Source organism: Phasianus colchicus, chromosome 1, assembly GCF_987193195.1.
Source record: "Phasianus colchicus chromosome 1, bPhaCol1.hap1.1, whole genome shotgun sequence".
In the NCBI taxonomy this organism is placed as follows: Eukaryota; Metazoa; Chordata; class Aves; order Galliformes; family Phasianidae; genus Phasianus; species Phasianus colchicus.
The window spans coordinates 101,385,929-101,438,390 of record NC_143436.1 but is presented as its reverse complement, the minus strand read 5'-3'; the positions used below and the strand labels follow the sequence as shown (position 1 = coordinate 101,438,390).

The 52,462-nt window shown below is 37.5% G+C and overlaps 1 long non-coding RNA gene across 1 annotated transcript; it reads right to left on the bottom strand.

Moving 5' to 3' along the window:
* Positions 1–21,832: 21,832 nt before the first annotated feature.
* On the bottom strand, positions 21,833–50,075 carry LOC149919910 (uncharacterized). Its single transcript, XR_016463754.1, has 4 exons — positions 49,951–50,075; positions 37,217–37,352; positions 36,512–36,573; positions 21,833–21,866 (listed from the first exon to the last, which is right to left on the bottom strand). It is a non-coding gene; the product is annotated as an uncharacterized LOC149919910 (long non-coding RNA).
* Between the last annotated feature and the right edge of the window lie 2,387 nt (positions 50,076–52,462).

Below are 52,462 nucleotides of genomic sequence, written 5' to 3'. Positions count from 1 at the left end.
TCTGTAATAAGTAAATCATGTTCTAGAAGATCCCGTTTCTCTCCAGTGACTACAGAGGAGTTCACGGTTCAAGGAGACAGTAACATCCTAGGTATCTGAAGCCAAATGAAAATTAATACCAGCCATTAAATCTACCTTGATTTCTGTGAAGGACTCAGCAAGATTTACTGTTTGATTTTACATCTGTAATGAGTCCTTCTGTGCTTTCTCTCAAATCTTGTGTATTTCAATTTATTTATTTTTTTATGGAATGCAGAGCCTACACTTTTTGTATTAGAGACAGCTTCCCTTCCTGTTAAAGATTAAAACAATTAAACATAAGAGTCTCAGAATCAAACTTCAATGAATTATTCAAAGAATTATTTTCTATCTATTTTCCATTTTGAAAATCATTTCTATTTCCATAACTGAGCAGATCCACCAGGATGCTGCTAAGGCTCTGAGGAGAAGCTTTTTGGTATCTAAAGGATGCCTATAATAAAGAAGGGAATAAAGTCTTTATCAGGATCTGTTGTGATAGGACAAGGGGAAATAGTTTCAAACTAAAAGAGGAGAGATTTAAACTGGTTATAAAGAAGAAGTTTTTTACAATAAGGATGATCTGGCACAGATTACCCAGAGCTGCGCTGGATGCTCTGAGCAACCCGATCTAGCTGTAGCTGTCCCTGTTCAGTGCAGGGGAGTTGCTCTAGATGTTCCTTAAGAGTCCCTTCCAACTCAAAAGATGCTATGAGTCTATGATTTCAGTGCCACCTGCGATTTGAGGGTGCAGCATGAAATGCTGTTTCAGTTCTCTTCAGCTGTGCTTCAGACTTCACAGAATATTATTCTTCTCCATCTTGTTTTATTCCTGCCACTCATGGTGTTCAGGGATCCACTGATGCCTAAGAGACCTGCAGAAAATATGTTGTTCTTTGCATCATTTTGCCTACCTGTACTATTACCAAATTAGTCCTCGAGCTTCACAGTTGAGGTCAATCCAGTGTTTGAAATGGAATCAATTGAAGTGAATAATTTCCTGTGAGAGTTGTGCATGTGTTGAGATCCCTCCATACAGAGTGGACTGAGGGACTTCCAGCCCAGAGAGAAAAAGCATAAAAAATGTTGCAGTTACTTTTTTTCTTAAATACAAGAGTCAGAAAAGCAATATGATCAATATGTTTACTACCTAGAATACAAGCAGTCCAGCTAACTACTTTCTCTTTTGGAAATACAATAGAAATGGGGAAGAAAGCTCTAGAATACAAAATGAGACAGATTGTTAAAAATAAATCATCAGCAGCAAAACACTCCTAGAGGCAGTTGGGATCTGCAAAAAAACCTGAAAGATCCAGCAAAGTCTATTGTTGTTTCAGCTGCAATTTTATATATTCACATTTGGATAAGCCTTCAAAATAGAGGTTCAGAGTCTTCCCTGAGTTTATTTAGGTAGAGATGCCAGCAGTGAATTCAGCAATCAATCAGCAGACAACACAAGCCAGTCCAAATGGAATGCTTCTATTGAATTTTCTGTAGGAGATATAAGTAAGTTGAAGTTGATGGTTCTCACTCTCTCTCTTTTCTCTAATTTAACTGTTGGAAAATTCTCAATATGATGCATCTGTAAATAAAGAAATGTGCTGCTTAGCAGCAGAAAGGTATTAAAGCCTCTGTATCATGAAAGAAACTGATAAAGATTCCAGTCCAAGTTCTGTATTTTTCTTTGGCCTGAATCTAAATGCTGATATGGGGAGAATTTCCGCACTTCTTTAGAATGACCAAGGCCCAGTTTTGGCTCTGAATGTTTTAGTTCCAGTAAGCATGTTAACAGAAGAAACAGTCTCCAAGGGGGGGAAAAAAAAAAAAAAAGTTGAATTCTGTGACAGTGATTTTGGCTTTGTTGTAATGATGTAAATAGTAACAGCTGCACACAATATAAAGAATTACACAACTGGCTGGGCCATCATCACAGCTTGCAAGGAGGATGCTTTACAAATAAACAGCAAATGGTCAGAATGTGAGCCTTGTGGCTCAGTCAATAAAGAATGGCACTGGCTGCTAGGACAGCATAGGCAGTATTGGCGGATGGAAGGTGAACATAAGAGGCTTGAGAATATAAATGTTTGTGGATGAAGAAGAAACAAGGGAAACATTATGGAAGCTCACTAAGCTATCAGATGTGTAATAGGAGCTTTCAGAGAACAGAATCAAGCTCTTTTTTTTATGTCCCGGATACCTCTGAGGAAGTACAGCCTGTGACAAAACCACTGTAGATACCATGGTAGCCAACCTATGGTGAGGACTGAGGAACTCAGCAGAAGTGAGTATCTCCAGGCATTTGAACTGTCTAGGTAAGCTCAAGAGGACAACTTTTTCTTAATTATCATAATAAGAATTCACCATCCAGTGGCATATGCTACTACTTCTGTGGATGGTATCTTATTTTCATTGTGACATTATCTTTTTCCTTTCACTAGAAATTTATACCTCACTTCATAAAGACAGCAGTTCCTGCAATTCACTTTGAAGTTCACCATTTAGAAACATAGCACTGTTTCAAATTACAATACTTTGTCATAGTCATCAATCATCAGAAAATAGCATTACGTGTGGAAGAACTGTGTACTTCAGTGACAAAACACTGGAGATGCTAAAGATAACTCTCATAGCAGACAGGACCAAGACACTAACATGCAGGAAGATAAAAGGATAGAAAGAAGTGATGCAAACTGAGGAGATGCGATGAAATACATGCTATTCTCCATTTGCTGATCATTATATCAATTCACAGTGAATTTGTACTTTCAGTTCAAGGATGAGGCAAAGCATCAGAATCTCACCATATGAAATGTGGTATGGAAAACTGCTCCACAGAAAGTATCTTGTTGCTTTTAGGGATTTTAACGTTCACACACATTCCTGGTGTCAAAACACTTTTTAAAAAATCTGAATTTTCTTGGACAAGTATCACATTATACTCTTTAATATGTATTCTGGGGCCAAGCCATTCTCTGTCTGTTCTTTGATCTTTACTCTGCTATACCATGCAACTGGAAAGCCAGAAGCAATAAATTTTTGAAATTATTAAGCAGCATTTTCTCTGGAAATTCTGACTTTGATTTACATAGGCAGGGCAAGAAACCAACAGAAAAAAAAAAAAAAGACAGAGCTGAGTGAGCAGAGGAGGTCAGTGAAGAAAAGAAATAGATGTATCTGGAAGACTAATACAAAGTACTGGTTTTCACTTTCCCTATCATTTAAGAATAGCAAGGGAATTAAGAACAAAAGAAAAAGTGAACCAGTGCTGTTCTGTACTGTTCCTCAAATAATAGACAGGGCTGAAGTTTCTGTCCATTATGTTGTGACCAGCTCATGCTTCTGTACTGAATTTCTGAGATGCTTCCCAGGTGAGTGCAAGTAAATCAGAACTGGCTCTAGGAGACAAGGTCCTGTGTTTGTGGGCTGATATCTGACCAGCACTAGGACAAAGAGACATCTGTATCCATGGCTTCTTCTTATTTGCCTACCCCTACAAAACTTTCTCCAGACAAGTTTTAGCTTACCATATAAACATCTCTTTTTAAATATCTACTTACGTTAAATTTTCCTTTGGAATAGTTTTACTGGAATCAAAGTATCTGAAGCTTTAACCTAATTTCTCTTACAAGTTTTTGACCTTTCCAACTTCATTAATATAAGACTAAGTAAACGTGTATGCAGTTTCTTAAATGCTGGAGGAGAATGAAACAGATATTCAGACGGACAGTAGCCATCTGAAAATTCTGATCCATATTCCTGGCCGAGAAAGAACAGTAAACCAGCTCTGTGTTTCCCTGATTCTGCAAGTTTCCCAGCATTGGTGCACTCCAGCACCAGCTCACAGTGCAAGGCTGCTCTGTTTTCCACCAATTGCCAGCAGTCTCACAGGGTTGGCAGCTCCCACTGCTGGAGTCCAGCCAGGAATGAGGTGTCCCTGGCCACCATCCTCTCAGCTAATGGCAGGGACAGGAGGTGTACAGGCTCCTGAAGCAACCACTTGAGGTCTCTTGAAGTGGGACAGAATGCTCTAGTTTTGGGTCAGATGTGACTGCCCCAAAATGATGAAAAAACATGCTTTGTGCTCTAAAATTTCTGTGTTGAGGAACTGTAGATGGTCAACATACAAGATAAGAAATGAAAAAAACCTGCAGAATATCTTAAGGGTGTTTCTCTTAGATCTTCACTCGAAGCAAGATCTTTACTGATCTTAATTGTACAGACAATCTGTAGAGATGACAGAGGTGGCCTTGTAAGCACTCAGTGATGACAACCATTACAAGTACACAGCTCTACATTGCTCATCAAAGCACAGAACAGCCTGGTATGGAAATCCCTCCAGCTTGCCCAAAACTAGTACATCAGAATGGTACAGTCCAGAATACGGTAGGCTTTCTGGTTCTCCGCGGGCCAGCATGGTTTGAAAATGTAGCACAAATGTAATACAAACCAGTGCTATCATAGCTTCATTTTTCCTAGATGTAGCAAATAATGTAGGATCCACAAGTAAATCTACTTTTATAAATTTACCCGTAGTTCTTTCTTTCTTATGGAGGAGAATAAATCAGATATAAGGGCACTTCTAGCAGCACTTCCTTACATATATGAGATTACTTCAGAGGTCAAAATGTTTCTGCTTTGAATGCTGTACTCTGGAGGAACAATAAAAAGCTCAATTCCTAATAGTATAGATATGCATATTCCATTATTTCTACTATAAACTGTGAGTTACTAGTAAAAGTGGCATTTTCCAAGTAAGATGTGTTACAAAGTGGTTATATATCAGTGTGATACTTAACAATAAACTTAGACCATAACAAAATAGAAGTAAGCAGTTTATTTGGGTAAGTAGGTTCTCAATAGTGATAAAATACACTATTGTACTTAAAGGGAATGAAAAATTTTGAAACTGCTTTAAAAAATTAACTCTTTGTAATAAACCTTCCTGTTCTAGCATAAATGGGATGACAGACAATGAAATGCTACAAGCCAACATTAAGACATTACTCCAAGATGTGAGATATTTAAGCAGTGTACACGTAATATCTCCGAACCTCATTAATAATGCTAAACTTATTGTTTACACAGCCAGGCTACCCACCAGTGGTAATCCAAACCATGGGATAATTCATTCTTGAGTTGTGTTTTTTGTGCATGCTGATAGAATTAACTGTCACCCATCCTCAGGAAAATTCTCTTAGGTTTTAGTCTTTCTCTTGTTGCTGTTATTGGTTTTTGTTTATTTATTTGTTTGTTTTTTGTTATAGCAAAAATTAAAATGAGAAAGTAGTTTTCAAAATGCTTCTCTTGCTGTTCTAGCTATGCTTATTTTTAATAGAAAAAGAGTAGTCTATTGTATTGAACTGTTATATGGTATCAGCAGTGCTCTAATGTATTCATTCATCTACCTCTTAGCTATCCTTACATCTACCACCATGGAATAAAATCTTGCTTGTAATGGTTATAGGCAAAGGGATGTGTTTATGTCTAAATACATTTTTGTGATAGAGTTTTGAATTCATTTATATATATATATATGTATATACATATAGGCAATAAATAGTTTAGATGGGATATTTCCCTCCTTTTCAGATAGATTATTTTACATAAATATCTTTCAAAATAATCTAATACACTAAAAATTGTAAGTACGACTTTGCTCAATATGCAGACTTTGATAAATAATGTAGACATTTTAAAGTTACTCAAAAGAGGGTTACAGAATGACAGATTTTGCACATTTTTTACATTTGAAAGTTAAAATATGTGTTTTATTAGGCACTAGTAATATTCTTTTATGCTGATTCAAGAGTTGGCTCTTTATAGATATTTTCTGAGTAAATCCCCACAGATTCAAAATTATTTTTAACTCATTCCTAACTGGAAAAATGTCATAATATAAATATGTGACTTCTGTCCCTCTCCTGTGGACATACATAAGTAAAGCAACTATTGAAAATAGTCTCCGATGCTTTCTAACTACATAAAAACATTTGGTTGTAAAATATAAGGTTTCATCTACTGTAGGCAGGTGAAAGACTGAAACCTCTGGGATCCTCACATTTCTAAATACCTTTGTTGTCAGAGGAAATCTGTATTTTCAAGTCACCCTCCATATCAGCCTATGTGTTCTTCAAAGGTTTCTGTCTACCTTTTGAAGTACACAATCCATATCCAACACTAAAGCTTTTCTAAGTGGAGACTGGCAGCTGCAAAAATAGACTGTAAATCTAGTTTCGGCCAGACTGTAAGTAGATTTAAAGACATATTTTAAAAACTCCTGAGAGCCTGTCTTGATTACTGTGCCAAGAATTTCTACCTTGACATTTTCACTCAGTAACTCCATTCCCTAGCGACCCAGAAACCTCTCTGCTTCTCATTACCTTCCCCTTAATGCTTCTTAAGAAAAAACAGCTCTGGATAAGAAGCCCCTGATGTATACTGCTTCCAATGAAAAGCTGGAGCAAATGATCGATGCTTTATCTGTTGATAGAAATACAAGCATTCTTTCCACATGCTGCCATATTGGTAGTAATAGAAACAAGACAAAGACACTGTGCTTTACTCTTTAATTCTGTTATAGCAAATGACTGCTGTGGGCTGTGTTCTTCCATTCTTACCCGAAATGACCAGAAACATGTTTTGTTATTCTTGAGAAACACACTTGGATATTCAGACAGTGGCATCTTGAAGGTTCCAAACATTAAAACTGGTGAGACTAGAGAATGCATCTACTTCTGTTTCTTTAGATTTCAAAATGCTTTACAAAGACAGTAGCCATAGCTACTCCATTAAAAAAATTGTAAAAAATAAGACTACATCACAGCAGTCTGAAACCTCTTCAAGGATAAAGCTATCTCTGAACTCATCAAGCACATGAGAATTGGTAAGGAATAGAACCTTAGAACTCAGATGCCCAATGAGCTATCACATCAATGAATCTGAAGTAATTTTGAGCCCATGGCATCACAATTATTTCTTACAGCTGAAAGTTTTTTTTTATTTGAAAGTTTCAATTCCTAGTCTTCTGAACCCAAACCTAGTTCAGTCACTGTCAGACCTTTCATTTTAGAGTATCTGTTGTTCTAGAAATTATTTTGAGACACATTTTTCATGTGTAGAAGATGGCATTTTTAATGCATGTAAGATGTTGGCTATGAACAGGAAAAACATATTATGACCTCTCTCTTTAGCATTTTCCTAAAATGTATAATTATTCTGAGTTGTACCACCATAATAGGTCTTCAAAGGAATGAAGTCATATAACTTTGTGAAATTTGGGTCTTTGGATTTTTCAAAATTGAAAATAGGTAAGTGCCAGTGCTGGCAGATGACTTGCATTCTTCCTGGAAGAGTATTTATTTTATTTTTTATTTATTCAAAGTAGCAAGAGAAAAGAAAGCACAAAAAGACAATCCTGAATAATCCTGTAATACTTTCAGAACATACTTGGTGGTTGATGCAACACTGAAGTATTCTTTGGTTTTTCTAAAGTAATAAGGAATTATTACTTTTAATACCTCTGTCAGTGGCTTTCAGACCATATTTCTCATTCTACCCCAATCAGAGTTTCAAAGGAACTGTTCCAGATCCTTTCTTTATCCTCAGTGATTCTCTTTTCAGGAATAAGGATCTAGTAGAGCTCTATGGCAGTGTAGGAGTTATCTCAAAAGAAATCACATGCAAATAAATCATTTACAGGAACTTTATTTTCCTGTTTATAATTTATGGTGGGATTTTAATGTAAATTAAAATGTAAATGTAAATTAATGGAGAAAATAAATCACTTTCTTTTTTTATAATTCATTATTGTCATTATAGCATGGTTATCATAGTGTTTAGATTTTGTTTTTATTATTTAGATGGTTCAGAATGCCTTAGCAGCGTTAATATTCACATGTTGTTTTATTACAAGTATATTACTAGTTTCATAATGTCTAAGAAGTGATACAAAATTAATTGTTGATGAAGAAATTAATTACAATAAGATTCACAGGAGGAACAGTAACATCTGGCTTCATTCTTTATGATTTCCATTCTTATATGGCTGTAACATCTCGTAAAATCAATCAGTGATATAAAATAAGCATTGTAATTTGTCCTGAGAGAAGAAACTGCTAGACTAGAACTGTTTTGGCTAAGTCTGCTTTGGAGTGTATTTATATTAAAATGTTGACAGTCATGTGGAGGTGAAATTGCTTTTCCCTTCAAAAAGATTATAGGACAAAAATACTTGTCCTGATTCATGTTTCTAACATGCTTGTTTGTGGGTTAGCAAGGAAAAAGCACTAAGTACATGGAATTGTGAAAACAGAGTCTGAACTTTGAGCTCACTAGCTCAGACTGTATGGCTTCTAAGCAACGCAGCTTCTCTCAGAAAGGGATCCAGCCTCTGCAAAATCTCTTATCCCTTTTCCTCCACTGCTGCTACCCAGGGCTTCAGGTCCTTGGTGCACTATCAGAGAGAAATGCTTCATTTCCATCCTTCTTTTTGTTCACTGTCCTCTCCTTTAACTATCTAATTTATACATGGTGACCAGTCTTGCACCCTGCGGCACTTATTTGGCCAGATAAAATTAGTTATTTTAGGGTAGCAGATGTGGAAATGCAGCTGTCTATCAGGCCTTCCTTCCTTCAAAACCAGAGACTTCCGAGCTCATATCTTAAAAACAGCGTACGTACATATATGTACATCTGTGTGTATAGCTTCCTGAGCTCAGATGAGGCAACAAGGCAGGAGCGGGGGAAGAAAACAACGTTACCCATGTTGGGAGAGCTTGCTGTAAATAGGACAACTGATTTTACCAAACCCAAGTGAGCTGCGTTGAGTACAGTTTGAGTGCCTTGTCCTGTAGCATGCAGAAATTCATGAGTAGTTGGGATCTGAGCCTGTACACCGACACAATTTTGAATTGATGGCTTACTGGGAAATAACAGAGTTGTGACCCCATTGCTCTATGTCTACACTAACAAACCAGGACATATCCTCTTCAATAAGTTTCAGCCAGGGCTTCAAACAGTGCTAACTTCAAGCATGTTTTGAGGCCAGTTCTCTTGATAGTAGACAACTTAAAATGTTGAATAACAAGCCTAAAATGATTTCCTGAGTTAAGGATAGGCTAAGAATGAAGTCCCTGTGGCAGAAAGTGCGCACATTTAATAACTTAAGTAGCAACTGAACACAGAAATACGGAATCTGACAATTTCCAGCATCTAGAATATCTATTACTGGTACAGACTGAAATTAGGAGACTCTGTGAGGAGAAGGATTCAAGATCCATGATCTATATATTCTCAGAAGAATGCCTCATAGAAAAATAGCAGAGATTTTAAATGTCCTTTTTCTAGACTATATGTTGCAACACCATCTGCAGGCTTGCTAGAAAATTTTGCTTATTCAGCATCTGGAGGTGTCAGCTTCAAAAATGATGTTTAAGCCCAGAGGGTTAGCTATTGGACCTCAATCCATTAAGATACTCTCTTTAAGATATCTTACACCCACTCCTTGCCCCCTTCCCCAGTGCAGCAGCAAGAAAAGTAACATGACTCTCTCTAAGTAGCATGCATTTCACCTTAATAGTATATCAAATCAAATGAGCCCAATTCTCACCTCCATGGAGTTAAATGGATTTCATATTTGCAGAATTCCTTTGCATTGCAATTGATTTTAGAATTTCCCTCATTTCTTTCTTGAAGTCTTCAGTTGCTCCTGGCTTTCTTCTGCATTTTATATTTAAGGCTTTATTATTGTTCTTGCTATTACTGTTTGGAATTTTTCCAATCCTCATTGATTGTTTTTGCATTGCACAGAAAAATGTGCATTCTGTTCCATTTCCACAAGAGATGCTGCATCACAGCTCATGATCTACATGTAACATAATTCATGAACATGTCCTCCACAATTATTTTTCCTGAATTTTAAGTCCATTTATCAAACAGTTTGTCGTTGGCGGAGGGGAAAATTTAAAAGTATTATTTTCACTGTTTTCTAATGGAGTATTCAGGGTTATTACATTCAAAATCCTTCTTCATGCTGAAATTTCCTAAGCTTTTTATTTCAGAAATAGAAAAAAAATATTCAACACAAAACTAATACTTATTTCATTGCTTTTAAATCTTTTTTTTTTTTCATAACCAAATAGTTGATTTTTATCCTAATTCGTTCTGGAGCAGTATTTACAGGCAGTGCCACTGTATTCAGTATTTCCCATTGTTAGTATGTGCTAGAAAATTTTCATTTGAATGATGCTTAATCAACTGGCGAAAATGCACAGCAAGTGGTACGATCAAACTATCTCAGGAGGAATACAGAGACAGTGAAAAGGACTTAGAAATCAGCTGCTGCAGTCTTTATGGAAATACAGTATTTTCATAATTTATTTTGCCACAGTGCAGTCCCCCACAAAAACAAACAAACAGTAAGTCTGCAGAGCTGGTGTAGTTAGGAGTAAAAAACTCATGAAGCCATGCTTCTTGAGAACAGTATTACCACTAAAAGATATGATCAAAAGACCAAAGAATGACCAAATGGCTTGGGTTGGAAGGGACCTTAAAGCCCATCCAATTCCAACCCCCTGCCATGGGCAGGGCTGCCCCCCACCAGCTCAGCTGCCCAGGGCCCCATCCAACCTGGCCTTGGCACCTCCAGGGATGGGGCACCACAGCTTCTCTGGGCAGCTGTGCCAGTGCCTCACCGCCCTCTGAGGAAAAGATTTCCTCCTAACATCTAACCTAAATCTCTCTTCTTTTAGTTTGAAACTCTTCCAGCTTATCCTCTATCAGATTGGGTAAAGTCAATCTCCAAATTTTTATAGGCTCCCCCTTTTTTTACACTTTATTTCGTGAAGATGCTTCAGGATTTAACTTGTTAAAAAGCACAATCTATTTTAGCCAACGTTAATGAAAAGCTCCCAGTTTTGCTGATTATTTTCCTCTGGCTTCTAAATCATCAGCAGCTGCATGACAAGGTGGCATCCAAGCTATGAGTGAAACATTGTTCCTGAACGTACCTGTTCATAGGAACGTGCTGTGTTACAATGCTGCAACTCTGACACAGTTTATATACCTGCATAGCAATATTAGATTTAACAGTGTGTGTCTGTATTTTTATAGAAGTAGCTAATAAAACTGCAAAGATTTACAACAACTATTCAATTTTCCTATAATTATTGAAATTAGGATCCTAAGTGATCACAGCTATTATGAATACATGTAAAACACAAATTAATTAGAAAAATGTTTGATTTCGACGAGATTCTTTACTACTGTGTACTAGCCTCAATTAACTACCCATATCCTGTAAGGGTAAAATACAGATATTCTACTTTAATGACAGTATTTCAACTAATACCTAGAGGGAATGTATTGAATGTTGAAAAGGATTGTCTATGGCTATTACCAGTGTAACAGTAGATACTGTACTTGGACATGCTGATACTTTCACTTCCATCCTCTTGCATTTCCTCTTCATTAGGAGAAGCAAGTACCTGTAACTCAGCTACAGGAGTAGGAACAAAACAGTCACTGAACTGTCAATTGCTCAGTGGGTCACAGACAGGCACGCAAAAAAAGCACTTTAATCTCATTTGCATTTCCTGTCATCAAAATGGCCTTGGGTGAATAGATTGTGCTATAACTAATCCTAAAATTTAATAATAATAATAATAAAGTAGGGTAAGCCCTGCAAAAATAATCACATTAGAACTGAACTGATGAGATATTTTATTTAAGGAGGATCCATTTGACATTCTGAGCCTTTACCCTGCATTTGTTTCTTGCTTTCAACTTTCTGTGAGGGTTAATATATATACATATATATGTGTGTATATAGTTCAGTTAATCTTTTAGGTAATATTTTGATTTTGGTACTTGTTATGTGTGGCAAGGCCCATAATAAAATAATGGCTTTTTAAATTAAGCTTTGCAAAAAGGTTTTTTTTTATATTTTTGAAGGCTACAAAAATTGTATACGTTTATATGTGTGTGTGTGCATGTGTACATACATACATGAATGACTAACTCTCGCCTATATCCATTGGGCATTGTAAGTATGCTTGTTTTCTTAACAAACATACTGGTTCAAGTATTCTTGAATATCTGATTCTCTTATTCATAAACCTAAAACCATATTCAGAACCTTTAATCTCCAGAGGCAAAGTTTTATTCAGTCAAATTCACCATTTTTCAGAATTATATTTTTGTCAAATAACACAATACTGTGTGCATTCAAGAAAGACTTCTTGCATGTCCACCTAGATTGCTTTAGAAATCTGATATACAAGTTGAGTAGACACTGTTCTATTATACCAGTTTCTAGGCTCTGTAATCTTTTAATAACCTCTTCAGCTGTTATCTGTTCTGGTCTTAATTCCTCATCTTAGTGCCTCAGTAATCTGATTCCTATAGCAGGCACATCTCTACCTTCCACACTTTTAAAAGTCAGTGCAGTAACAGCTTATTTTTCCTTATCTTTTGTGTATAATTCATCATTTCTTCTTAACTGGATTTTTTATCCAAATTTATACTGTGAGCTTTTTAAAAAAATACAGTAGAAATATCTCAAGTTGTTGCTAGCCTGCAACCTTACCACAGTGTGCTACCAGTTCCCAAGTCCAAGTGTGCAGCAGGGCGCAAGCTCAGCTGTGACTGCTCAGGTTGCTGCTGGAAGTACTGGTTTATCAGAAAGCACCAACTCTTTTATCAATTCCAGTTCCTAAGGTTACTAAGGACCACTCAGGTGAAAATGTACCTGACAGAATATCTGTTTAGGACAATAATTATCCCGTTCACCAAGGATGCATTAGATTTGTTCAGACTCTGCTTTATGGCTATATTTCAGTTCTCTTTCTCCTTACACAATTCTTTTCCATGAAGAACCTCCTAGCTTAATATACAAACCAGATCTCAGTACTGCTCTCTGGACAGTACAGCTGCTATCCACTATTCCTTAGATGGCTTTTAGGATTATATTAAATGACCACCATAGATCTTTACAGGTGGCATTTTCTTGTGCTTCTCTAGATACCAGTAGCAATTACAGTCATGGCCATTGGCAGTCTTGAGAAAAGGAACCCCAAAATAAATTTTGCTGAGGCTAAATGTAGTGATCAATCCAGTGGTGAGCAAATGTGATGGGAGTCATTACACTGACAATATCAGGTAATGTATCAAATGTACATAGCCGCATGAGCTCTGCAGAGCTTAGATCTATGGATTCTCAACAGTGTCCACACTTCCCTGTTTGATGTGGATAGAGTAGGCAGAAATCACCTGCCAGTCATCTGTTTCAGAAAAGAAATGTTGAAAATAATCAGAAAGATGTAGTATCTTTGTTGTATGGTAATTCTGCAAGTGAAATGTTGTCTGTCTGCTGTATGAGTTGATCAATGTTTGCTTCCAGTAATGAAGTCTGCATCAGTTTTCTTGAACACACCTCCTTCAGACTTGCTGTAGCATCAGAATCCAATCATCTGAAAAATATGAAGCAATGTCTACACCAACTACTTACATGCCACCACTGCACTCCAGTTAAAACATATTCCTTTGTGATTTCAAACAGTAGCTAATGATCAACTTGATTTTCAAGTCAAAGAACTTCAAGTGTTATTACCTCCTGGATTCAATTAAATTTGTCTACAAATATTGCTTAATTCTTTTCCAGATTAGATAACTATCTGTAATAAATGTCTCTTAGCTGTGCTTAAATTCTAGTATTCATCTCTCTCCTTCTAATATGTTGCATTTAATTTAACAGAGGTATATTTCTTTTGATGTTATGCAGTCTGAGACTGAAATCTCCCAAATGCACTATGTGCATCCTATTCTGTTATTCTTCACGTTTTATGAAGGTTTTCTCAGTTCTTTTTTTGGTGTATCCCAGGCTTTTTCCTCACTTTCTTTTCACTACTTTCTTTTGAAATTAATATTCAGTGTGAACTAGCTTGTGATATACTTGTTGAATGCTGGTGAAACAATCTCACAAGAAGATCTTCTGCAGCACGAAAGATTACTGCTATCATGATGTTTCCTGTCCTCAAAAGGGCATGACTTCCAACATCATTAAATATCCCACACAGGATGTAAATAAAGTGAGCTCTTGGCATCTAGTTTTTCCCAACTAGTCGACATGCAGAATTAACGGGCAGTAAGAACAGATAGCAACAATTACTGTGACAGTCAAGATGACAGCCACCCATAATCCAGCAGCTAGCAGTGTACACACTGGCAAGAGAGTTTCACTGGTGTGGCATTAAGTGATAAGGGCATAATTAGAGTGTGTTGCTGCTACTGTGTAAGCTTGTAAGAGGTCAAGGCTGGATATCAGGTAATCTTTCTCTGTTAAATATTTCAGGGGGACCAAGGGGCACAGGTGTTTAAGGAAGAAGAAAGTAATTATCTCTGCCAAGGTCTGAAAACAGCTGGAGAATCAAGGACACAAGGGAGAGGATACTAGAATTAAGTTCACTCATGCAATCTCCATTGACTCACTTTATTTTCTGTATGTTTTGTCATAGCCTCAAATTAGTCAGAACTTTTTCCATGGAGTGTTTTCCCTTTAAACTGTGCAGGATGGATCTGCTCTGAATAAAGGAGCAATATGTCACTAGTTTTACAAACTTCTGGACTTTCTCACTCCATCTGCTGAAAGGTATGCAGTAACTTCAGGAAAAGTAGGAGTTATATCAATCATGAGCACTTCTGTGTGATGTTAAGTATGTCACTCAGACCATCATATTTACAAGCATTCACCACTTGTGTCATTCTTGTTTTCTAGTTGGTTGTAATTTGGATGCTAGATCTGCAGAAGTGCTGAGGATTCACTGTTGTAACTGAAGTTGGTGGTATACATACTTTTAAATATTGATTTACAAGGAAATCAGTGAAATATATACCTTAAATATTAATGTATAATGCCATGTTGAAAGCAGCATAGACACTTTTCTGACCCTGGATCAATAATCTTTTAAAGAAACCCTTCCAGGTGAGGTTATATGTATTTATACACAACAGCTTTGTAATGCTAAGTTCTTCAAAAAGTCTCATACTGACACTAAGATTAACAGATAATCAATTTCCTTCTCAGCCTCAGTTATCTTATCTGAAAAAAAGGAGCCCCTTATCCCCTTATGAGTAAAACTAAAATTTATCAATGGCAAAGAAACACACTAATGTTCCAAAGATTTTTAAAAAAGCATATATGACATTCAGAAATTAAGATGAAATTAGTGATGAAATGTATCATTTTGTTTTCAGTGTTCCTGTCTGACTAGCATTTAGGAGAGCATGTTGACCTGAAAGATAAAAAGATTGATGCACGGATCCTATGGAAAAGAAGATGAGCAATGATAATGGTGTTCGCAGATAGAAAGCCATGAGTGGAAATTGTAAACTTATTCCTGATTTCCAAAAGGCAAAAAGTGAACACTGACTTCTGGAGAAGAGAGCCATAGAACAGACTCTGGCCTATGCCATCTGCTAGTTTCATCTCATGTGCCTCAGTGGTACTTTTTGAACATAGGGTGCTTTTCAGTCTTTTACTTAAAGGTACACATTTCCTGCTTTTCATCTGTACTTAATTAATTTTTTGTTGTTGTTGTTGTTGCTGGAGATTTTTTTTTTCATAACTGAGGTATATGAGAAGCAAAATGGAAAGCAAAAAAAAAAAAAAAAAAATAGAGCACTTCTGTGATTTTTTGGTCCTTTCTACAGAAGTGCTCTTTTCCAGGGATTTCTTTCCTGGTAAGTCTTTTTTTGGCATGGGCAGTTCCAGATAGAGGTAGCTATTCTATAACTGGCAGCCTAAGTAACTTTTCCACCATTTTTACTATGCCTTCTGGTAGGTGTATTTTCCACAAATGATAAGTCTGTTCTTGTAAGAGAGTTGGCACACTTTTACAGCTTGATTCCCTTCTTTTTATTTTTTTTAATGATTTCTGCCAACACAAATTTCACAGTATATAAATTCTGCTTTGTAATAGATGGCTAGAATTGAATAGATATTTGGCTTTTAACCTCTAACCTCATCAGCATTAAGAAGTAACTGCCTGCCAATAAAAAACACACAAATGCCACAGCTGCTTTCCTACTCTAAAGTGGACTAAAAATGGGTTTCAGTATAAAGGGACAAATGGTAGTTCTGTTACAAAAGCTACAGCATTCTGCAACAGCAGTGCTCCTTTTCTGACTGAGCTGTAGTAATAATTAAGTCTCCAAAAGATCTATATGTAACACAGCTGACATATATATACTGGTAGGTTCCTGTATAATCTATTCATCTTTGCCATAATCAGCCTCATTGGCCAGCATCTGGCCACTGTTGTATCCTACTGACACTGAATGCAGCAGAAAACAGGCTGAACAGAGAGATAGAGGCTGCGGAGCATCATGTGTAGCTGGATTCCTTCTCTTCCCTTCAGTTGTGTCATTTCTACCTTCTCTCAACATCATGAATAAGCATTTCTGGTAAGACTGCTTTCTCTAGGCAAAAAGAAGCATGAATGATTACATCTGCAACAAATGGAAATATATGTTCTATGCTCTCAGCAACTCTAAAACTTGATCCTTCATTTATCTATAGCTCATACTGTCTTGTATTCGCTTACATAATCCTATTACACTTGTATTCACAAACACATATGTGGACATACTTCTCAGCATCAAATCCTCTTTCTGCTTTGCAGAATAAACAACTCACATGTATTTTCTCCTTAGTGTGTTTGTTTGAGACTGTAGGTTTCCCACCTACCTAGAACAGGCTCTCATCCCCAGGTCACAAGCCTGTGCTGTCCATAGTGTCACCTTCTGTGTGATGAGATGTCATTTGCTGATCTTCTGACCTTTCTCAGGCAGTTTTGGCTGTTTTATTGCTGCCAGTTCCAACTGGACTGCTACTTAGCTGTTTGCTGGCTATGCTTGACAGCAAGAGCTAATACTGTTATCCTTTATTACATAACTGATTATCTCTGCTATAAAATCAATAAAATATGGAGCTATTGATTAAGAAGCCATCCAATGGAGATAGGAAGAACACCAATCGCTCATTCCACATGTACTTGGCTTAGATATTATTCTTCAGTGTACATTCTCTTCTGAGTGATTTCTTTGCTTTGTCATGGAGCAAACTCACTCGGATTATATCCATCCTGAAATACAGTTATAGCAAAACTGTAAATTAAGAGAAACTCTAATGCAATTACATACTGATTTAATCTGATTCCCCACATGAAAATGCAAAATTCTAAAAAGCAGTTTTCAGCTGTAGTCTATGGGATTTATCTCCAAATGTGCAGGAGATACAATTAGGTGAGTAATGTTCATTTTGTCCATTGTGCCATTTAACTCCCAACAAGTCCTTTTTCTTCAAGCAGAACTCTTTTCATAGCTGTCACAGCAATACATAACAGAGCTCATTTCCTAGCTTGACTTATTTTATACAGGATTTGTTGGTAGTCAGACGTAGTTGAACATGCATAAGCTGCAGATCACTTGGCATGGTCATCTTTGTGTCATGTTTTCAGCCAGTAAAGACTGGAAATGGCAGAAGTGAAGGAGCAGTTCACATAGCTCTGCAGCTAGCTGAACACCTGAGTTAGTGCTGACGGGCTCCTTGGAAAGCAAACCTCACCTGGCAGAAGATCAGGAAATACAAAGCAGAAAACAGAGAGGTGCTTTCCTCCTCTACAAAATAATGTTTTCAAGAACACCTGAGTTTCATTTACTTACTGAAACTGAGAGATAAAACATTTTGTAGGTTTCAAGTCCTGTAGGTTTCAAGTGCTATACCAATAACCCTACCAGTTCAAATACCCCACTAGTTCATAGTTTACTTTTAGGCAACGCACCACTTTACATTTTAAAAGAAGGAGAGAAAAAAGTATCAGAAAGAAACCCAACCAAAATTAAATTGCATAGGCTATTTTAAAATGCAGCACAAAGATTAATATTCTGTTACTTCTATTTCCCAGTCTCCGAGATCTATGACAATAAACAATTGAACACATCTTTATGTTTTGCTCAATATATGAAATTGCCAGTACTTAAGATTTTGTTATGCCCATAAAAGTTCTGGCCTAGTATACCAGCTGACTTTTTCCTAGGAAAGAAAATCTCTATAACTCAGAAGACAAGTGAAAAAAAAAATAAAAAATGAAATCATGTTTCTCTCATTCCTGTGTTTCATAAATCAAGAGACTATATCTGTAAATACAAAATGAACAAGTGCTTCTTACAAATATTGTTAGATTTACAGATGCAAAATTAGGCACTAAGCATTCTGCTGAGAATTCAGAGCCAAAGAGTTGGCAACTGAAATAAGGTTTGGCTCATTCATTGTTGCAGTGTTATCCCCGATTACATTTAACAGTTTTCTTGGGTCCAAGTTCTTGTACATGGAGATCTGGCATTTCAGATACCAATGCTTCACATTCACATCAATAGTATGCATTCAGCCTAAGTGGTGAGGGACTTTCCATGGCTTATTCATCATAGGCAGAGTTCATAATTATTTACCTTGATACTGTGTGCATACTTCTAAATACCTTGGAGCTGATGTTATCAAGCATTCTTCCATTTCAAGTGAAGGAGGACTGCTGCTCTGGAGATCCATAAGGCACCTCACTGAGCGCCAAAGAAATCTCTTGAGAAAAGCTTATAACGCAGGTGGAAGAGGCCACATATGTATCTGATTAAATCACAAGGTTTTGGACTAAGACTTTATGTAAAAATATGATTGTATTATGGAAGCCAGATTATTTTAAATTCTTTTGGATTCCTTAAGAGACTATACAAACAATATTATTTGTCAATTAGTTACTTTAGATTAGAGGTTCAATAAACCAGGTACTGTTTGAGCTTCACAGAGCACATCATGGTGTATGAATATGATTAGATGAGTTTACTAGAGGAAGAACATGCCATAACTAAACACTAGAGCAGAGACTGTCCTTTGCATTTGTCGAGTCCTGTCCCCATACCTGAGATGTATCAGCCCAGACTCTAGACAAAATCTAGTTCTGTTAGTCACATTCTCCTAAGGCTGTCTTTCACCAAGCTGACCTTTCAAACTCTTGTATACATGAGATCAATCACTTTGATTTTGGAACACACTTCATCCATTCATCCTCCCTGGAGAAAAAGTACAGAATAACTGGAGAGAATTATCCAAACAAGCCAAACAGATGTTATGGAAAGATTTCCTCCCACTCAGACATCTTCTGTCTGAAACTTATCTTGTACTTATCATAGATGTCCCTTTCCATTTGTCAAGTACGTTAATTTACTACTTAAATATGTACCCTTTTGCTTGTACTGGAGACTTTTTCCAAATATTTTAGTGAGGGGAGTAGACTAAGATTCAAATTTTCTTTGCACATGCACATGAAATTTGAGATAGTGACAGACAGAGCACAACAAAAATCCAGTTTTAGTAATAACAATTAAGAAGCATATTTGCCAGAAATAGCTAATAATGCTGTGCATCATGAGCAATTTAGTTCAGTAAGATATCCTGGCCTTTTTGATTTCCATGAGGAAGTACAGTGAACTTCAGCAGAGCCAGTCTTTCCCAGCAGTGTATGAGAGAGTTGTTGTTGCAATGTGCAGGAACAAAACAGTACAGCAGCAGAATGACAGTCCAGGCACATTTAAACTGGAAGAGGTGATGGATTGCCCCATTAGTATTTAGTTTTGTTGCTGAGAAGTCAGAGTGTTGTGCTGTTCCGTGATGTGACCCTGGTTCATCACAGGATCTGTGCTCTGTCAGTGAACTAATTTGATATTCATTGTCTAACATTTGCCTGATATTACTTGTCAGTGCTTTCTGGTATCAGACACCTTCTAGCAGTTTAAAACGTTGGGCTTATTAAAAGCATAAATTCCCCTCACTCCTATATCCAGAAATTTTTCTGCTGCCAAAATCTATGAATAATTGTACTCAGCCTGTCTCATTGCACTGATGTGAGAAAGGGTCATTTGTAGCGAAAAACCTAATTTCCTTTATAAAGCCAGTTTTACTACTAAAAATTGAGAAGTGGCCATCTAGTCTTTGCTGAGGGCAGAAAAAATACATTAAAAAAACACATTCATTTTAAATAATTTACATTCATATTTCATGGAATTACAATGGCTTCTGCTGTCTAGATGCCTACTATCTACCTATTTATCTATCTCTCTGTCTCTCTGTATGTACACACACTGATTAAACTTTCTTTCTGAGGTAGATAAAAAGTTAAATAGACAAAACAGAGAGGATCACTAGCAGGTTACTCTGTGTTCTGCTGCAAAATTTGAATCTTCATTGGAAATACAACAAAGCTAAGGATTTCAGTTTTCATATCTTTTAACTGTAGATATAAAATTTTAGGGTTTTTTAAGTAGATCAAAGCTGAGTGAAATTTCTTATGCTGTGATACTGCAGATACAAAATTTGGAAGACTTAAAAACAACTGCTTTATGACTCAGAAACATATCGCCCAAAATGAGCTTCTCATCAGAGAGGAGCATGAGTAACTTCAGACCAAATATACCAGCATAGGACCTACGCAGTCTACTGTTGTTTCATATTCCAACATATAAAACAGCTGTGTTAAAGTAATACTTAATGTCTGAAGAGGTCAAAATTTCTTCCTTCATGACCTAATCTACAGTTTGTGTTGATTTTCAGCTGTTCTCCTGGACTTCAGCGTAGACACAGTAGTCCAAGAAGCACTTCATAAAAATTGTTTTCTGACAATTAGCATAAAATATTACATGATGCCATATAAAAGTACTATGGACTTTGCTGCAGTGTGGTATTCTCAGCAAAGCAATTTATTCCAGGAAAAGAGCTGAGCTTCTTTCTTCACCTGAGATAACTTATTCAGAGTTAATTCAGGTTCCATCACACAGCACTAAATCCTACCATGTACATGTGGGTATACCTAGCACTTCTTAATTGCCCGCATATCTTCCAACAACTACAGATAACAACTTTGCAGACACCACTCACATAAGTAAGTCCTTCATTAAATATTTTGCACATACATTAATATGCTACCTACCTTAGACCTGCTACAATATCAATGCGCAAAATAATGCATATGATTTTCCTTAGAAAATCTACATGCTTAATACTCTTCTTTTTTAGTTTCCAAAGTATTTTACAGCTGCTCATGAAGTACTTGTTTTCTTTAAATTAGTGATATGTATAAATCTAGCTGTCATCATTGTAAATGCCCTTTCCTTCCAGATTCTGTGGAGTCAGATTTAGACTGGAAGACCAGTGAATGCACCAACTTATTTACACTATTCTGTATTTTATGCCAGATAAACTTCAGGAGAACATTTTCCAAGTACTGTCATGACCAAAACAGACTTGACTCGGGGAAATCAATTTAGTTCATTGCCAATTAAAATTGGTTTTGTTGGAGAGTGACAAAAATATTGAAATACCACCTTCACAGGCTCGGTATCTCTCCTTCATCCCTGGCTCCTCTTCCAACTCCCTGGACCCTGATCAGAGCATGGGAATAGGGGTTGTGGTCAACCCTTCACAGCTCCTCTCTGCTGCTTCTTCTTTCTCACACTTTTGCCTTCATGCAACATCAGCTCTCCATGGGCTGCAACTTCATTCAGGATTTCGTTCAGCAGAAAGGAATCTGGGGTACTGGTAACAGCAGCAGTGTGCCCTGGCAGCCAAGATGGCAAACTTATTTTAGGGAGCAGTAAACACAGAACCATCAGCTAGAGAAAGACCTGATTCTCCTGCTATATTTATTGTTGGTGCAGCCTTACCTTGAATACTGAGTGCAGTTCTGGGCTTCACAATATATGTAGGTCCCTCTGAAAGTAATGCCTCTTATTTATTTCAATGGAAACTGCAACAGAAACAAAGAGTACCATAACACTATTTGATGGAGCAAATTCTCAGCCACAAAACATTATTTTTCAACATAGTCACCACCATTAGCTTTGCATTTTTAACAGTGATGACCAAGAACCTTCATGGTGTGCTTGCAGAAATCTGCCTCAGCAAAAGTGACCCATTGCTGAAACGCACCACCCACCACTTCACTGTGCTCACATCCACTGTTTAGACTCCAGAAACGTTCAGCAAGTGTCAATGAATGTCAGCGGGTGCCATTTTTTCCATGTGGAGAAATTCAGCTCCACAACTTTGCATCATACACCTCCACATCAGACACTATTTTGTCAGACTGCTCCTCCGCTGCTTTCTGTTGCATACAACAAAATGTAATGGCAGGAGGGCAAACGCTACTGCCATACCACCAAAATCCACCTCTGACATCATGGAACAACATAATAAAATAGGAGGCATTACTTTTGGAGCAGGCCTTGTAAAAAGCACATTAAGGTCCTTGAAAATGTCCAGAGAAGGGCAATACAGCCAGCAACAGGGCTGAAGACACACTCTCTGAGGAGAGGCTGAGGACACTTGGGCTGTCCAGGCTGGAGAAGACTTCACCAAGAGGTGAAGTCAGTGTTCTTTGCAACTTCCTGAGGAAAGGGAGCACAGAGGGAGGTGCTGGGCTTTGCTTCCTGGAACCAATGACAGAACATGTGGGAATGGCACAAAACTGTGCCAGGATAGCCTTAGACTACCATGGAGGTGGTCAGACACTGTAACAGGCTTCCTAGAGAAGCGCTTGATGCTCAGTGGCTGTCAGTGTTCAGTTCTCTCAATAACAACTTTAATTTTTGGCTAGTGATGAAATGATCAGGCAGGTCATCTTTGTAAGTACCTATTCTATTCCAGGGCACATCCACCCATTATGGTGTGTTTGTCCATGTGCTGCAGGGGGACAACCTGCTTCACAATGGTTTGTCCATGGCCTGTAGGGACATCTCTGCCCAGGAGCCAGCAACCCTCCTGCTCTCTGGGTGCTGCACAGCTGTTCCCAACCCCACGTCCCTTATTCCTCCTTGCCATGTGCTGCATGCCCTCCCTTCCCAAGTCTGTCCCCAGGTGCCCCAGGGTGGCTGCTGGGCCCAGCCCTGCTTTGTTTGGAGCAGCAGAAGTGGGCTGGAACAGGAAGGTCCAGCACAGAGCCCCGGCCTTCCCTCACACGGCAGCCCCACTGCCCCCTAACATCGAGGGAGCACCCGCATCCTATATACCATTCTATCTTCAGCCACTAGTCATAACCTATAATCATAAGCTTTATGACTAACAATATGAAATGAATGTGAAACACTTTTATTTCCAATTCAAAGTAGTATTTTCTTCTGAAATGTAAAATGGTTCTAATAAAAATGAAGAAGGAAGGCTTAAAGTAAAAAAATGCTCCTAAAATAAAAACATTTCCAAGAACCTACAGCAAACATTTATTGGATCTGCTGGTATTTGAAGCAGTATGTCACACTATTAATTTTTGCTGTACATAGACAGAATATATTTTCCAAACTCTGCAGACTCTCGAGAGGATCAAAACCTATTTCCCACCAATTTCTACCAACAGAGTTTAAGTGTACTAGTGTATGTCTTTTTTTCACTCCCTTTATAAATTGCTACAAAGTAATTGATAGCAGTTCTCCTGGAACCTTTTATTTGTGGCAACGCCATCCACATCCCAAGAGGTCTACCGTCCTGGCGTGGTCTTCCTGGCCTTACACGCAACAGAGATGTATCAGCCTAGCAGGAAGAACTTACCCATGTTTGGGACCAGCACAGGCTAGGCCACAGCTTCAAGCACACATTTCCTCTGTATTTGACTACTGTGGGCAAAGGAGAGGAGCAAAAGAGATTTCCAGAGCACTGCAATATTTGTACGTATTTTGTAATGCTTTTAGATCCCTCTCTAGTTCATGAAGAGAGAGTACATTCTCTTTTCCCCTTTACCTACTAAACTGGTGGAGCTTTATATCCTTTGCCAATAGTGATGTTACGGCTCTCTCCAAATAGGTTTCTAACATCAGAAGTCATGGATACTGCTGGTTCTTCTCTCTGAAGAAGGAGAGTAAATGAGAACGTGTGAAAGGGGATTTTACTTCAACTTCTTTAATAACCATCATGCTCATCAAAATAGTGCAGATGGGACACAGTGAAGATGACCATTTGCTACTGGTAAAGATGAATATTTCCACTCTAGAGGTAGGTTTCTAGGCCAGTGAAGTAAATCTGTGTCTCTAAAGACTGGTTCCTTTCCTATCATGCTTCAGTCAGAACATCTCTGTATGTTAGCATAACAGGACTGCTGGAAATGTTAGTGCCAAGCTATAAAGCATCAATCTTGCCTGGAAATCTTGATTGCTTTCTTTGTCAGTTACGAAATTAATAAGAAAAGTGAGGACTGTGGCTTTTCATGCTGAAGAAAAGCCTTTAATCAGTGTGTCAGGAAATCCTATTCTCAGAATTATTTTATTTGGTTTAGATAAGAACAGAATCATATAGGTCAAAAATCAGCTGAAGGGCTATAAACCATTGTGCCAAATGCAAAATAGAGAGTGAACGGATTTTTCTTCTTGTACAACTCCAGAGTTCAAGTACAGAGCAGCTATTTAAGTTCTAGGAAACTACTCATTAATAGACTTCAGGAAGGACACTAAATTAAGAAGTGATACTAAATTAAGGATACACTGTAAAGGAGCAAGAAGCAACATGCCAGGCCAAGGCTTTAACTCACAAAAGCACTAACAAGGTGCCTAAATCGGCCAGCTCTCACAGGCTTCAGTTTAAGCGTATGCTTAATGAAATTACATTGCTAAGATATTTTTTTTCTCTGCTCCTTAGTCTTCTGAGTCCCATGGTCCCTTATGTGCTGCACATCCAAGGGGAGCAAAAGGGCAGTCTCACAGACATCAGAGAATGGGGTAGCTGAGGTTTGAGCTAATGCCAAATGCTCCTCCCTTCTCTCCCTCCTCTTCAAATCTGGCAGCTCCTATACAGCAGTAGACTGCAACAGGCATGGAGAAATGAGGCCAGCTGGAGCAAAACTGGCAAGTGGGGTGGCATTTTCTCATGCGGAAAATACACTGGTACTTAATGATGCTTTTCAGAGCCAAGAAAATGCTGCAGCAGAAGGAGGATTGCTAAAGTGAAACTAAAAACCATGGTGAGGCAAGAGTGGTCAGAGTTGCCTTTTTTAAACTGTGGGCTCTTTGTAATGTGAAACATCACTTGTACAGAGCCAAACACAAAGACAGCGCTTAAACAGCTGAAAGTCAAGTTTGAAAGTCCCTTCATAAAAGGTATGCTGTAAAACAGATGATAACCTCAACAGTCTTGTGTGAGGTGGGCACAAAAGGTTTATGTTCTTTTCAAGATTGTTTCATGTGGGTGCAGAGAGCACGGTTTTGAGCTTACTGCAAATTGCATCTCAGTAATCAGACTATGTGAGGCTGGATGGAAACTTGCTCCACAGAGTCTGAATCCCTTCCAGGATAAGGAATAAATACTAAACTGCTTGCTGGCAAAGCAGAGAAGCAGCCCAAAATAAGTTGAAAGTTTGTCATTTCTGGATAGCATGATCGTGCAGAGTCTGATGATCATAATACATCCTGAAAATCTCTTTGCTTACTAAAGAGCTGGTATCCACCAGAGCCTAAGAACACCTGGAGGTAAACGAAGTGGTTTCCTGGATATGCACGTCTGGAACTCCAGATGAGATAATGGCTGTCAGTCCAAATCACTAAGCACACCATCTTCATATTATCTCCTAGCATCCTAATGTAGCTTAAGTACTTAGGAAGCTTGTTAGTGATGTAGTGGTTATTAGTGTAATCAAATTTAACATTCAGCTTTAGGTGACAGTGTTACCCTGGTCTTAGTCTTTTTTTTTGTTTTCAGGTTTCTGTGACAATTTGAGTGCTTTGACTTGATTGTTACCCAGTCACTACAGAACACTCTTCTTTTTACCCATCCCCAGACTCTGTAGCTCTGTAGAACACACTAATATGATAGTAATTGAATTTTTCCTGAAAAAAAAAAAAGGTCATGAGCATTTTTGTACCAAGTATGATCACAACCCTTAGAATATGTATTTTGATTTAACACGGGACTCTCTACCTCTAAATACAAATGTCTTGATGGTATCATATAGGGAAAAAAAAAGACAAAAGTATTCCATTTTAGACCAGCTCAAAAAGGTGCAGTGCTGAATGCAAGCCAATATGGATGGGAAGCTGAGACACAGCCTCTTACCTACTTATTCAGCCATTGGTTTACTAACAGTGAGCAGCTTTTCTTGATCAAGAAGTATAAGAGCTGTTTTACTACCACTTCATAGCAAGGGACATACTGGAAGAATGGTCCACACAACCATTCTCCATTTGTGCATATGTGCAAGGCTAGCAACAGTCTTGATCTCATGATTACAGTGGCTGACGCAGAGCCTAACACAGAGCCTAATGTGTCATCTGTCTTGCAAATGCATATTATTTAAAGTAGAAAACAGCCTACAGTCATTTGTCATGGATTATAAGAAAAAAAGCCCAAGTTAGTCTGTGAGCAGTAAAACTAATGATGCCTGATGGGTTTTTATCTCAGTCTCTCTGCTGTGATTTTCTGATTCCTGCTGAAGGGTGAGCTCATACTCATGCCTTTTCCTCAGTAGGGATGCTGACTGCAGACAAGTAACATCTCTTGCCTCTATTCGGCCTCTTGCAGGAACTTAATGACTTAATATCATCTCCTTTGTCAGATTTGATCAAAATCAGACAGGATATTCTAAAGATATTTAAAAGCAGAGTAGCCATAGACACACATACATGGAATAATCACATAAATGTCATTTCCTGATTAAACCAGAATAAAAACAGTCATCACTTTAAAAAACTGCGCATGTAAGATACACCTAATATGTTTCTGCTTGAAATCTAGGACTTGCAGAAAGATTTTCAGATGTGTTTAGGTACCTTCCTAACTCCATTTCATTTCAGAATTCAGGATTCTATGCTGTCCAAGAATCTACTATTAAACATATTGAAATATTTAAAGCTTTGGAAGAAATTCTTGGTTGGATTGTAATTTTTTTTTTTTTTGAGACAGAATAAAGTATATGTTACAATGTCCACTATAATTATATCTGAACAATCATAACTGTATCACATTGTTTTGTTATAATTAAAACTCTGACTACTCTTACCAGTTAACTGCTGGACAAGATGCAATCATTTATGTTAATTATATCAAGGAAGACGTGTTTATTGTTCCTGTTTGAAACAGTGTCTTGTATATGGGCTAAACAGTGGCTGAGCTAAACAGCTGCATCTGCAGCTGGACCTACCTTTGGAGGATGGGAGTGAATTCCTTCAAAGCAGAGGCAATGCTCAAGATTTCCCTCTGAATCCACTCAGTACATTTCATTAAGTCCTCAGACGCTAGAACCAATTTTAGCTTTTATTTGAAATGGTGTGCGTTTCTATTCCTCATAACTACCCAAAAAAAACCTTACTTAAAATAGGAATTTGTCTTTGCTCTTTTTTCAGCTGCTTTCACTGTTTTAGTAGTTTCTTAATATTTTTATCTGGCACTACTTCATTCATCAGGAGCAGATGATGTTATCATAATACCTGCCTAGAGACTGGGATAGATGTCATTCCTCCTGACCAATTACATTGTCCTATATTTATGATAAGTTACATTCTCCGTTGCTTACAATGTCAGTACCTATGAGCCATTTGTCATGTTTCCCTGGATGGTAAATGTTCTAGGTAAATATTTGCTAATAACTGTAGCATTGTCTCTCATGATGTAGCTCTGGAGGGAAAAAAAAAAAAAAAAAAAAAGGAAAAACAGAAATTTACAGCACTGGGCATATGAAAGTTGATGTGTAGTGTACAATGTGCTTTCTTCTGATTGAAGTGAGATTGATAACATGTTTCAGAAGTAATAACTGCTCTGAAGCCAGTGAGGCTATGCCAGCTCCTCTGTGGTTTAAAGCAAATTAAATGCAGCCCCATGCTCCCCAAGCCAGGCACCATGATAGCATCTGGGGGCCTGGACTGCAGTCAGACTGCTATAGCACTAGGCATGTTCAAGCACACAATGTAATATAGTCCTCTCAACACATAGAGCTTGATGTCTAAATGTAAGTGCTATATTCAGTTGTATAGCTGTATTTTTCTAAGAAAAACAGTAGAATTAATGATGGGACTGACAACAATATATACAGAAACAGATTTATGCTAAGTTTAATTTTGTGACCCAGCAAAATCTTCCCTATCCAGAGGTTCGTAAAATATTGTCACATTCTAAAGAAAGCTTGCACATGCTGACACCAAATTGTGGGAAAAGTCATTGTTCCCATGAAATACAGAAAGTTGGCTCTTCATAACACTTTTAACAAAGAAGCAACAATGTGCAGTTTATGAGAAGTAATGTAAATTATACCTGCAACCCATTAAGCTCCCTTTTGTTAAGAAGCTCTGAAGTGCTGATACAGTTCTGGTATCAGCAAATCTGCCATGTTATTGCAGTTATTCATTGCCCACAGCAATTCAAGAGAAAATTAATTAGCATCACCCCACCATAAATCTCAACAGTATTAACTAAAATGCCAGTTCTGTAATCACTTTCCATTAAAGCCAAAAAATACTAATTAAAATTGATTTTTCCCTGTGCTTTGGTAAACTGCTGCCAGTATAAGGATCTCAGCGGTAATGCTGGATGAAGGGAGACCTTTACTTAAGTGAATTTTGTATATTGTCTTATCCCCTTTATAAAGATAACAATGTGTGAAAGGATAAAGGCTTTGAGAGCAGAAGCTGACAGGTTCCATGAAGAAGGAGAAAAATGTGAAATCACCAGGGAACGTAACCTTATTAAAACTGTAATATCCTATATTTTCAATCTGGACTATCTCTGTCTTTCAGGCAAGTGCCTATTAATACACCTCAATCAATAAGTCATGGAAGATTCTTTTAATGAATATTTCTAGCCATTTAGTGATAATACTGAATATAGATCAGCCAAGTAATTTTGTCTCAGTATAGTCATCTTCTAAAAGTTTTGCTGTATGCTGGAAAATTAACATACTGCAAACCAATTCAGCTTAGTTCCAGCTTGTCCCTGCACACTTCAGGAGACACGAAAAAACAAAGTCTGTTTTAATGACCAACTTCCCCATGGTGCAGCACAATTCTCATTAAACAACATGAAGCAAGAGTACTGTGAAAAGTATATGTATATCAGCTCGTGCTGTAGTTAAAGACCAGATCATGTTGCTTAGACCGTCACGGTCAATCTCAGCGCTTTAGTTTACTAATGTTTTCAAAGCTGAATTAGCAAGATTATAATTTGCCAACAGTGTGAAGTGAGGGTCTCTGTGTCTGAGTGACAGTCTGTTTTTAATGGCAAACAAAGAACAATTTTGCCTGTTGGGCATTACTTTAACAGCCAGTCAATTAAGCAGCGCTGGAACCTTTACATACACAGATTTATTCCACTTCAATAGGAGAGCAAGAGGCGGAAGCAGTAGTAGACAGTCTGTCCTAAGAATAAACAACCACTATAGCAGTGGGTTTTACTGATACTTCTTGGTATTAGAAAGCTGCTGAAATATGGCTACTAAGTATTTCTGCCCATTGTCTGCTGGCTGCAGACAGCTGGGTTACAAGCTTTAGATAATAGAGGATATATGCATAGCCATGCTTCCATCGATGACAAGGGAGTATATACTTAGTCTTCTGGTAAATCTTGGCCTACAGTGATCACATTCCCTTTTCCATGACCCTACCCCCTGAACTTGGTGGTTTCTTTATTTTTTCTTCCTGTTGGCCACTCAGCTGACTCTGTCCCTCACCTAAATCTGTATTTGGCATCTCCTTTCCATCCCTGATACTCATTTTGCTCACTTCAATCTCACTCTCACAGTCCAAACCTTCACCTCAGGCAGGTTCAGCACAGCCAGTTCAGCTCATGGCCCTTTTTGAGCTTTCTCAGCCTACTCCTGCTCATTTGACTGATCCCTATCGTAATCTGACATTTGATTTCAGCTGCTCAGCAGCATCCCCCCTGGATTCTCCTCCTATATCCAAACTCCCAACAATCCATGTGATGTTTACTTCTTAAGGCCAAATCATTCTTGGTGGGAGCCATTCTTTTACTTGATCTGTTTCATTTATTCCTGCTCAGGTACTTCTTGATAGATAGTCTAGATCCTTCAGAAGTTTTCATCTTGGGCCCTCAGTTATAACATTCAGTATCTCCTCTAGGATGCCACACAATAACTACTTCAGCCAAGAGTTGCTCACAAGTCCACTCCCTACTGTTAAAGAAGTAAAATTTTGCTCTCTATAAGGATTTTGTTTGGAGCTGATTAACATGAGCACCCTACAAATGCTTCTGTTTTTCTCAGCTCAAAAAACTGATATTGCCTGAAAATAACTTGTTTTCATGAGAAGCAAAAAAATGTAAAAGGTGCTGTCACTATCTCATACGTCAAAACAAGAGTATGTAAAAATCAGTATTATAATGAAAGATTAAATATAATGAATGTAATAACATTTCTATTTGGTTCATCTTTTCACAACTTGTCTTCACCACTGCGTACAATATTCTGGATCCATTGTTCCTGTTTCAGTTTTACTAATTCAGATATACTGAAGATATAATCACAGCCTAGAATTAAATATAAAAGTGTCAATGTCGAGGATTTAATTATAACATATAGCAAACATAAAATATTTTTTTTCTGAAATTGATTCAGATAAATGCATAGAATAATAATAAGAAAAATCTGCAGCGCATTAGACAAGAAAGAGAGATTGCTTCAATTCCAATCCAGTGCATTTTCCAAATTTCCAATACTTGTAATGAAAAAAGGGTATATTTTCTTATAACTGTGCTATAAAGAGGGGATATAATCTCATCATGCAGCTGCTCCATTTGCCATCAATTATTTTGATGAAAGCAGGCTAAAGCTCTGCAGTGATCAGCAACAGAGATTAAATAGACTTCAGTCCTGATTACAGACCTTCTCTTATCCATTCTACTAGCTACAGGGTACCCTACTTTTTGTTATAGAACTGATAAAAAAAATTCATTGCTTCACATTTCAATTTTCAAGGATTTGTTACATTGTATTTTTTCCCATGAAATATTATTTCCTTTCAATAAATGTAGGAAGAACTAGAAAATCTATTAAGGCTGATCAAGAGTCCTTTTGATAGGGGAATCCTTTCTCAAGCGCATTATATGGAACTATGAATAGTAAAGAAAATCGCTCGACCAGTTCTGCATCGTTAAATTATCTCTCAGCAAGAGTGGATATATCTTTACTATAGGCCTTACTATTTTTAAAATAACATCTGATTCTACTGCTACTGCCTTGCTCTGCCATTTCAGTTCTGCTTCAGAATTATAAAACCAGTCGGAGATTTCAGTTACTTCTTCGAAATGTTTCCGGAACTTGAAACTTGTAAATAATTTACAAGTTATTAAGAAATTAACATAAAGGAAACTTGATTTAACAATCTACTGCTCTGAAATGACAGCAGAAATAATAGTACAAAACTAAGAAAGATCAAATAAAAATTTAATAGAAGTTAGAAGTTAAAAACTGTAACAAATGATGAACATGGTCATCATATCAAATTCATAGCTTTCTGTTAATGATATTCTGTTAATTGTATTGAAATAAATAATATTTCACACCACTCTAAACTCAACTTTGCAATATTTACATTTAAACACCTCCAAGAAACTACAAGTCAAGTTCTCAGAGTGCACTGATGCAGTAAAGATAAATAAAAATAAAGTAAAAACAACATTGTAAGAAATGTCAATACCTGTTTGCAGTCAAATGGATTTTTTTTTGAATGAAAGGCCTGCATGGAATTTAAGAATTATCTGTTTGATGATTACTCCCCAGAATCCACACTCTCAGTCAGTAGGATATAGCAAAGAGCTAATACAGTTCACCAGCAGTTTAAGTTGAATATAAGGCAAATATTCTTTGATAGCAAACCTTGGCAATGAGGCCTAATTGAAAAAAAGAAGTATACTTGCAACCACTTCTGGTCTCCCTTCCTCATATTACATGAGTCACCAACTATGATTCAGCAATTACTGAATATGGCATTTTGAGGACTGCTGCAAAAGTAATGCTTTCTATTTTTTTATATTAACCCATAACATCAGAGGCGGATGTTGATGGTTCTGTAGTGGAGACTGAACCTTCACACCAGTATTCCATTACATTTTGTGACTGATGTCAGCAGAGGGACAGTCTAACAAAATGGTGTCTGACATGGAATTGTGTATATAATTGTGAGGCAAAAGCGTGTCACTGAATTCCTCCATGCAGAAAAATGGTACCCATTGACATTCATTAATGCTTGTTGAACGCTGGTGAAGACCAAACAGTGGATGTGAGCACAGTGAGGCAGGAGGTGGTGTGTTTCAACAGTGGCAAAACTGACATAAAAGACAAGCCACATTCCAGACAGCACAACTGTCACCATGAAATGAAGTGTCTCAATCAGCTCATCCATATGCATTGGCTAATGGTAGTGACTACGCTGAAAAATAGATTTGAAGCTGAGAATTTGCTTTTAGAATCGTGTTATTGTGCTCTTTGCATGTGTTTCCATGGGAATAAATAAGAGGCATTACTTTTAGGGTGACCTACGTATATCAACAGTTGCTTAACCATTAAAAATAAACATCCTTTATTTACTTTTTTTTTTTTTTAGCAAAACTTTGTGGTTGCATTTATACAATTGGATTTTAAAAACACACCAATTTAAATCTATAAATCTCCAACTTCAATATCCAGAATTCCATTTCTGTTCTGGTTGAAGCTGTAGTTGCACCTATACAAGTGCTTTTAGCTGGCCTTTCAATTTAACATTTCCTTAATAAAGAAATGATTATTTTTATTCTGTGTAGGTCTATGGATTGCAGTTGCTCAGAGCTGGGAAATTCTCTCCTGAATGAGTTCAACCATTTTGAAAAACCTCTTAGCATGAAAACAATAGCAACCCACTGCCAAGACCTTAAGTATCTGCCATTAACTCTTCCTCAAATTTGAAGGCACCCATTATTTTGCACACAAAAGCTTTTCTAAAAAGAAATGGGACAAATTCACCTCAGGTGTCAGTTCATAGGCTTCATCAAGGATTGATTTTGTCAACGTGCCAAATAAAGTAATAGCGTTTTCTAGTTCAGCCAGGATTTTGTGCTTCATTTCAAATACTCTGTAGTTATTTTAACTCTCAGTTGAAAAAAAAATCTCATTCACATCTTGCTTGTACTTATTCTGCAAGAAAGAACTGAGACATAAGGAAAAAAGTGAATTTATACCTAGAATTTTAGTTAAATATCCATGAAGAAGTTTAAATCTGGTAAATATCAAAACTACAACAGTCTTATTTATGCTTTTATGCATTTTCCGTAAAGCATTCAGTGACAGAATTATTTCATGTCACATTTCTCATTCTCTTTTATTCTCCAATGGAAGGAAATTGTATAAAATAAAATCAAAGAACTGTGTATTGCTGGACATTGTAAGTGTACACATGGTTCTGAAGAAATTCAGGCTACAAATGTAAGCTGTCCCTCTAAAAGTTTTTGAGAAGTTGGGTTCTTATTCTTTTTGTAGTACATACTCTTGAGAGAGGGATCTGTTAAACTGATGCCATAAATTGGTCATTCAGGAAACTCTCTAAGACTCAAATTGGAGTGTTAGAAAGAAGGCATTCCTAAGCACCAGGGCTGGATGTGTGAGGATATGCTCCTCCTATCACGCATAGCTCGTACAAAAGGTATTCAGCTTCTATACATTCAGAGGTTTTCCTGCAGATACATATGTATTTACCTCTTGCTTTCACAACTAACAGATCGAAAGCAGAAAATCTCTTATCTAGAAGATACAAAGACTTACAGAACATCCCTAATCTGCTTGATACAAGGGGTATATCACTGCTATCTACCTGACATTAAAACAGACCATTCCCACTATCTAAACAAACTACAGGGTTATCTATCAAGAGACTTACCAAGCTTAACACTGCTACAACTTGTATCAAAATGACAAACTGATCCTTTAATTGTGAATTTTATAAGTTGAATTTCGCAGAAACACTAACCCTTACAGATCTGTCATGTTTTCAGTATCAAAGTCTTCTTATATATGTATATATCACAGTTCTAAACTACACAAAAAAGGTATGATACCAGACAAAGCCTTTCAAAATGGAACTGAATTTCTAAGACTATTAAAGACTATAGAAAGTATTAATCTTAGTGCTGTGTAACGTTGTACTAACGTACAGTTGTACACAATACCAACCGTGAAAACTGAGTGGCTTTCAGGAAAGGTTTCGACATTATTTAAGCCCTCTCTGAATCCTTCTCTTGACCCAGCCAGCTTCACCTTAATCGTGTGGATATCCAAGCTCATCCATGGAATGCTCTTATCCAAACATGGAATAATTCTGGGGAGAAATCTCTTTTTGAGAGTCAGCCAGTAGAAGATCAGTAGTACAGTCTTAGTTTCCCAAGAAATAGTTCTTGCATGTTGCATTCATAGTAGGTTTTTATCCATTTTATGCTGTAGCCAAGGGCCTGACTCTCCTTTCAAGTGAAATGGCATTATCTAATGGCCATCAGAAAGAAATGTTTCAAGAAATCGAGAATGATGAGAGGAAATGTCTACCCTCTGTCCACTGGCAGCTGAGATCATATATCACTGCCAGTAATGCATATTTGTTGCTGTTCCTGGCCCAAATCCAGACAGTGCCAGGTCTAGAAGATTTGTTTTGATTAGATGATGTTATAGTTGGCCTTCCTAGTTGTTTTCCTTCTTGTCCATCCTTAGCAATCAAAATACGTTTGTTTTTTTTTTTGAAAAAAAGAAGCAATCAAAAAACAAACAAAAAAACCCACCCAGATCTTAGAAAGCTCACTGTGCAATATTTCTATTTCTCTACTTCTACTTATCTTTTTGACGTGTGTTTCAGTCAAACCTTCCTCAACAGTCACTAAAGCTAGAAGCTTACATTACATTAAAAAAAGAGAGAGAGACAACATGAAAAACTTATCTGGTTACGTGTCTTCAGAAGTTATTCTTTAAGAAGAAACTTGACTAATTTGACTCAAGAAAAAATACTGAACATTTGTCATGGAGTCTGTATTTTCTAAAGCCTCATTTTTTGAACTGCTTACAATGAGGAGCTTTAGCATGCTAGAGAAAAAGTTATTGTAGCATTTCTGGTCTGCTTGCAGAAAAAATAATATATATATATAAAACAAAAATGAATTTATTGCTATCAGATATCTAAATCAAATAAACTGGAGAAATTTAAAAAAATAATGGGTGTCTTGTTCCTTTGATGGTAGTTCAACCTTTTATAAGTGTACTTTGACATTAATCAGCTTTGTCATGTCTACATTTTGCACAATCTTTATGACTCAAATCTTAAGATTAGAATGGAAATAAACTACAAAAACTTTCAAGGATACCCATAGAGGGTGACTGTTTGAATAAACAGATAACTGGTTGGTTACTAAAGCTCTCTGGTGAACGAGTATTTTATCTATCTATAAAAGCATTCAGGACATTATTTCTTGCTGCAAAGAATATTTCCTCCCCCCTGTCTTTGGTTTAAAAACCTACACAAGAATGAGAATAGCAAGGATGTTCGTTATGTTTTCTTGCAGCAGAAGGGGGAAGGTAAACTGGATTCAACTGCTCAGAAGATTCACTCAACAGAAGAATGAGTCTCTTTGTCCTGAACAGTGCAGACATAAGTGAATCTGTGTATGTAAAAATTCATGCCATGAAATGACATTATTAGCTGGAATGATAAGAATGGCCACCATGCAATGAAGAAAAAGGAAAATATATGTGTCAGCAGCCATTCAAGCTGTTACTATAAAAGAAATAAATAAACTATTTCAAGTTCTCGAAAAAAAATTGAAACTAAATGAAAATACTCAGGGTAAACACAATTAGTTGAAGGGGTGGGTGTCGCCCAAGAAATACATTTTCCAGAGTTATCTGTTAATCTTGATAAAATACCATTTTCCACAATGAAAATATTATTTCAAATAATACTAACTGACTGTTTCACTCAAATGTCACAAGTGAGCCAGCAATGTATTTCTCAGAAATTCAATCACAATCCTCTCTGTAGAAGAAAGCATTTCTGATTGCACCTCAGTGACAAGAGCACCACCTTCAGTAATCATTTGCTGGACTATCTTTGATAGCAGAATGCCACACAAATCTGACCTCTCCCACACCGTGTTTGAAGCAAAGACCACAGAAGAACATAGTGGGTCTTTCCCAATTGGTAGAAATTTGTTCGTTGCCTAAATAATATTTATTTAAAATTGTCCGAGCTTCATCAAGTCTGAGCTTGGGAATTCTCCAGAAAATAGAAGGATATCTATTTCATTTATTTATTTAAAGGTTCATTTATTTATTTAAAGGAAATGCACCTGAACCTGTAGCATGCTCCAGTAATTGCAGAGATTTGGCACAGAAAACAGATATCTGAAAGTCAGCGAAGACCCCGTAGGTGCACTGTTTGTTCAGATTTGCTTTTTCTCTCTTACCTTGTCTCCACTGTACCAGCCTATACAGTCTTTGCAGTCAATCCTCAAGAGAGTCTCAGCACCTGAGCATAAAGTAGTGAGTCTGAGATGTGGTTTCAGAATAATTCCACATTTCCTGAATCCAATGAACTGTAGCAAACCATACCCTTTACTTAATTTCAGCATATTTTGGTGCACAGGAATATACCCTCACATTCAACTTGGCAGCCGAGCATGGAATAGTAGAATAATGGTGCTTTAGAGGATTGGGAATGGTGAATAAATGGTGCTGGAATATGCAGAGATTTTTCTTCAGATTTCAGTGAACAGAAATCTTTCATAGCAACTTTGCATAAATGAATCGTTTCAATTATTAGGCTGTGTTCTTTTCTGGCTCATCAGGTTTTGACCCTGAAAACCCTGAGACTGGAGATGCTTAACTGCTTCCTGCAGAACCCAGAGCCCTTGCACAAGACAAATGTGGGCTAGCTTCAAATCCTTTTGTTACCTTTGTGTTTCATAAGCAAGGAGGTAGGCTCTTTGTAGTCTAATATCATTACCATGCTTTTCTTTAGGTCAGTTTGGCAGAGATTCATTTCACAAACTTTAGACATCTAGAAGTGCACTACATATGAAAGAACACTAGTTATCTAGTTTCCCTTGAGAGCCTCTGGAAAGTCAGGAACCTCTCAGCAGCACTTCTTCACATCTGTATCATGTACTTACCCTGGCAAGGGATGAATCACCTGCTGGAGGTGTATGTACCTCTTGACAACAATTTCAGCCCTGAATAAGCTGAAAAAATATCTTCAACCAGATGTTTCATTTTTGGACGAGCTCAAGTAAGTCTGATGAATCCCATCTGAAAGCACAAAGTAGTCTTCGCTGTTTATTTTGCTATATTTTAAGTCAGAAGAGAAAGAAATCTTACTTAGTAAGGCTGAGTTCAGCCACTGTCCCCGGTGGCTTCATTTTATGTACATGTAATATATTTGCCCGCTTATGTGAATGGTACTGTTTATAAAGAAGATAATTCAATGGCTCAGAGAGCGTATATATCATGCCTTTATGCTGAAAACAATCTGAGACGGGACCTTGTAGCTGGTTTAGATGCTTGTAATGTCATTCAGTGAAATGTTTTATGCCATATGATCCCATGAATGTAGCTGAAATTTGTAAAGACAATCGAATTAATTTATAATTGGTTTATTTTATTTTCCCATATTTTATGCCTTTGATGCCAGCCCCACTCCTTTATAACATCAGACCAAAGGATTTTCTTATGCATAAACATAGAATTTTTGGTAGCCATAATAGATGTGCATTACTAGCAGACATCAGCAAAAAGGTATGCATATTTCCATTGTACCCAAAAGACAAGAATCAGAATTTGCAAACAATAAAATTTAAGTAAGCTGTGTAGCAGCAATTCCCTTTCCTCTTGGTCTTAAATTAATGTGGATGGAGGTAAAACAAAGCACAGAGCAAATGAGCACTTAAGGGACACACAAAAACAGGGGTTCCTATTGAAACAATTGGTCGATAAAGGAACTTGAGAGTTGAACATGAGGCACTGGACTTCACATTTAATTCATAAAGCATGCTACCACAAATATAGGCATTATTTCATTTTCATATAACACAAATGAAATGCAACAATGTAACCACTGTAAAGGGTTCCTGTCAAACTTCTTCCTGAACCAAGTGGAAAATTCCTGGTATTTGAATGGCACAAGAATATGTTTCTAGTGAGACTGAATTTAATTTTATTTAATACTACTTTTGCTTTTAGTGGTTTTATGCTTAGTTAATACACTGAGAGTCAAATCATTCAAGACAGAACAAAAGGATACAGCAGGAATCCACAGTGCAAGAGAACTGCATCTTTGGCTTCGTGGTCTTCAGGAGAAGGCCCCATTCCTCCTCAATGAACAAAAAAGTTGTATGAATGGCTAGTTGGTTTGTCTGCCAAAATCTTAGAAAAAAAAAAAATAAAAGCCCACACAATAGTTTGGTGTTTGCACTAAAAAACATGCAGTGAAAAACAGACCTATAACATCCCATGCTCAAACTAAAGGATAAAGTTTCATAATCAGTGAAGAATAGAAACTTTGAACCAGTTTCAATTCAGTCAAGTATAAATCACAGTTAGTTGATGCTGATTTTTAAAGTATTGGTCATAAGAAGTTTTGTGAACAAAAGAGACTGTTAGGACAGGTCCTGAATCTTTTGCCTTTGTACACCGAAAATACTAATTTCTGAGAAATCTATATTACATAGGTACTTAATTTAGTCTTGTAAAAGACATTCATATAAGGCAGGCTTTTGTAGTTATTTACATGTTTAAAGACAGAAGTGCTCTGCGGATTTTCAGACAGGCTTAATCAAGTTGATTGTCTAAATCTTTACGAAGTCAGAAACTTTCAGAGACCCAGGCTAGTTGCTCTTGCTTCAAAACTGCAACTGTCAGTCTCTCAGAGCAGTACAATAGAAATAAAATGTCTCCAGAGTAATACAGAAATACTGTTTTGAACAAAAACAGAATCCAAGCATGGTAAGAGTTGCAACGGCTGTTTGGAGAGATTTTTTTATGAAATGGTGAAGAACAAGACCTTCTGGTGTATAATTGATACAACTGTCAATTACATAAATTTTAGTTTTTCCACTGAAATGGCCAGATTGACAGAGGTACAAACAGAAGCAGAGTCAGAGACAGTGACTACAAAGACAAGTCAAAGCAAATAGGAAATTTCCTTTCCAGCATTACTGTTAGAGAATATACATGCAGTGTTGTTCTCAGTGAAAGGTTGCTTCCATCTACCTGTTAATTGCAGAGCTGTGGATATGAGGTAGGCCCTTCCAGGTCCAACTTCTACCAGTTAAAATATTTCTGTATGTCACAAGCTTTGCTAAAACACACAGCAATACACGAACATACTCAGAAAATTTAGGTTGCTCAAATCCATCCATCCTACTTTTTGGATTCTGTGGCACAGCCTTTAATCAGGACATAGCTGAGAAGTGACTCAGTGATTAGCACACAGCAGCCTTCAGTCCCTCAGCCTCACACGTCTCCCTAGGGAGCCACTGGTCTCTGTCAGTGGCAAGTTTGTCTTTCTGGCTCTTTCCCAGAGAAGTTATCCTGTTCTTCAGGACACTTGCATTTGAATTGCCAAGTTTCTCTATTTCATGCACTTTCGTGTCTGCAGTTGATATGAAATGATAAGACAGCAAGAAAAGGTGAAAGGCTGTGTATCCAAAATGCAGTTGGCAGTTTGGTCATGTTAAATACATTGTTCATACTTTTGCATAGAGCTCATGAATTCTGTAGGTAGTTAACACAAATCATCTCAGAGGTAGACTTGCTAAAAGAATAATGTTCTGAAATCAAAATATTGAGTTTTCTTATAGTTAAGAGCTTTCCTTACTATGCAAATCAGGGGAGAAAGGTTTTGGGCTTGTTTGTTATTGGGCAATAAGGTTCCTCAGTATAAAGTTCCTCAGTATATATACATATCTGTACAGAACGTGTACCAGTACCTTGTACCAGTAGCAAAAGAATTCACTCTAAGAGCCAGTGAAAGGCTACTTAAGCCTTCAGAACAGAAGCTCTTAAATGCTTTGCAAATAAACTTTAAGTACCTTGCAGATAAAACCAAAAGGAGAGGATTAAAAAAAAAAAAAAAAAAAAAAAAAGTAAGAAAAAGAGCTAGGAATGTATTTAAAATCTCTTGTCTTTCCAGCCACAATGTGTTAACAGGTTAATTACATTCAAGGCAGTGAAAATTGGTTTGTGATCATAGCTTGGTACATTTACCACTAATACGGACTATTTCTTCCACTCCTTATGAAGATCCTTTTTAGGTTTCTTTTCTCTTCTCTGCCATGAGAATTACTGCAGACATTTCTGTTCACTCTTTAAAGTATTCAGAAAAAATCGGTACTTGCAATTTGCACATTTTTTATTGTCACTTCTATTCACCTAAAATTGAAGTGAGATGGCTGAGACAGGGTACTTTCATATAATCAGCCAGCAAATCATTTAGATCATTCTCTCCAGCCTATTTTTACCCAGAACTATTTTGTTTTGAACATCTCTCTTTCACAATGCTTTCTCAAATAACTCCCTCACCTGATCACCCAAGGAAAGCAGCAGCCTCAGAGTTGTCAGATTTCTAATAAATTCTCACAGACCAGACCAAATATAAAAGTGACAGTTCCTGTCATATGCTTATGCACGTGCAAATGGCTAGAAAAGTAAGTTAGGATGTGGGTTCATTAACCCACTCTAAATCAGAAGGTGCACAGACCTAGAGACTCAGGACTGGAAAGCCATTTGCACTGCCAGCACACCCCTCACTCATAGACGACAATTCAGCAGATATTCAGGCTATAAGAGCACCAGTTCTCAAATGATTTTTTACAACATCCTTGATGATGTAACCTGAAACTTCATAAAATATAAACAGAAGATAAATACAAATAGAAGAAACCATCAAAGTTTATGAACAGCTGTGTACAGAGGAGGAGATCTGAACACATTTGTGGTATCACTTATATTTCTGAAGTAGCGTTTCTTGGAGTCATCTGCTCTCCTTCACTTAGCAAATGAGACACACCAGAGAGTCTTATTTTGAGCTAATCAAGCCCTTAGGCTTATCCTGTGATGGTAAATAAAGGCACAGGCTCTGATTAAAGCTCTGGCCTGCAATTATCCAAAATGGTCATTTGTGTGCTCCTCAACAGATTCTCTGTCTTCATCACCTAATGTTTTTCCAAAGAGTCACAGATATGCTTGCAGAAATACACACAGCTGGGGCTATTTCCAATATATGCTATAGAAAGGTGTCTACCTGATTTCAATCTTGTACTCTCCTCCCACATTATACCATTGCACTTTGCACTTCTCATCCTTTTACTCACATTGTAACCCAGGGCAAACAATAAATACTCTCCAGTGTAAGGCAACTCAGCAACTCAGCCTTCACATTATTTCAGATACTTCAAATTGAAAACATTATTATTCATTTGTCTTAAGGCCACAGAGCACCACGTGGAGCTAAAGATGTCTCAACAGCATGACTGCAGTCACATCCTGCCACAGAGGGACAGAGAATGGTCTCTGGCTTTTTTCAGTGCAAGACTATGAGCAGTTTACTGTGTGTTTTGCTCAGTTGCATGTAGTGCTGTCTTCTCACTTAGAGAAACAAGACTTTTTCCCATGTTGTTTGAAAATCCCAGTCCCAAACTTGCAGCTGAGGAAAGCATGATACAGCTACAAAGCAAAAATTCCATTACTGCAAACCATACTGTTGCAAAACCTACCTTTGAGTACCTATAATGAAAGCTATGAAGCAAATTCCCGGCAGCAAGATTGAATGTGATGTATGATCAGTATACTGAATTAATATTATCATCCTTTATTTCTGCAGTAATATTTGGATATAGCTGAAGTTCTGTTTTAGCACAGTTCTAATCTTCTCAATTGACAAGTTCTCATTCATTGACAAGTTATTCGGTGACTTCATCATAACATGTCTGAACCGAGACCTCACAGTTTCATCGTAAATCAATGTAAATTTTGGTATGTATATAGATGCTTCCATCTTTAATATTAATACTATTACATCATCCCATGCTGATATTCCCATCTTAAATATTTATGCCACTACACTATCTCTTGTTAATTTCATTGAAGAGTGTGAGATTCACAAAAATTTGAGGAACTGTGGTACTTGCCAAAATATTTACACCACCAGTGTGAGAATCTTCTTACAGAAAAGGATGTAGCAGGTGCCAACACTTTTAATGCCACATGTTCACCATTTGAATTACAAGGAAAAAACCCTTGTATATCTTCCTAGGGACCACTTCTTTCACTGGTCAGATAAGGCTGTAAAGACACCTAAATGGCTTCATTCTGCACATGCTTCAGATGAACACCAGAAAAAGTAACATTACCCATCACTTTGCTTGTATGGAACTATTAAACCTGGAAAGCAGGAACACTGCTGCTCATTTTGTGCCATTATAAATGACGCGATTTTAATAGCTTCCTAAACATTATCTCAGATCTTAATCTTTTCTTGTAGGGAATGGGTAAGCTATGAATAATTTCAAATCCAGATTCAGTAAAAAGTTATACTGTAATAGTCAGCATAACCAGAGTGGCAGGCAGGAAGGAAAGAATAAAAATAATATCAGTAGGTTTCTTTAATTAAATCAACACTTATACTTTCCAGATGGGAACAGGAGAGCAATTCCCACCTGGTTGTAATTTTTACCTTTTCAATATAATTTAAAAGAGAATGAAAATAATGTGTATCTCTCCAGGCACGTGTGCTGAAATGCAACTGTGAGATAATTCTAATCTCCAACTGAGAAAACACTCATTTTCTGATAGCCACTCTGAAACACTTTTAGGCTTAAAAACTATCTGTAAGTCATTGCTGAATTAGTATTTAAAGTAGGGTGATAATTATCAAATGTAATTGTAAATAAAATAAAAGCATCGTTCATGTACAGTATTGAGAGCATTGTGGACTATACTCCTCAAGAGTCAGATAATTTGCAATTGGAAAACCTCTTCCATGGAAAACTGCTGCAGTCAATTTGCCTGCAATTGAAAATTAATTGTATAGGCGGTTTGTAACATTTGAAAAACGTTTGGCTTAATTATCTGAGTTCTGCCTTTTCTACTCCTAAGGTTTTTTTAAAAAATCATATTCCAAGAAGAGGTAAAAATTTGAAGAAAGTATGATAGATCTCCAAATCTCTGATCTTTCTCAAAGGAAGACTGACATGAAACAATTACAAATTTCTTAAGAATACATTCCAAGGGGAGAAAGTGAGCAATAGCAGTCCAAGATATTATAAGCCCAGTTCTGTGTTAAATTAATTTGTGTTGTAGTCCTTGTGGTAGTTTAGTAGCATCAAGCAAATTCCCCAGGTTACAACTTCATTTTTGTATGCCACACTGGTGATACATAGCAGTTTTCAGCCTTTCATACGTATCAGCTGATGTTTACCAAAATATACCAGTCATGATCTACATTCAAATGCAATCCTCTGTTGATATTTTCTGAGGTAATGAGGCCATCAAAATGTACAGCGTTCATCTGATTTCCAGGGGACAGAGAAAGTCCAAACTAAGCCATTAGACTTCGGATAGATAGGGGCCTAGAGAAGTGGAATTATGATGAAAAATGAATCGAGCTTATGTTAGTGCAGTGCACAGGAGGATACCACATAGGAGGTTGACTGTTACCAAGTTATAAGTAAAAGCAAGAACCTTTTTGCTGTACTTGGTTGGTAGGGAAGAAGAGACCTGCCCAAGTCAAGGATTGTAACTGGAAGCACACTTGTGTTTCCATCCCAAACTGGACAGAAAAGAAGGTCCACTTACTTGGGTACTACCATCTATGCTTCAGGACATCAATACTAGATATTGTAAAGAATATCACAACCCCAAAGCCTTTTTGTGGATCTCACTATTTTCGATTATGTTAACAACGAGTGAGTGAAATTGATAATCATATACTGTAAAAAAATTCGTAGCAAAAGTAAGTATGGGGAAATTAATAAGTAAAACAGATGGCTGTAATGGATATCAAAGTGAGTGACTTAAATAATTAAAGAAATAAAATCATCAGTGAAGTTTTTTCATTAAAATTCTGATTAAAATAAAGGAATGGTTAGTGATCCTTAATCTTAAATGTAATTAATATCTGTTGCAAAAATTGACTGAATTATTCTATTTATCAATGTGCCTCTGTTATTAAAATGAAAGTGATGGAAAAAAAAATCTTGGTGATTCTGGTACTCTGTTTTTGAGAATTAGTGCGGTTGGAATCTACATTATCCTGTTATTTGAACAGTAATTCAGCACATCTTCTAAGAAGTCAAATATCTGATCTACGCTGAAAAAAGTCATGCTACGAAGAAACGATGAAAACAGAATTGCTGTAATAAAAACATAACATTCAACAACATTTATTAAAGAAATAGAAAAATTTGTGGTGAAAAATGTGAATTATATATAGGCACACTGATCATGGACAAAAAATAGCACATTACCCATCATGTGTCACATGGCAGTTACTCCAGCAGTTATTTCTGCTTTCATAACTGTGTTAGCTCTTAGTTTCAATAAAAGTCTTTAAACAGTAGCTATTTTAGGCATCCAACTGCTAGGCAAAAATGTGGGCAATGTTTGAGTCCACAGCAACTGATGTGAATCCAGTGAGAAGGCAAAGGCAACAATTTTGGAGAACAAAAATAAAATGGAAATTATAGAGAAAAGGAGTCATGGCCGGGGCATAGTTTAAATGGAGAACTGAGCCAACCTCACAGCTTGCTGCCAAGACCAATTTCAGAGTCAGACTAGCTCAGCTCTGTTTATCTAACCACACCATCACAGAATTAAGGGAAAGGAAGAAATGCTGATGGAGAACAGGTGGTGGCAGAGTAAAAAAAAATATTTTCAGAAATGTCATTAGGAATTTGGGCAACACTGAACAGATCCTTGCTAGACTTTCCAGCAGAGAATGCTTCTTTTTTTTCCTGGATGTATGTTTCTGGAGAATTGTTTAAATAACTGACAACTGAATCTTTTGAAACTTCTATGCATTATTCTAAAGCTCAAGCATTTTCTATAACCTGGCATGAATAATGTGTGCATATTTAAAAGTCTCACATAGTGTTTATCTGATGAATTCAATGGACATTAAATATCAAGAGGATTTTCATTGTGAAAATAGCCAACTCTTCCTTTTAGAAACCCTGATTCTGAGTAGACTGAAGTCTCTTTATTTATTTCACAGAAGACTGTCCTCTCCTTATTTTCTACTAAATAAAAGTAGAACATATCTGAACAAAATTGTGCCTTGGGGTAATAGTGACCCTTTTTTGGCCAAATCACCCTTCCTTTCTTAAATAATTTTGCTGATGTGGTGGTATTTGTAGCACAAAGCTATTTTTATATCTAGGGGGAATCTGGAGAAACAATTTCATGTTATTGCTAAGAAGAACTTTGTCTTTTCTCATTTCTGTGACAAATGCCTAGCAGATGTGAGAGGATTTTTGTCTCAGAATATAAACAACGATGCTCCCTCTTACTTCATACGATAATAAGAATGAAGCCCAAAATACACATTTACCAAATCCCACCTGCATCATACGCTTCTCCCTTTCTGGTGTCATGCATGCCAAGCAAGTGACACCTTCAATTAGCACCTCAGCAGCACCCAGCCCCTGGCAGGCGTGTGACTGGGGAGGTGCTTCATATTTCATTTGCAGTTCTCTTTGTATTACTGCTGAATTGTACCTCAGAAGCTGATACAGAATATGAGAATATTTCTGTGGTGTTTCCTTCCACTAAATCCCTTACACTGTTAATCGACAGTTAAACACAAGCAACTTTATATAGCTCTGCCTGCTGTTTCTTAAACCTGTATTAATTCAGATATGAATTTACTGGTAAGATATTGCTTTTCTGATTATAACGGAATAAGTGTTTAGCAACAGGTACAGAAAACCAAGATTCGGTGGGAAGAAAAACATCACACAGCAAGGGTGAAAGAAGCTGCAGCTTCATGGGAATTCAATAACATTTACTTTCTATGGTCAACTTTATTAAATATTATTTCAAACAACAAGATTCCTAAACAGTTCACTGTAAAGATAGCTTTATCCCAGCACCATCTATGAAACATCCTTACATACGTTTCTCATATTTTCATTTAAAACTAATTAAAGGTAAATGAGGATGAACTTATTAATACTGGATAAGCACAAAAAAATGCAGCTGGGAAAACTAAGAGGGGAGATCAGGGTGACTGTCCACCTAACCAAATATGTACATCTTTGTAGAAACATGGTAAAATGTTAAGTTCTGAGTACAAGAAGAAAATTTTAGCCATTCCTACCTTCATTAGGGACATTGTTCTCAAAGACATATGATATAGTATCAACCAAGTCTTCGGGATTGTGATAATCTGGTTTACCTGGGTATGCAGTCACTAAAGCAGCAGCAGGAAGAAGGTAACATATTCAGGCTGTAGTTCAACAGTACAATACTTCCCATTTGAAAATTCTTTATTCTGGATGAAAAACACCTCAGTAATAGATAAAACTTTGATCCAATATAAAATCATTGTCATGACTTACGTTTGTTCATATATTTGTATAAGTTTACTATACCACAAGTCTTCCTGTGAGGTCAGGTGTAGCCTATGCATTGCACTATAAATTTAGACCAAACCAGATATAGTTTGTCCTCCTGCATCTGCCACAGACAACCTGCTGTCTCCTTCTTCCTGCTGCACTCCTGCCCTTTTTGATTTTGTTCCTTTCCATTTCCCTTCCCCAGCCCCTCCAGCGCACTTACCCTCCAGAAAGTGAGTCTCCAGTACTCAGCAGAACATTCCTTGGACCAATTCAACACAATTTAAAAAGAGTTCTTTTGGGGGAAAAGAGGAGATTTTGTATTGAATTCGTGCTACATTAATGAGATAAGCTGATTAAAATAATGGCAATCTAAGCAAGACATAGGATAAAAGACATCTTTGGATGTAATTGATTCAAGCCTCCTCTGAGAGCTGGGTAACTTCAAAATCAGATCTGCTTGCATAGCACCATCCCTATTTGAGTTTTGAATATCCCCAAAGATGGACATACTACAGCTTCTCTGGGCACCTCATTCAGTGTTGACCACCTTCACAGTGATTATTTTTTCCTTATATCCATCTGGAATTTCTCCTATTGCAGCTTGTGACCACTGTCTCTTGCCCATTCAGCATGAACTTCTTAGAGAACACTGGCTGTCTTCCCTGCAATACCTCTTTCCACTCTGAAGGAATATGACTGACAAAGATAATCTGCACAAAGCCTGAGGTAGGGCAAGGACATAGGATGAGGAAGTAGTTGTTTTCCACTCCAGCTATGCTTCACCCAACAGATTGATTCCATTGCAAAGGTGGTTTAAAGAATCACAGAATGGCCAGGGTTGGAAGGGACCTCAAGGATCATGAATCTCCAAACCCCCCTGCCACATGCAGGGCCACCAACCTTCACATTTGATACGAGACCAGGCTGCCAATCTGGCCTTGAACACCTCTAGGGACGGGGCACCCACAACCTCTCTGGGCAGCCTGTTCCAGTACCTCACCACTCTCTCTGTAAAGTACTTCCCCCTGACATCCAACCTAAATCTTCCCTCCCTCAACTTAAAACCATTTCCCCTTGTCCTGCAGTTATCAACCCTTTCAAAGAGTTTATTCCCCTCCTGTTTGTAGGCTCCCTTTAGGTACTGAAAGGCTGCAATGATGTCACCCCGCAGCCTTCTTTTCTCCAGGCTGAACAAGCCCAGCTCCCTCAGCCTGTCTTCATAGGGGAGGTGCTCCAGTCCCCTGATCATCTTCGTGGCCCTCCTCTGGACCCTCTCCAACAGATCCCTGTCTTTCTTGTACTGGGGGCTCCAGACCTGGACACAGTACTCCAGATAATTATAAATCGATAACAATACTTGCATGGCCAAAGTATTTATCCTAAGTTGGAGCTGAAACAGAAATCACTAAACTTAAAAACAAGATCCTCAACTTTGAAACCAAGGGTGCACCTATAAAGAGAAGAGGTCCCTACCTGCCCTGACTTCAAAGAGTGCGCTCTATACAAAGCCAGCAAGATCTATCAGAATGGCTTGCAAAGCTATTTAATTGGATCCATTAGAGTAAGTAATAATTCTTATAAATTATTAGATTGTTTTTTATTTCAAGACTAATCATTATAAACTTTATAATCTGTGCATGGCCCTTAAATTCTGTGTAGATATACTTTAAAAGCCAAATTCTCAAAGACATTTAGGTACTTAATTCCTATCTGGGAGAGCTGTACAAGTTAGGCATCTAAAAAGTTTTGAGTTAGATAGGTAGATCTTACTAAGAAGTTCAACTAAAAGGCTGCAGTCAGAATCTGTAGTTGATTTCCAGCATCAGAGATTGAGGGAGGTGGAAGCAGACGGGAACACTATTTGATAAACAGAAGCCTGTGAAATGCACTTGCTGGAAAAGCTCAGGATTTTTTTCCTGGTAAACGTATTAGATGTAGCAATAACATGAGATATTGTCCAGTATATGTGCACTTAAAAAAAAAATAATAATAATAAAATGTAAAAGTGAAGGGGGAGAGAGGAACTGTGGGTTGCTTTTCAGCATGTGTTTATCCCAAAGCCCAGCATTTTACTGCTGGAAATGACTAAAGCTCAAGCAAGGGTGATGGCAGTTCAAGGGGAAGGAAGCAAAGGTGCACAAAGGAGAGAGAAGCCTCACATCTGGTCTTGATTTTTTCACTCCTGCTCAGGAAGAAAGAATCTCAAAACACTGGGACGTGATCTCTGTTCTAGACAGGATACAGGAATGGGGCATTCACATCTTCCCTGGACAGCTTGTGCCAGCACCTCACTACTCACACAGTGAAAAACTTCTTCCTGCCATCTAATCTAAAACTCTCCTTTGTTAGTTTAAAATCATTCCCCCTTGTCCTATCACTGTCTGTCAGTGTAGAAAGCTAATTTCCCTCCTGTTTATAGGCTCCCTTTCAGTACTGAAATGCTGCACTGATCTCTCCCTGGAGCCTTCTTCAAGCAAAGCAAGCTCAGCTCCCTCAGCCTGTCTTCAACAGAGAAACACTCCAGCCCACTGATCACTTTCACGGCCTCCTCTGGACCTTCTCCAACATCTCCACATCCTTCTTGTGCTGGTGGCCCCAGGTCTGGACGCAATTCTCAAATGGGGCCTTACAAGAGTACCTCTTAAGAGAGTAGAGAAGAACAGTCCCCTCCTCGCTGCTGTCTACCCTTCTTTTGATGCAGCCCAGAATACAGTTGGCTTCTGGGCTGCAAGCACATACTGCTGGCTTATGTCCAGCTTTTTGGAAAAGACCAGGATCTCCAAATCCTTCTTGGCAAGGTTGCTCTCAGTGAGTTCTTCTCCCAGTCTGTATGCATATCTCAGATTGCCCCAGTCCAAGTGAGCACCTTGCACATGGCTTTGTTGAACCTAATTCAGTCCACATGGGGACACTTTTCAAGCCTGTTCAGCTCCCTCTGAATGGCATCTCTCCTTTCTATTGTGACAACTGCACCACTCAGCTTGGTGCCATCAGCAAACTTGCTGAGCGTGCACTCGATCCCATCATTCCTTACTGACAAAGACATTAAAGAGTAGTATTATCCCTCTCTGTAGAAAAAGGTTTACTGTGCTTTTGTATTTGTTGTTTTTTCTTAACGTGTAACAATACTGGAGACACACAGGAGGAGTTTTCCCCAAAAGTGCACTTTTAAAACCACCTAGGTAGCAGAGTTTGCAGAAATACATCAATATGGGAGAAAACCCCATATCTGAGCATGCTTGATTTATGAGCACAAATCAACCTAAATCAGCCACACCGACCGCATCACTTACCAGGTATATCATATCTGGTTTATCATATAACACCGCACTGCGTCCTGAGCAAAATTTCCCACCTCTGGGAGCAGAAATGAGCCTCCTCTCCACCTCGGGAGGCGGTCGCCATCTCAACAGCCCAGGAGCCGCGCGGTGCTGCTGCCCTCCTGCGGGCGAACGGCGATGCTGCACTCCCCGGCTGCTGGGCGGGGGGCCGCTTGGAGAACGTGCGAAAGCAGTATTTCATTCCTAAATTTTTCGCACAGAACAAATCCAATCCGGAAAGTGCTCTCTGCTTTGCTGTGGCTGCTCTGTGCATAACAACATGCATATCTTTCTCTGACCTCTTTCCTTTCCTTTCCCTTCCTTTCCTTTCCCTTCCTGCTTCTGGAGGAGGAATACCAGTTCAGAAGTAGTGTGTGAAGCTTTCCCTGGGCTGGTCACTGGAAACAGAACAAGAAAATCTTCCTCTTGAGCTGCTTCTAGGCCAAAAGTGTCTGGGTTGTAACCGGTTAGTTGCAACCTTATCTTGGTTTTAAATTTCATGCAAATAGACCACTGTAGTACTAGAAACAGATCTATATTGTTTTAGACTCACCAGCTGGGATGTTCCGAGGAACTAAATCAACTGATAAAAGCTGAAGGGCCAGAGCTTGCTGGTGCTTTCTTTATCGTTTTTTAAAAAAGATAGAAATGCATACCTATATTTTTCTTCCTTGCTTTTCAAGGAGTCACTGCTGTTTTAAGTTCCCAATTCTGCAAATAGAGTAATTCACATAGTCCATACTGGACTACAAGTAAAGCTGGGCAGTGTTAATTGGGTTAGCCTACAGCCTTGATCTCAGTATAAATGTTTGACAAAATTGATCCAACTTTTCTGTATCTCCATTTCTGTGTGTGAAACCATAAGCTTCAGTTGTCTCCCCGTTCACAGATCGTAGCATCAATGAATGGTTTGGGTTGGAAGGATTTTAAAGCCCACCCAGCCCCAACTCCCGCCATGAGCAGGGCTGCCCCCCCACCAGCTCAGGCTGCCCAGGGCCCCATCCAACCTGGCCTTGAATGCCTCCAGGCATGGGGAACCACAGCTTCTCTGGGCAGCTGTGCCAGCGCCTCACAAACATCTCAATGAAAAATATAAAGACATTAAAACTGTGAAATTGACAATATTTAAGGTCACTGACATAGATACCAACGGTGTGAATTCACAGAAAATGCTATCCTTCTGTGTGAAATGTTAAAGTCTGGAATGTGACTCTGCAGTGCTTAGCACGTGTTCCTGAGCGCTGCAGCAGAAGAAATAGCAGGTACAATTAATATTCATTGGTCATTAATATATAATGTTAAGAGATTTCTCAGGTTATTCTGTTAACTGAATAAATTGAATCCCTTTACATTAATTTAAGTAAGTTAGCAGAAGTGAATTGCTATGGTGCCAAAGAACTACTTAAATAAAATCTATTTTCTCACAGGAGTGAAATGAGTAACCATTTTTGCCATCCATGCAATCACTAGAGGGCAGAGCACAAGTTGCAAAGCACAGAAGAGGATTGATAGAGTCAACAGCATTGCTTGGATATTACAGGCTTTGGAAGTCATCACTGAAGATTTTACGTTATATTTTTATAAGTTGTATTTTCTCCTACTATTTTCTTACTATTATCCAATGCTGAATGAGCACACGCTATATGCATGCTTAAAAGGAAAGAAATTAAAAATTAAACTGTTTCTATTGATAGCACCAATGATTTGGTTGAAGAATTATTGATCAGATTAAATACTAATCACTGAGTGAATTAGGCCTAAGTGTCTGTTTTAAACCACAGAGTTAAGTTTGATCATTTTTTTAACTGATCAATTGTAACTCATTTATGGTTATGCTGATTTACAGTATTTACAAAACATTTAAACAGAAAATACTAAATGTGCACTTCAAAAAATAAAAATTAAAAATAAATCCACATGTAACTGAAAAGAAATACTCCTCCTGAAAGGTATAGGAAGATTGAAACAATTATTTCAGACTACCAGCCTCCCTAACCTATATGCAGTTTTGTTATATAGACTCATACACACTGATAGCTCTGAAGAGAAGATTGAGTGTAATAAATATTGAAACAAAGGGAAATAATATACTTTAATTTAACAGATCAGTTTTGCCTTTTCCTCATTTCCTCTATAAAAATATGACTTCCTCAAGTGATTTCTAAGAGACTTGTAAAATATTGATAAGCTTTGCAACATCAAAATTCAAAAGTGTTTGTTCTTCTGGGTTTTTGCTTTTGTTTGTTTCCTTACTTTTTATTTAAAATATGTTTCTTCACATTCACTTGAACAATACTAGTCATGTGGGAAAAAGGCATCATAGGTAAAGTTATAAATAATAACCACTTGTTTTCTAAGGGATCTAAATTAACCGAAACCAAACTATACTATTCCTTTAAAGCTCCTGGATGAAATGTTCACTTCATTTTCTTAGAGCTCTGCATGTTTCTATTATGTGTATATGGGATGAAGGCTTCTGATTAAC